Source organism: Schistocerca piceifrons, chromosome 6 (assembly GCF_021461385.2).
Source record: "Schistocerca piceifrons isolate TAMUIC-IGC-003096 chromosome 6, iqSchPice1.1, whole genome shotgun sequence".
Taxonomy (NCBI): domain Eukaryota; kingdom Metazoa; phylum Arthropoda; class Insecta; order Orthoptera; family Acrididae; genus Schistocerca; species Schistocerca piceifrons.
Window position 1 is genome coordinate 34,802,683 of NC_060143.1, and position 72,089 is coordinate 34,874,771.

Genomic DNA, 72,089 nt, shown 5'->3' on the forward strand with positions numbered 1-72,089 from the left:
TCCGTAATGACAGCGTAAGCTTTTATAAAAATATATCCATAAACGAAAATACTGAATATTCTCTCTCTCTTTTACAAAAACTTTCACGTGAGCCTTAGGTATAGTATTCAACTGTTTGTTGGCCCTGTGTTGCGCATGAGAAGAGAGTCGTGAAACAAAACTTTCAACTTAGTTATATGTTTAATCTGAAATAATGAAAACTAATCTAATTAAATTTCAAAAGTAAGTAATCGTGTAATCATTGAAAACTATTTAACTGTAATCATTGAAAACTATTTAACTGAGACTCAATAGTGAAGTCCATTACGGAAGTTGTGTGACATGAAGAGCAATTTCTGACTGGAAATGTCCAAATAAAATACTAATCTATTCAGAAGAAAAATAATTGTTTGAGATTACCTACACTGTTCACTGTAAATATGCTTGCTTAGCACTACACCTCGTAATTCTGACTATGAATCGCGTCCTCATAAGAATGCTAAGTGAGATCTGCCCTGAAATAAAAGTAACTTACCTCATACTCAACATGTTTCGTGGCTAGCATACCGAAGTTCATGAAAGCAAACAGAAATCAGTAGATGCAGTAGCTAAAGAAAAAATGAACTACAAACGTGTTTTTTTCTTGACAGAAACAACTTGTTGCTTCGTGTGGATTAAGGTGCAATGCACACATGACAAAATATTCAAAACTTTGCTATGAATGATGGAGGAGGACGTTACTTTAAACAATGTCAAAAAGATTGTACAACATAAGAGGACCCCTGACAATTACGGAATTCTCCCAGTACAAAAATTACGGACATAACCAACTGCGTTATTTGTGACACAATGAAAACGAAGAGATCAAATTAATACTAGTCATCAATGTTATTACACTGGTTACCTTGAAAAATTCGTCCAAAAAATCTTCTGCATTAGCAGAATCAATAAAATATGTTTGCAAATAATTTTTCATCTCCGTAATGAAGTATTACAGGTAATTTCTTTCAGATTCATAAATATCAAATCTCTGAAAATCTAACCCTCGCTACTACGCCTCAAATAGGAACGTCCCAGCGTTGCACAACTGACTGGCGACCAAGCGCACCACAGATTACATTCAACACAGAGTCAAGGATCTTATCCACTACTCGCGCAGCGTGCTAATGCTACTTTGTCCCAGTACAGTAACGGGGAAATACTTACAGTGACAGAAAAATATGAAAACCTTACAACGGTAATAATGAACCTCTTTATTGCTCACTATGTACTACGGAATTTTCTGTTGGACATAGCGGAAACGGTGATATTAAAGACCGGGAGAAAAGAGCTAATGCTATTAATGTTATTGATTCTCTAAACATAAGAGAACTTTTTAAATCCAAAAGTGGGAATAACAGTGATCTGGAGTGTACCGCCAGAGAGGCAAACTTTTAAGGTGGCAAAAGACTCATATTTAATGTTGTAATGTTTCTTTAAATGGTCAAGTTTGCAATGTCTTTGTCTGGGTCACCTGCACCGTTTGAGAGAGTTGTTTTCAGTTGTCGAGAACATTTGGTGTGCAGAAAGGGATTGACTGGCAGTATCTACTGTTAAACATGTACTAAATATCAAAATTAGTTCAGAGCCTTCTTGTTCTGGATTTTATGGTGTAATTAAAACAAACAAATCATTTCTGCAAAAAGTCATGTCTAGTGGTAAAATGTAACTGAATAAATAAAGTTTATACTGTTAAGTCTTTTAAGTAATTTCAAAAATATGTCCTGGGTTGGGCACGGAAACTTAGGTCGTACGTTCTGTGTTGGAGCCATCATATGGTAAGCCTCCTTGTGGTAGCACGCTATGCAAGAACCCCGGGTAACGTAAATCATTCACCTGCGGAGTTGACCCTTAACAAGTGGAAATCACTCTCTGCAGAGTATGCCAGCCTTGTTGCCTCTTCGCCTATCTTCACCCAAAATAAAAGAAAAGATGATGCAGGTTTCAATCAAGGATTGCCTTTACTGTGCGCAACATACCACTTAAAAGCACTACAGTACTTTGCTACATGCACCCGAATTCTAAATAAGAAATCATTATTGCGATTACTGTTCTGCTAACTTACATTCTTCACGAATGAGTAACATTTGTGCCTTCTGTTCGTCGGTATACACTGTTCTCACACGAACCTTCAACTGAGGTCGGTTGACTGAATGATCGATGTGTATTTTCCTTGTGTTTTTGCATCTTTCTCCTGTCAAGTCCACCAAGTGGACGAATTACGTTATCCCAGGATCTTGTGTTACGTTTTTAATAACGTTAAATTTATGTGAATGGCGCTCTGAGATATGTTTTTGAATAGGTTTTGAGGAGAGGAAGTGGATTAAGCAACGATAAAATATAAGGGTCTTATTTCAGAAAGCCGTTCTGCTGTTCATATCTTCAGAATGAGCGAAGTTGCAAGTAAGGCAGTCATGCTGGTTAATGTCCACCCGACATTTAAACAACACTTTGGTTATTCATATTTTATTTACCTTCTGGAGAAAGCTTTTGTTTTTGAGATGGTCAAGAGAACCGGGACACTCTATATAGGAACACTGCCACACCAAAGCTGGTATACCTAATTATTTGCGACTAGTTTCAGTCACATAAGACCGTATTGAGGCTCATACAGTTTGAAAAGTTCAGCATATGTGTTTACAACCATGTCATCCAACTCTGTACAAATATTTACATTTCAAACGACTAATATTGGAACAGTTCAAGTAGATTTGGGATTCCATACCTCAATCGACAAAAACGGAATCCTTATAGGATCACGTTATTGTCCGTATGTTACGATCTCTTTCTGTCGGGAACGGGCAGACGTATCAGACTGAAATTTATGTCAAATACCAAGGTCTACAGTCCCTTGGCGATGGAAAAAAATTTAGGCTTCCAAGTCAACGCAGTTAGAAGGTACGACCATTTATGTCACATATTTTGATACTCGCAAATTCAATCATCAAAATCTGTACTTTAACTATCGACATACTTAACTAAGTTTGCACAGAATCCTCGGAGGGCGATTGCTTTTCGCAGTTATCCGTTTATTTATGTATTTTTCAAATCTTATTAACGGTTTCAATTAACCGATCTTCAGACGTGAATATTCTTGTTTTACACAGATGATCTGCAGCGGATAGGCACTTGGTGCAGGGAGTGGCAACTGACCCTTAACATAGACAAATGTAATGTATTGCGAATACATAGAAAGAAGGATCCTTTATTGTATGATTATATGATAGCGGAACAAACACTGGTAGCAGTTACTTCTGTAAAATATCTGGGAGTATGCGTGCGGAACGATTTGAAGTGGAATGATCATATAAAATTAATTGTTGGTAAGGCGGTTACCAGGTTGAGATTCATTGGGAGAGTGCTTAGAAAATGTAGTCCATCGACAAAGGAGGTGGCTTACAAAACACTCGTTCGACCAATACTTGAGTATTGCTCATCAGTGTGGGATCCGTAACAGATCGGTCTGACGGAGGAGATAGAGAAGATCCAAAGAAGAGCGGCGCGTTTCGTCACAGGGTTATTTGGTAACCGTGATAGCGTTACGGAGATGTTTAATAAACTCAAGTGGCAGACTCTGCAAGAGAGGCGCTCTGCATCGCGGTGTAGCTTGCTCGCCAGGTTTCGAGAGGGTGCGTTTCTGGATGAGGTATCGAATATATTGCTTCCCCCTACTTATACCTCCCGAGGAGATCACGAATGTAAAATTAGAGAGATTAGAGCGCGCACGGAGGCTTTCAGACAGTCGTTCTTCCCGCGAACCATACGCGACTGGAACAGGAATGGGAGGTAATGACAGTGGCACGTAAAGTGCCCTCCGCCACACACCGTTGGGTGGCTTGCGGAGTATAAATGTAGAATGTAGATGTAGATGACTGGGGCTAATGCAAGGCATAGTGCCAACGCTACCATTGTATTACATTTTGGTCTGAAGATCGTTTAACCGAACCCTGCCACGAGGATTCAATAAAAAAGTGACTTGCACCGATACTAGATTACTTTTTCACGATCAATATTTAGTAAAATTTATGACTGGAATTATTTTATTAATATTTTCCAAATATAATTTAATCAACTTTGTGGTGAGGTGCGAATTTAGAGCTGTCAAATAGCTGTGAAACTTTGCTTGGGCCTGAACATGGTGTACCAATTTCAACTCGTAGCACTGAGCGTAAAAATAAGTAGCTGGTGGTCATCTACAATAAAGTTTCACAATAATGTAAGCAGCTGAGCAATAAACATCAGTGTATCAGATTTGACTGATCAAATGGCTTGTACTGGGTGGGGCAAATAAAAGTGGCCCGGACACTGTAGCACCATTAATGGAGGAGGAAACGACATACAGTTACTTCCAACAGAATGGAGCAACTGCCCATACAGCCGGCCGAATTTTGTAGCTCATTTAAACATTCTTCACGCCTGACAGAGGTGTTAGCAGAGGTCAGTCTTTTGGCGGCCCAGGCTGGTTCCCCAGGTCACCTGGTCCGTCAGTGTGCAGTTACTTTGTGTGTGGACGCACAAACAACACTCATAGTCTTCGAGAACAGCAACAGAATGTTTCGGTTGAGACCGCAGCAATTCCAGTAGCGCAGCTCCGATCCACCTTCAGCAACTTGCTGCCCAGGGCCCAAAAGTGCCAAGAGATAAATGGTGGTCACTTACAACGTCTGCTATAATTAGATTAGTACTGTATTTCCTACCTCTGCTGTGTTTCTCTCTACCCTGTAACACTGTTCACCGGGTCACTTTTATTTGCCCCACCCTGCATCAAATCAAAAATGGTTCAAATGGCTCTGAGCACTATGGGACTTATCTTCTGTGGTCATCGGTCCCCTATAACTTAGAACTACTTAAACCTAACTAACCTAAGGACATCACACACATCCATGCCCGAGGCAGGATTCGAACCTGCGACCGTAGCAGTCGCGCGGTTCCGGACTGAGCGCCTTAACCACGAGACCACCGCGGCCGGCCACCCTGCATCAAACGTGAATATTTAATTCGTTAGTTTCGATTTAGTTATGTTAATTGACGAGGTTACATTAGACCTGGATGAAATGGTTGTAATGTGCAAACGCTGGAATTGCTTACGTCTGATGGTGATGCTCAGAAATTTTACGAGCAGTTGATCAGAACATTTCTAGGTCCTTATAAAGATCGTATTTCAATACTTGACAGATGTAAACTATGTGATCAATAGTATCCGGACGCCTGCCTGAAAATGACTTACAAGTTCGTGGCGCTCTCCATCGGTAATGCTGGAATTCAATATGGTGTTGGCCCACTCTTAGCCTTGAGGGCAGCTTCCACTCTCGCAGGCATACGTTCAATAAGGTTCTGGGTGATTTCTTGGGGAATGGTAGCCCATTCTTCACGGAGTGCTGCTCTGAGTAGAGGTATCGATGTCGGTCAGTGAGGCCTGGCACGAAGTGGGCGTTCCAAAACATCCCAGAGGTGTTCTATAGGATTCAGGTCAGGACTCTGTGCAAGCCAGTCCATGACAGGGACGTGTAACCACTGCGGCACCGGCCCTGCATTATGAACAGGTGCTCGATCGTGTTGAAAGATGCAATCGCCCTCCCCGAATTCCTCTTCAACAATGGGAAGCAAGAAGGTGCTTAAAACATCAATGTAGGCCTGTGCTGTGGTAGTGCCACGCAAACAACATGGGGTGCAGGCCCTTCCTTGAAAAACACCACCACCTCCGAATTTTACTGTTGGCATTATACACTCTGGAAGACGACGATCACCAGGCATTCGCCATACCCACACCCTGCCATCGGATCGCCACATTGTGCATCGTGAATCGCCACTCCACACAACGTTTTTCCACTGTTCAATCGACCAATGTCTACTCTCTTTAATGCTAAGCGAGGCGTCGTTTGGCATTTACCGGCGTGATGTGTGGCTTATGAGCATGCGCTCGACCATGAAATACAAGTTTTCTCAACTCCCGCCTGACTGTCATAGTACTTGCAGTGGACCCTGATGCAGTTTGGAATTCCTGTGTGATGGTCTGGATAGATATATGCCTATTACACATTACGGCCCTCTTCAACTGTCAACTGCCGGCGGTCTCTGTCAGTCAACAGCCGAGATAAAAAAAAATGGCTCTGAGCACTATGGGACTTAACTTCTAAGGTCATCAGTCCCCCAGAACTTAGAACTACTTAAACCTAACTAACCTAAGGACATCACACACATCCATGCCCGAGGCAGGATTCGAACCTGCGACCGTAGCGGTCACGCGGTTCCAGACTGCAGCGCCTAGAACCGCACGGTCACCCCTGCCGGCAGCCGAGATCTACCTGTACGCTTTTGTGCAATAATTGTCGCTTCACGTTTCCACTTCACTATCACTTCGGAAACAGTGAACCTAGTGATGTTTAGGAGTGTGGAAATCTCGCGTACAGACTTATGACACAAGGGACACCCAGTCACCTGACCACTTTCAAAGTCCGTGAGTTCCGCGGAGCACTCCATTCTCCTCTCTCACTATGTCTAATGATTACTGAGGCCTCTGATACGGAGTACCTGGCAGCACCTAATATGAAAAACGTATTTTTTTTTGGGTGTCCGGATACTTTTGATGACATAGTGTATTTTCGACTTTCGTTAATTTCCTGATCTAACGGACTTGCAGCGACACGAAAATCGTTGCAGCACTCTCACGAAATTTACTGTGTGTACTAATGTCTGAAAATTTCAAAATCGCTTTCTCTGGAACTTTAACTTCACCGGGATAAAAAGAAAAAAAAAGAAATCTCTCGGCTGTTTTCTTTTTCCGTTTCTCAGCCATTAAATATGCTACGGACAAAGCTGACGACGATGACAGTGGAAGCCCGTGCTATTGACCGTAACCCAGTTTGCTTAGTTTCCAGTCCAGGGCATTACGCAAGCAGCTCGCCCGTTGTTAGGTGACTGGGAGGTCGGACGGAGAACACGTTCAACGCGAAAAGCTCGTTTAACAGGTCGAGAGGGGAAGGCAGCGGAACATGTCTGCTGAGCAGGTCCGGCGCACTGCCTTAGCGCCATGTCCGGAAGATGACTAACAGCGAATCGGAACTGCCACGCTGCGATGAATGCACTTCGTGTACGGTTGCAAGTCTGTCGCTTCCTACTTTCTGCGTCATTGTTCCTAAACTGGTGGCGTACCACTTCCATTTATTTTCACAGCGGGACTTTCTGAGCTCAAATATCCCTGATTTTGCTGTCATAGTTATTATTTAACATTTCTGTGAGGAGAAATGACAATATGCGTCTTGTAACGTACGCCCGTGAAATTTTAATAGTAAGCCTGTAAGGAGTGCCACCGCTTCTGCGTCTTCCACTCCATGTTGATCATCATTTCCGTCACAATCTAAGAAAAGGAAGGAAGATTAGGGTTTAACGTACCGTTCACGATCAGATCTTTGGAGACAGGACACAAGTTCGGAACTAGAAAGAATATCTGCCGTGTCCTTTACAAAGTAACCACGCCTCCATTTAGCTTAAGCGTATTAGGAAAACAATGGAAAACCTAAATGTGGATGAAATGATAATTAAATCGAAACCCTTAGCTGCCGACAGGTGTTGTTGATATACATCAATGGGGACAGCTGAAAATGTGGGCCCCGACCGGAACTCGAACCCGGAATCTCCTGCTTTGCCCGAAGTCATACGGGACTCGTCAGCTTAGTCTGGTGCGAGTAATGAGTGAATGGGCAAATATCTATTAGGAACACTGCGAATGTAGGTTGTGGACAACTGGGAATGTGGGTCTCACGGGGAGCGTGCCAGAGATAAGTCCCTGCAGTCGCACTATCCTCTGTGCCCTGGTGGCTCAGACGGATAGAGCGTCTGCCATATAAGCAGGAGATCCCGGGTTTGAGAACCGGTCGGGGCCCACATTTTCAGCTGTCCCCATTGATGTATATCAACAACACCTGTCGGCTGCTGAGAGTTTCGATTTAATTCTCAGTTCATCCTAGAATAGCTGCACGGTCTTCAATGGTATCTTTTCTTCCGGGAAATATAAATCTGGATGAGCGGACCGCCGATTACTCTGATTACGGGTCCAGTGTCATACCATCACGCTATTTCGCTCAGTGGCGATCCGAGAGTAACGTGACAAATCCACGGCGAATCTTGTAGCTCCTGTTATGGCAACTTCCAGCCACTTCGGTAATTTTATAATTTGTCTTATTAAGATCCCCACGATGATGAACAATGCTTAAAAATCAGTTGAGCGGCAGAGAAATGTAGCTGGGATCACAGAGTGCTTGTCGAGTAATAGAACAGGAAAAGTAACTGTAGAGACATAACGTTGTTATGAAGATTTACATTTATATGTGCATCTGTTGTGCAAACCACCTTATATTGTATGGCGGACCGTACTTTGTGTACCACGGTATAATCTCCACTTTTTTTGTTCTAGTCGCGAATTGTGCTCAGGAAGCAAGATTATAGATACAGGTGTGTGTGAGCTCGAATTTAATTTTACCTTCATGGTTTTATCGCGAGCTGCACGTTGGAAGAAGCAATATATTGGTTGATTCTTCTACGAAGATACACTGGAAATCATAAGTGCACCATGATGCGGACGCCTCGCTTGTTCCATCTGCCAGTGAAGCTGGTAGAAGATCTTCGTGAGGTTTTTACGCTTTCTAAATAAATCTGGAAAGACACGCGCTGCTCTTCGCTGGATCTTCTCCATCTTCTATAGGTTTTATCTGGTACGGATCCCAGGATGACGAGCAATATTCAAGTAATCGCCGAATGAGGGTTTTGTAAGCTATCTCCCTCGTGGGAAGGTTGCACTTCTTGAGGATTCTTCAATGAATTAATTTTATGTGGTGGTTACACTTTACATCGGTAGATACGCATACTACTGGATATTTAATGGATGTGGCTGCTGCCGGTAAATTCACTATTCTTGCCATTTTTAAAGCTGTGTATCGCATTGAGACTTGATTATGTTCATTTTATTAGTCCATAAATTCTTTTGGCCGTGCGTGATAGTATAACAAGAGGAGAAACATGTTTGCTAAAACACGATGTATACATTCTAACGTCGAATTGTTGATTTAGTTGTAAACTCTGTGGTTTTTGAGCGCTATGGCATGTGTCTTCGTGATTGCCTAACTTTGTCTCCGCAATGGAATTCCCACGCCTACAAATGACTAAACGACCCTGCCATTGACAACCTACACCCAAGGATTTGCATAATGGTTTTACTTAACTTCAGTCTAGAAATCAAACCCATTATTCCTCTTGGGTTGTTAATAGAAGGAATCTCATCTTGGCTATCGTAAATGATTTATTCTCAAAAAACATATAGAGTGCAAAAAACTGTATAAATATGAAGCAGACAACGTCAGATTCTACCTCCGAAGTTGGCAGAACGTATGTTTGACTTTCCGTAGACGTCGCCCCCCTATATTACACGCAGACAAAGTTGGCTGATCCTGATAAGCGATGAGAAACAAAAGAGCTATACTCCCACTGGCACTTTCACAAAGAGCTCAGTGGACAAGCAAATGGTACTCAACGTATTTACTGTGAGCGTTTCCCTATCCGTCAAAGTGCGCGTACTGAACTACGCCGCCTAATTGACGCTCAACACCTTCTTTCGGGCAATGATACCTTGCACAACGAGCTTTATCACAACGGAAGCAGTGTGTTTAACGTACTGCACGTCAGGGCACCAGTTGGTTCTTACTGGCTCCTGAGCAAATGCTCACGTTATCAAATAAGAGAAACTGATCCTTCTGTAATCCACTGAAGATGGAGATGACTAGGGGATCACCAGATATGTTAATAATGGATTTTGATGAGTCTGACGTATTGGTGGGAGGTACCTCTCATGAGTAACTGGCTGGCACATTTTCATGCGACATCACCTAATTTCCAAGGCAATCGACGTAGATTTCTATGCGTACCTCCAACACCTGTAACGTTAACCGTGTTCCGGCCAACCAAATGTTGGGCATTGAGTAAGGATCGGTGCTGCCACTCTGACGAAACGGGTTCCAATCTTGCTCGTGTACTTATAATTTTCTTGATTTTTCAATTTTATCGTCCAGAATATCATTAATTAATATATGTGACGCAAAATTATACAGAAATAGTCATTTTAGCCGCGGTAATTTCATTAATAAATCAAACTTTCTTCATGTATGTAGACCGTTTGTTGCAGAAAAGACTACTGAATCGTCTGATTCGCTATCGCTCACGTTACTTGCTGTGCTAGAGCGGAATTACGGATGTCGTTTGTTGGAGAAATAACCGAAACACAAATTCGTAGAGCGGCACGTACACTTAATGAAACCTACTGGCCTTCAGGCCCACGGATGTTTCAGAAACGATGCCAGGAAATAGCCGAAAATATTATCTTTCTTCGATCGACTTCGATACGAAACACGAAACTGGTCCAAATGGCGCTAAGCACCATGGGACTTAACATCTGAGGTCATCAGTCCCCTAGGCTTAGAACTACTGAAACCTAACTAACCTAAGGACATTACACACATCCATGCACGAGGCAGGATTCGAACCTGCGACCGTAGCAGCAGCGCGGTTCCGGACTGAAGCGCCTAGAACCGCTCGGCCACAGCGGCTGGCTACGAAACACGCTCTGAAAGCAGATGCACTAAAGTGATGCAGAATCAAAGACGGAATTATGTATGAAATGTTGCCTCGAAGCGATTTCCTTATTACTCAATAGCAAGTCTGGGACATTTACTACTTTTCTCCTGAAAAATTTGAGTTGCTTATGAAAATAAAAATTACTGAGATGGCTTAGTACATCTACATCTACATCCATACTCCGCAAGCCACCTGACGGTGTGTGGCGGAGGGTACCTTGAGTACCTCTATCGGTTCTCCCTTCTATTCCAGTCTTGTATTGTTCGTGGAAAGAAGGATTGTCGGTATGCCTCTGTGTGGGCTCTAATCTCTCTGATTTTATCCTCATGGTCTCTTCGCGAGACATACGTAGGAGGGAGCAATATACTGCTTGACTCTTCGGTGAAGGTATGTTCTCGAAACTTTGACAAAAGCCCGTACCGAGCTACTGAGCGTCTCTCCTGCAGAGTCTTCCACTGGAGTTTATCTATCATCTCCGTAACGCTTTCGCGATTACTAAATGATCCTGTAACGAAGCGCGCTGCTCTCCGTTGGATCTTCTCTATATCTTCTATCAACCCTATCTGGTACGGATCCCACACTGCTGAGCAGTATTCAAGCAGTGGGCGAACAAGCGTACTGTAACCTACTTCCTTTGTTTTCGGATTGCATTTTCTTAGGATTCTTCCAATGAATCTCAGTCTGGCATCTGCTTTACCGACGATCAACACTATATGATAATTCCATTTTAAATCACTCCTAATGCGTACTCCCAGATAATTTATGGTATTAACTGCTCCCAGTTGCTGACCTGCTATTTTGTAGCTAAATGATAAAGGATCTACCTTTCTGTGTATTCGCAGCACATTACACTTGTCTACATTGAGATTCAATTGCCATTCCCTGCACCATGCGTCAATTCGCTGCAGATCCTCCTGCATTTCAGTACAATTTTCCATTGTTACAACCTCTCGATATACCACAGCATCATCCGCAAAAGCCTCAGTGAACTTCCGATGTCATCCACACGGTCATTTATGTATATTGTGAATAGCAACGGTCCTATGACACTCCCCTGCGGTACAACTGAAATCACTCTTACTTCGGAAGACTTCTCTCCACTGAGAATGACATGCTGCGTCCTGTTATCAAGGAACTCCTCAATCCAATCACACAATTGGTCTGATAGTCCATATGCTCTTACTTTGTTCATTAAACGACTGTGGGGAACTGTATCGAACGCCTTGCGGAAGTCAAGAAACACGGCATCTACCTGTGAACCCGTGTCTATGGCCCTCTGAGTCTCGTGGACGAATAGCGCGAGCTGGGTTTCACATGACCGTCTTTTTCGAAACCCATGCTGATTCCTACAGAGTAGATTTCTTGTCTCCAGAAAAGTCATTATACTCGAACACAATACGTGTTCCAAAATTCTACAACTTATCGACGTTAGAGATATAGGTCTATAGTTCTGCACATCTGCTCGACGTCTCTTCTTGAAAACGGGGATGACCTGTGCCCTTTTCCAATCCTTTGGAACGCTACGCTCTTCTAGAGACCTACGGTACACCGCTGCAAGAAGGGGGGCAAGTTCCTTCGCGTACTCTGTGCAAAATTGAACTGGTATCCCATCAGGTCCAGAGGCCTTTCCTCTTTTGAGCGATTTTAATTGTTTCTCTATCCCTCTGTCGTCTATTTCGATATCTACCATTTTGTCATCTGTGCGACAATCTAGAGAAGGAACTACAGTGCAATCTTCCTCTGTGAAACAACTTTGGAAAAAGACATTTAGTATTTCGGCCTTTAGTCTGTCATCCTCTGTGTCAGTACCATTTTGGTCACAGAGTGTCTGGACATTTTGTTTTGACCCACCTACCGCTTTGACATAAGACCAAAATTTCTTAGGATTTTCTGCCAAGTCAGTACATAGAACTTTACATAGTAGATTACAATTGGTAGGAATAATTTTTACTGTTCAGGTGCATGCTTTTCTTTCATTTGGAATTCGATTGTAAAGCGTCTGATCAGTCTGCTCTCCCCACGAATGTAAAATTTAATGAAATTTGTATTGTTCCATGTACAGAACAGTGACAGATTTTTAAAAAATCTTCGTACATCACTATCGTGAACTTCCCTGATTTCATGCAGGTCACAAATACATTTTTTCAATTGAGTTGATTCCTCAGCTGTTTTTTGAGCAATCTGACAACATTTCCCGAATGAATCTTGAATACATAAAAAACGTAGGGGAATATCTTCCCTGACGCAGTTGTAGTATACTGTGCTGTGAAAGAATGACTAAACTTGTTGGAATCGTTTTTCTGCACTGAGACGGTTTCTCGCTCCTTGTGCCACGTACAATCAGCTGCACGCCTATTGGTACTGGTGATCGGTTAGATCGGTATTAATTAAATAACTGAGGTCAAAATTAGTGACGAGTACTTTAGTCTGTATGCGGAATCCTTCCGAAATGCGTATACAATTTAAAGATATCCTTTACCATGAAGTTACAATCAGTATTCAAAACTTTTTTAAAAAGAATATATATTCTTATTATTTATACCAAAATTGCAGTTCCAATGATACGAAAAAGTACTACTTCGTAATTTGTCAAAGTTGCAAAGTTGCAAATTGCTGCCATTTTTCTCTCAATATGATTTCGTTTGTGGATCACTTTGTATTATTCAGGATTTCATATTGTCCATATTTTCAGTTCCAGTTTCGGAGCCGCTTTCGTGCAGTTGCAAAAACAAAGAAAACAGCGATGACATGGCAGGCAGTAAACAATTTTCTTTCAGTTGTTTACATTTGATACAAAATGCATTGTGAACATCTAAAGGAAATTACATGAATTTCAACACAAAACACAGTAAGTGAAAGTGATACAGTTCAATTTTGAGGACATGGTGTGATTTGCTATTGCCTGCACAAAAAGGAATGAAGCTGTCTGATATGAATATAAACTATCATTTTCTTTTTCACATAATGTAAAAATGTAAAAACAAGACAACGAAATATAACAGTTAAAAAAAAAAGGGGGATGATGAGATATGATACAGTTTAACAATTTGCTTTGAAAAGCAGCACAGTACATAAACGAGGTTGGATTTCTTACGCAGTAGCGAGTATCTGCGTGAAATGAATTTGACACAGACAGTATAAATAACAAATAATAATAAGCAAAGTGAAAAGGGGGGAACCACAAAAATTTACACACTATTGGACTTGGTAAAACGTTGAGATATTGGACTTGATTGGTACACACTTGATTAAACGGCGGTATGCTTTACATAGTAACACTTTTACACTGATATGAAAAAGAACACTGGTGGATCACTTTTACAATGTACATACGAGTATTGTGTTATGAAGTAAGAGAGAGAGTGAACTTAACACTTTCACTGCACCTTTTTATCTTGTTTTTGTTGAGTGGATGAACTAGGGCAGGGCGTCGCTGGTGTTGATGGTCATCTGGCGCCGGAGAGGGCGTTGTTAATGTATGTCTCCAGGGATATCCGGAGAAAGTTCTGGAAGACTTCTTGATACCTCCTGTGCTGCTGGCGCCTCTTATTTTCTTCCCAGAGGTCCATCAGGAAGTCCAGGAGGTCCGTTTGTTTCTTGGCAATGATCCCGTGCCCGTCACTGCGAGGATCCATAAAGTTGCCATCTGTTTTGGTCGAGAAAATGGTTATGTGTTCGGAGATAAGACAGCTCTGTCGTTGTGACGCTCCTTGGTCCGTTCTGTATATGTATGCCACCACTATATTACATTTCTCTCATTATTTAGCGGCTGCTTTGGCTCATGAAGCATTTTCTAAGGTGTCCCCACTTTCGCAGGGTTCACATTTGTCTGTTGGTGTCACTTTTATTTGTGCCAGTGTTTGGTTTGTCGGGATTGTTCTATTTACTATGCCATGTCAGGTCTCTTTGTCGTGTTTTCGTATCACGCTTTCGGAGATGTTTTCCCATACGTGTGGCCAATTCTATCCACGAAACAAAGTTTCAGTTTTTTTCCCTCTTGGGCTTCCCACTCGGGGCTCAGTATATTTTCTTTGCTGTTCTGTGGCTGAGATTAGCTACGGTGGTAGCTGAGGCAGAGCTGTTTGACATGCTGCAATTTATACGGGATGTGGCTGGTGCCTACCGGCGCTTCCTCTGATGCAGGTCTGAATCTCACCAGCCACTATGCTGTGATGCTTCCTGGGTTTTTGTCCAGTACCGCGAGTGTCCGTTTCAATAGCAGCGCTGCACGTTTGGTTCTTGCTTACATCAGGACTCGTCGCTGTTCTTGTGCCGGCAGCTAGGACGTTGTCTGCTCCACTTCAAATACACTGAAGCGCCAAAGAAACTGGTATAGACATGCGTGTTCAAATACAGAGACACGTAGACAGGCAGAACACGGCGCTGCGGTCGGCAACGCCTATATCAGACAACAAGTGTCTGGCGCAGTTGTTAGATGGGTTACTGCTGCTACAATGGCAGGTTTTCAAGATTTAAGTGAGTTTGAAGTGGTGTTATAGTCGTCACACGAGCGATGGGTCACAGCATCTCCGAGGCAGCAATGAAGAGGGAATTTTCCCGTACGACCACGCCACGAGTGTACCGTAGATATAAGGAAACCGGTAAAACATCAAATCTCCGACATCGCTGCAGCCAGAAAAGATCCTGCAAGAACGGGAGCAACGACGACTAATGAAAATCGCTCAACGTGACAGAAGTGCAATCCTTCGACAATTGCTACAGATTTCAATGATGGGCCATTAACAGTGTCAGCGTGCGAAGCGTTCAACGAAACGTCATCGGTTTGGGCTTTCGGAGCCGAAGGCCCACTCCTGTATCCTTGATGACTGCGCGATACAAAGTGTACGCCTCGCCTGTGCCCGTGAACACCGACATTGGACTGTTGATGCCTGGAACCATGTTGCTTGGTCGGACGAGTCTCGTTTCAAATTGCATCGAGTGGATGGACGTGTACAGATATGGAGTCAACTTCATGAATCAATGGACCCTGCATGTCAGCAGGAGACTGTTGAAGCTGGTAGAGGCACTGTAATGTTGTGGGGCGTGTGCAGTTGGAGTGATACGGTACACCTGAACGTCAACATACGAGGTTCATTCAAGTTCTAAGGCCTCCGATTTTTTTTCTAATTAAGTACTCACCCGAGATCGATGAAACTGGCGTTACCTCTCGACGTAATCGCCCTGCAGACGTACACATTTTTCACAACGCTGACGCCATGATTCCATGGCAGCGGCGAAGGCTTCTTTAGGAGTCTGTTTTGACCACTGGAAAATCGCTGAGGCAATAGCAGCACAGCTGGTGAATGTGCGGCCACGGAGAGTGTCTTTCTTTGTTTCTGGATTGAAAAATGGCATCCACGTCTCATCCATTGTCACAACCGATGAAAAGAAAGTCCCATTCTTGCTGTCGTTGCGCGTCAACATTGCTTGGCAACATGCCACACGGGCAGCCATGTGGTCGTCCGTCAGCATTCGTGGCACCCACCTGGATGACACTTTTCGCATTTTCAGGTCGTCATGCAGGATTGTGAGCACAGAACCCACAGAAATGCCAACTCTGGAGGCGATCTGTTCAACAGTCATTCGGCGATCCCCCAAAACAATTCTCTCCACTTTCTCGATCATGTCGTCAGACCGGCTTGTGCGAGCCTGAGGTTGTTTCGGTTTGTTGTCACATGATGTTCTCCCTTCATTAAACTGTCACACCCACAAAAGCACTTTCGACACATCCATAACTCCATCACCACATGTCTCCTTCAACTGTTGATGAATTTCAATTGGTTTCACACCACACAAATTCAGAAAGCGAATGATTGCACGCTGTTCAAGTAAGGAAAACGTCGCCATTTTAAGTATTTAAAACAGTTCTCATTCTCGCCGCTGGCGGTAAAATTCCATCTGCCGTACGGTGCTGCCATCTCTGGGATATATTGACAATGAACGCGGCCTCATTTTATAACAATGCGCGTGTTTCTATCTCTTTCCAGTCCGGAGAAAAAAAATCGGATGTCTTAGAACTTGAATGCACCTCATAAGACTCTGACAGATGACACGTACGTAAACATCCTGTCTGATCACCTGCATCTATTTGTGTGCATTATGCATTCCGAAAGACTTGGATAATGCGACATCCCATACGTCCAGAATTACTATAGAGTAGCTCCAGCAACACTGAGTGTAAACACTTCCACTGGCCACCACACTCCCCAGACGTAAACATTTTTGAGCATATCTGGGATGCAAGAAATCATTTAAATGTGATTTCTGTATGACAAACCCGTGATGTGATGTTTCCTCGGAACCGCGAGACCGCTACGGTCTCAGGTTCGAATCCTGCCTCGGGCATGGATGTGTGTGTTGTCCTTAGGTTAGTTAGGTTTAAGTAGTTCTAAGTTGTAGGGGACTGATGACCCCAGAAGTTAAGTCCCATAGTGCTTAGAGCCACTTGAACCATTTTTTTATGTTTCCTCTCTATATACAATGCAAATGGCGTCACTCCACTTTTGTGCGGTTGCCATGAAATCCTAACCATTTTTTCCTTTTTTTTTTCATGCTACTGCACTTTCAGTGAACCAGTGGTGTACCAAATCTAGTAGCTGATTGAAGAAGTGTGTGAAAGGGCATTACCACAAAAAGTGTCAGGTTAGAGGGACCCATGCTAAGGCATCAACGGCTAATTACCTTGGTGCCGGAAAGAGCACTAGAGGGGAAATCTATTAGGAGCAGACAAAGACACTTTTCCCCGTTTCCCATCACCCCGCAATTCCGGTTAGCTGCTTGTCAGCAGTAATAATTTTTTATTATTCAGATGACTGGTTTTAAATATACACTTCCTGTCAAAAACAACTAAGCACCCAGAAGGGGAGGAGGAAATGAAAGGAAACTTTTCGGACTGGAAGACTGTGATGTTATTTCTGCTGTGCCATACGAAAATAAACTCGCCGGCACAGCGATGGGTTCTTTGGTTCGTTCCGGAAGGAGAGTCAGCGAAACTATAACATGTAAAATATCAGTTCGCTTTATTACTACAGAGATATTAAGATTTACTTAACTTTGTAGAATTCATTCCCGCAGAAATGTTCAGAGTATTTACAACTGTCTCTGAATGTTAAAGTATCACTTGATACAAACAATTTCACAAGACTCCACACATGAAGAACAAATGATATAATGTTCACATAAAGTTCTTCCTAGACGTTTAATACTCTGGTATGCTGGAAACTGGAGCTGGCATTGCTCTGCTCAGCCATCAGTAGACGAGCCGTTATTGTGGCGTGGCAATGCTGTAGGAGATATGGTTCAAAAAATGGCTCTGAGCGCTATGGGTCTTAATATCTCAGGTCATCAGTCCCCTAGAACTTAGAACTACTTAAACCTAACTAACCTAAGGACATCACACACATCCATGCTCGAGGAAGGATTCGAACCTGCGACCGTAGCGGTCGCGCGGTTCCAGACTGAAGCGCCTAGAACCGCTCGGCCACCAGCGGCCGGCTAGGAGGTATGGCACCGCCAGCGTTGTTCATTCATTGGTGCAGCATACAGTGATTATACTGTTCCGTGGTTTCGTTGCAAGGTGTCAGCCTTGCTTTGGAACCCACTCTTCAGAAGACACCATAATTTTAGTGATTACAAAGTCGAGTCAATTTTGTAAAGAACTTGGCGATGTGAGACCACTTATCAGTATGAGACTGCACCTGCTCTGACATGGATGTTGTGAGTGGTCCTCGGTGTCGTGGATACTGGCTCTGAGACACAGTTCACTTCCATGTTGCTCCCACATATGTACTATAGGAGACAGTGTGGTGTCACCGCCAGACACCACACTTGCTAGGTGGTAGTTTTAAATCGGCCGCGGTCCATTAGTACATATCGGACCCGCGTGTCGCCACTGTCAGTGATCGCAGACCGAGCGCCACCACACGGCAGGTCTCGAGAGACGGACTAGCACTCGCCCCAGTTGTACGGACGACGTAGCTAGCGATGCACACTGACGAAGCCTCGCTCATTTGCAGAGCAGATAGTTAGAATAGCCTTCAGCTAAGTCAATGGCTACGACCTAGCAAGGCGCCATTAGTAGTTTATTGCCTGAATCTACAGAGTCTCACTTGTATCGTCAATAGCGATGTACAACAAGGATGGATTAAAGTTAAGTATTCCAGCAGCTACGTACTTTTCTTTATAGCATTCATTACGTATCCTGTTTCAGACCTCACGCCATCCTTCGTGAGCTTATAGCGTGCATTGCGGTCCCCTCAAACCACACTGTGTCGGCACGTCTGTCGACAAATCAGATAGCGTCAAGAAAACGAGTGACATGACAAACAACCAAAGGAGAACAAGGATTATGGAACGTTATCGAATTGAACTACGCGACACTGAGCGGATTAGATTAGGAAATGGGACACTGAAAGCAGTAAATGAGTTTTTTTTTTTATTTAGGCACCAAAATTACGGAAGATGGACGAAGTAGAGAGGATATAAAAAGCAAGGTGCAATAGCAAGAAAAGCATTTCTGAAAACACCCAATTTAAACTGAAATGTCGTAAAGTCTTTTCGGAAGGTATTTGCATGGAATGTAACACGGGACAGAATTCAAATATGGACTCTAAACAGTTGAGAAAAGAGGAACATAGAAGCTACTGAAAAGTGGTGGTTCAGAAGAAAGCTGAATTACAAGGTATATCGAATAATGTGGAGGTCCGAATCTCTTTTGGCAAAAAAGAAATTTATTTTTCAACTTGACTAAAACGAGGTATAGTTTCACAGGACACTTCCTCAAGTATCAAGAAATCGTCGATTTGGTAATGAATTGAATGTGGTAAGCAGGTACAAATCGATGCAGGTTTAGGAAGTTATGTGGAGATAACGCACATATTGCATTACCTTGGAGATGTGCGAAAGGCGCGTGTCTGTGTTCGAATAAAATCTGGCCCAAGAGTTTTCATCGTGTGATTTCAAGTTGTAAAAATTGCATACGACACTGCATATGGAAAATAATTACGATATTTAACGTCATGTGCATTGTTAAGAATAATGATTGGTGCCTGTTTCGGGTCTCAGTCAGACAAAGAAATTTGCGTCATATCATTTCACGTTGAAACATGTCACTTCCAGTTACTGGCAAAAGAGAATTTGAAGGTCTACGTGGCTTCGTGTGTAGTCAGCAACGATGATTTGTGCAGGATTCGACTTCCAGTCAACGCAGAACTTTTCATCACGTTGTCTCCAGTTCAGACATGTGCTGGCTGCTACTGAAATAAACCGATATTTAGTCTTTATTTGTGATTGGAGAAGAATGACGGTAGCTGCTGGGTTCGAATCCTGATGTGCCAAACTTTTCGCCTTGTCATTTTATCTTCCATCGTCTTGCTGCTGGTGAAAAACGTTCGTCATGTATTTTCAAGTTGAAACTTGCTTTTTGAAGCGTTTCTTGTTATTGTAAATATGATTTTACACGCGTTAAAGGCTGTGTCATCTCTAATAAAGCGTTTCCTGATATTTGCCTTATCGTGGTATTAATTCGACTGATAGACAAACGGAGCAGTTTTCTCTGGTCGTCTCCTGTAATGACCATTTTGTATAGTCAAATGATTGTACCGAAAAGAGAACAAAGGAACCTCAAGACAGTTACGTTATGTGGAATGCAATACAAATCAGGTGGAACGCAATTCTGGTCGTACGGATTCTTTCGAGTATGACGTCACGTCAAGAAGTTTTATTCCTGCTTCTTTCACTGCACGAATTCGTTTTTTTTGTGTCAGTTTTATATTTACTGGGACTTTCGTAAAATTCCAGAAGTAGTCTAGTTAATGTAGTTGATTTCGAGCTTTTAATGTGGCCATACAATTGTAACTTGCGTTTTCCCATATCCGAGTAAAATATCGGTACTTTTATCAAAATCTTATTTGCCCACATTCAGTATGTCGCTCCTTCAATAAACTTTGAGCCTATACTTTTCCTAATTATTGTTCGTTCTCACTTTATGATTTCTGTTTAAAATTAGTGTTGCAGTTACATAAAAATTCTCTTATTTGAGTACTGTCATGTAGTGTCTCAGGTTTGTGTATTTTGATATGCATGTTTTTTACAGGTATCTTTTGTAAGTCTGTTGACTGGTTCGGTTTTGTGGCAAAGAATTTCGTAACCAATCTTCTCCTAATGAGTATCCCGAATGGTATTGCTTAAATATTTGAACGACGAAACTAAGGAAATTGTCCTGTATTCGGGTTTTTTAATTTTTGCGTCTCAGGTTGTTGCTGATGTATTTCTTTTTCTTTTTTTTTCAATGTATATTTGGAGACCTATTCTTTCTGCTGTTTCGTTAACACCTTTTGTTTGTTTTTGTGCTCTTGATCGTCCTGACATAGAATAGCCACGTCGTATGCAAAAACCAAGCATTCCATCCTAATATCTATTCTTCCTTTCTGGTTGATTCTTCAATTTTAAGAATCTATTTTAGTCTACCGTACTGTTGGATTACTTTTTGTAAGGCAAATGAAAATTTATCGAGGGAGTGGATCACCTTATTTCATTCTTGTTTTAAGTTAAAAATGTTCTGAAATTTCTCTCCTGAATTTTAGATACTGTGGTACTGCGGACTTCACTAACAACTGCAGTGGTTCTGAGGTCCAGATCTTGTTCTTTCAGAATTTGGAAATAAAAATTACATTGACGGGAAAGAATCTCAACTCCAAAAACTAATTAATGTGGAGTAGTGAAATATCGGTAATATGTTTGTGTGGGTTACGTATTAACACTGCAAGGTCACAAGTTAATGAAAGCGCGAGATAAGCCTTTACAAATGTGAGATGCTGGTACATTAATAAATGGTGCAACCTCGAGAATGTTGAATGCAAGCATACAAACGTCCACGCATTGTATCGTACAAGTGTCGCATGTCCGTTTGTCGGATGGAGTTCCATGCCTGTTGCACTTGGTCGTTCAATACAGAGACGGTTAATGCTGTTTGTGGTTGAGGCTGAAGTTGTCATCCTATGAAGTCAAATAAGTGCTCGATTGGAGACTAATCTGGTAATCGAGCAGTACAAGGTAACATGAGGACGCACTGCACAGTATGTTGTGTTACATCAGTGCTATGTGGACGAGCGTTATCCTGTTGGAAAACACGCTCTAGACTGCTGTTCATGAATGGCAGCACAACAGGTCGAATCACTAGACTGACGTACAAATTTGCAGTCTGGGAGCGTGGGACAGGCTCGAGAGTACTCCTGCTGAAATAAGAAATTGCACCACAGACTGTAGCTGCAGGTGTAGGTTCAGTGTGACTAACCCGTAGACAGTCTGGTTGCAGGACCTCAACCAGCCTCCTACTGACCAACACACGTCCATCACTTGCACATCGGTAGATCCAAATTTCATCAGGAAACACAAGAGAGCTCCACTCTGCCCTCCAGTGAGTTCTCTCTTGACATCACTGAAGTCGCAAATGGAGGTGGTTTCGGGCCAGCGGAATGCACGCTACAGAGTGTCTGGCTCGGAGCTGTCCTTGAAGTAACCGATTTGTAATAGTTCGTTGTTTCACTGTAGTGCCAACTGCTGGTCGATTTGCTACTGCAGATCCAGTACGATGTGCCACAGCCATACGTTAAAGACGACGGTCTTCTCTCTCGGCAGTGACATGTGGCCGGCCGGGGACCGCTCTTATTGCTGTCGTACATTCTCGTGTCCACCCTACCAGCAATCAAGCACAGTGGCTACATTCCTGCCAAGCCGTTCTGCAGTATCGCAGAAGGAACATACAGTTCCTAGTAGCCCCATTCCACGACCTCGTCCAAACTCAGAGAGGTGTTGTTGAAGGGCGTCTTTGTCGCGTTAAAGGCATTCTTCACTGACATGAACTCACCACGTCCAATCTCAAAGGTAACTAATACTCACGACCGTTACAGAGTGTATTTAAAGCAAACCTAATTTCCATCCTCCTAGTGGTACCAATAGCGCCAATCTTATGCGACTGACGCCAAATTTGAATAGACATCATCTTTCAGATGTAGGAACACGCCTATCAAAGTTCGTCTATGTCGCACAATTCCTTCTTGATGTTCTGACTTTTTTTCCGTCAGAATGTTTATATATTTAAATATATTCTATTTAAATGTGAATTCCGTAGAATGCAAAGGAGAGTTTCCAGCGGTATATTTCGTTATTTGTGTTTCATTAATAGTGTGTGTAAAAACATTAAGTGTGAAAAATTACCTTTCTGCTTTGTTTTTAAATTTAAAGAAAGTAATTGTTAGAAAACAGGATAAAAATAGACTAGGAAGGGGGAAGATCTGTCGATAAATAGTTCTACATTTACTAAAATTTGGAGGACTTGAACTGGAAAAGCAAAATTGGGGGATGGGACATTATAAACTACTGGCCATTAAAATTGCTACACCAAGAAGAAATGAAGATGATAAACGAGTATTCATTGGACAAATATATTATACTAGAACTGACATGTGATTAAATTTTCACGCAATTTGGGTGCATAGATCCCGAGAAATCAGTACCCATAACGACCACCGTAATAACGGTCTTGATACGCTTGGGCATTGAGTCAAACAGAGCTTGGATGGCGTGTACACGTACAGCTGCCCATCCAGCTTCAACACGATACCACAGTTCATCGAGAGTAGTGACTGGCGTATTGTGACGAGCCAGTTGCTCGGCCACCATTGGCCAGACGTTTTCAATTGGTGACAGATCTGGAGAATGTGCTGGCCAGGGCAGCAGTCGAACATTTTCTGTATCCAGTAAGGCCCGTACAGGACCTGCAACAAGCGGTCGTGCATTATCCTGCTGAAATTTAGGGTTTCGTCGGGATCGAATGAAGGGTGGAGCCCCGGGTTGTAACACATCTGAAATGTAACGTCCACTGTTCAAAGTGCCGTGAATGCGAACAAGAGGTGACCGAGACGAGTAACCAATGGAACACCATACCATCACGCCGGGTGATACGACAGTATGGCGATGACGAATACACGCTTCCAATGTGCGTTCATCGCGATGTCACCAAACACGGATGAGATCATCAGGATGCTCTGAACAGAACCTGGATTCATCAGAAAACATGACGTTTTGCCATTCGTGCACCCAGGTTCGTCGTTGAGTACACCATCGCAGGCGCTCCTGTCTGTGATGCAGCGTCAAGGGTAACTGCAGCCATGGTCTCCGAGGTGACAGTCCATGCTGCTGCAAACGTCGTCGAACTGTTCGTGCAGATGGTTGTTGTCAGTTCCAACGTCCCCATCTGTTGACTCAGGGATCGAGACGTGGCTGCACGATCCGTTACAGCCATGCGGATAAGATGCGTGTCATCTCGACTGCTAGTGATACGAGGCCGTTGGGATCCAGCACGGCCTTCCCTATTACCCTCCTGAACCCATCGATTCCATATTCTGCTAACAGTCATCGGATCTCGACCAACGCGAGCAGCAATGTCACGATACGATAAACCGCAATCGCGATAGGCTACAATCCGACGTTTATCAAAGTCGGAAACGTGATGGTACGCATTTCTCCTCCTTACACGAGCCACCACAACAACATTTCACCAGGCAACGCCGGTCAACTGCTATTTGTGTATGAGAAATCGTTTCGAAATTTTCCTCATGTGAGCACGTTGTAGGTGTCACCACCGGCGCCAACCTTGTGTGAATACTCTGAAAAGCTAATCATTTACACATCACAGCATCTTCTTCCTGTCGGTTAAATTTCGCGTCTGTAGCACGTCATCTTTGTGGTGTATCAATGTTAATGGCCAGTAGTGTAAGTTCTTTGGTGTCAAAGAGTGTGAGTGTAAAGGGAGTGTGCCCAAGGGGTGTAGGAGCAGGGGAGCGAGGGTGTGGTAGGACTCAAGAATGGGATAGACCTTAATGGGCAGAAGTGCATACCGGGCAAAATATAGAGAGAAAAGGACATAAAAAAAAGAAAGTTTCTTTATGAGAGGCTGTGGAGTGTGTGTACACTTTGATTAATATAACTTTGTGATATTTCAGCAAGTAAAGTGGTAGGGGCGAGGCGTGAGCCTACAGCAAATGCCTCATTGTTTTGTACGTGCGTGCCGAGGTAGTTAGCAAGGGGGTGATTTATGTCGATCGCGCGAGAGAGTGCCATGTTGGGTGCTAGGCGGCAGCCGTCCCCCCCCCCCCCCCCCCTCCCCCCCACCCCCGCCCCCCTTCTGATTTCTATCAGTCTCAAAGTTATTTTATTTCAGCTGTAGTATTGGTGAGATGTGTCGGTATAAACGCGGCACATTACCGACGTTGGAAATCAGAGGGGAAAGAACAGGCCGAATTTGCGGATGGTGTAAGATATACGCACGTGTTTAATATGTCCGGGAAGGAATAAAATTAGACAAAACCTATCAGGAAGGGTGTTGTACGTAGTAGTTCCGTAGAGATTATAGATCACTAGAAGATAAGAAAATAGGAGTGACGGCATCAAACAATTTGGAAGACTGAACTTCTCGCAGTATAGTGAAAATATGAGGGCCCGATAGCTAATTTCTCTGAACTTGCTGTTGAGCACATGAAATCAAATGAGCTCTTTCCGAAAAATGCATACTCAAATCTAGTCAAGCAGCAAAGCAACTTTAGCACATTGCTTTCTTCTCGTTCTGAAGAGCAGCATCAAGTCAAAGTGGACTAATCTTAAACACACACAGCATTAAAACTACCTTTCGGCGACCTTAGAAAATAAGTGATGTTGCACCCTTATGAAGGGTAGTCATGTCCTAAAGGGAGCCAGGTCTTCGCACTACTCGACGTGAACGCGGCAATGGATGCGTGAGACAGTGCATTCGAGCCATTTCCTAGCGCTGGACCCAACATCAGCGGCACGTCGAGTAGTGCAGAAATCTAGCTAAATCTACTCTTTCCAAACACAACTTTACAAATAAACACAAAATCTTTCTTGGCCGTCATGTGTTCTAGCTAGAGTTGCACTCTACTATATGTACGGTTCGCTAGTTTTGGTACAGTACATAAATCATGTAGTAAACCGTAGGATTACTGGTAGTTTTGGTAGCACTGGTAGGGAAAGAAATATAAAAGAATGTTTGAGATAAGCTGGGAGCCGCCACCTTCCCCTTGTTTTTTGTTAGTTTTGCACATAATTAGAACCGCACATCGTTCAATGTTAGTCCACTGTGTATTTTATATTCTTACAATACATGAACTGCGTTTTCAAATTAATAAAAATTAGTTGTTCGCGTGACTTCTGCGCATTTATGTAACCAAAGCTATTATTTTTTACGCAAGTGTAGTTTACATGTACAAACGTGAAAAGCTATATAATTATTGTTGTACTTTTGTATTCAGTAGAACGTTCTTCATCATGATCCAAAGCAAGAACTTCCTGTTTCTAGTAAACAAATGCTAAAGTTGTTTATCAACACCAGAAACACTTTTTATGTAAGCTCGAAGCAATGTATGACATGTTTTTGTTTTTCCTTTTTTCAACTTACCTTTTTTTAGGAAAATTATGTTTTCTAGCGCTGTACGATAAATCTGAAATTTTTCATTTTTGCTACAACGTTCCTCTGTTTCGCGTTACAAAGCAACAATTTTCGAATAAAATCTGAGTTGACCATTGACAATTTCAATTTTGCTACAAATACTGTTTATTTTTAAGTAGCAGACAGGAAGATTACTAAGTAGAACAAAAATGTCCCATAGATTATGCGGCCCTTTATACATTCTCACTCAGTTTCTAGACGGTTCACAGCTTCCAGTTTCCAGGGGAATCTTGTAAGACACTGATCGCATACGCAAACAAAATGGTCGAAATGAAGTAACTTTGATAGGTATGCACACACCTAACGTACAGAAAAAGCGTTTAAGATCTCTTCTGACCGAAACTACTAGACAAACTCCCGCAGTCTATGCTTACTTACGGTAGTCTACAATAGCCTGCAGTAGTTTTACAATTCTCGTTCTAGCCCTCTCTTCAAAATAATGGGACACAATCGCAACAAAAGTGTGAAGATAACTAGAATGTGTGTCAAAAACTTCAAAAGAGTTACGGGAATCACATTCATTTCTCCAAGGAGTTCAGCGCGCTGTTTGAACCCAGTCTCAGATCTTTCAGTCTCAGATCTTTTCAACTGAACACTGTGCGAAATTGTGTAGGCTATATATAGGGAGTCGCATTGGGATTATTTGGGAGCGGATTTCCAGTTCCAGCGTTTCAGGGAAACTTCCCGAAAGACTTGGTCAGAATCCAGGAATGGGAACAATTATTAACACAATTCAGGAAACTATGACCCAGACAAAAATGTGAAGCAGAATGTTTGTGAACGTGTATTTGTTCAAGTGTATGCTGAGTGAAGTCGATGACTTGCTCGCCATGTAAAGTGTATCTAACGTGGTCACTTATTACCTTCGTCCTGTACTATATATCGTGGTAGAAAGAAAGACACTACGACTGACTGTACGCTATTGTTGTTTTTTGGCGTTGGCGATAAAGCTGCTTCACTTATATTCTGTACAGCGTATTATAGTCACGATGAAGTACAGAAAATACAACTTGGAGTAGGAAAGGAAGAATTTAGATCCCTCAGTTTGCACATAAATGTGTGAAACACGTCTGTCTACACTACAGCTGACTCGTTTCATCTAGGTGAATTTCGGCCATCATTAAATATTTATGCCACCAATAAATCGATGTAAGAGCAAGAATATTCAGTTATAGCATAAATAATTGGGATCTAACAAGTACATAGCATCTTCATCCCGCCCTTCTCTGTACTCTTTGATATACCTTTTAATATGGCACAGTGGGAACAATATTGATTTCAGTAATATAATAAAAGTTACGCCATGCAGCGTGACGATAGGATGTGCGGATCACTTCTCTGTCAGTCACTTTTGAAGTCTTCTGGAGTGTGGGAACCCAGGATTGCTGCCTTTGGTCCATGCCGAGGGGAGGCGGCGGCGGCGGCGCGTCGTCCCTCTTTGGCCGACTACGCGTGAAAATTTGTTGACAGATACCACTTCGATAAAGAAATGTCTCTTCCCCCGTATTTAGGGGCGAATGTACAACGTCTTACGTTGGCATTACGTGTTTGAGGTCACTTCCACGCACCGACAACTTGCCGCCATACATATCCATTGCATATTTCAAACGGATAAAGATCGCTCTTTTGTGTTTTCGTTAGCCTGGTTGGGTAGTCCTAATATTCACTAGAGAGAGGGAGTCCGAAAGTCCGCACTTGTCGCTCGCGTTAATTGGTCGATGGTAGTTTTGGGGTGCTGTTTTCTCTGGCGCGGAGGAAAAGAGCCGGTGTTCTAAATGACAATTTTCTCTCGTTCGACAGGATTAAAACCAGCTCCGGCTTTCCAGCCATGTGTTTTGGGTGGCCGATAGTAGGTTTGGCGCACTCCCTGGTTCCACGAGAATCCAGGAATCGAAAGAAAGACTTTTTCTACTCTCCTTTGTGAGCTATTAAGGGAGCAACTCTCAACTATTGCCGTTTTCAGGAAGTTAAGTATGCTATGTTTTTCAACGTTGACAGTTGCTATTCTGCTCTTCGGGGAGACAGTAGTTCTGAACGAAATCCGTCAATTTGTCGTGGGTCGTTATAATGAAAGTACACATACTCACAGAGGTTCAGTGTGGACGGTAATTATAATAAGACAGCAAAAATTGAAAGATGCGCTAATGCGTTAATTGCAACAACCGATTTACGCTGGAAAACAATTAGTTCCAGTTTTGGCCACGATGTACACAGCTTGTATGACGATACGACAGCCATGGCGTCATTTGTCAAGCTGTAATGTGAGTGAACAGTTATGGCTATCGAGAAGAGAGAGGAGAGGAGGGCCCGAGGTCATTAAGTGACTCAAAGAAGTTGAAACGAAAGTCTAGAACCTGGGTGAGCCTTGTGTGAGTCCTGGAAAAGGAAGGCTTCCTATACCGATGCGTTGCTGTGACTGGCCACGCAGCACATGCCCTGAGCGGCGCTAGCGCTCGTGCAGTGTCACGAGAGTTGTGCATTCCATTCCATTGTACTTGCCACAGTTGTTGTTGTGATCTTCAGTCCTGGGACTGGTTTGATGCAGCTCTCCATGCTACTCTATCCTGTGCAAGCCTCTTCATCTCCCAGTACCTACTGCAACCTACATCCTTCTGAATCTGCTTAGTGTTCTCATCTCTTGGTCTCCGTCTACGATTTTTACCCTCCACGCTGCCCTCCAGTACTAAATTGGTGATCCCTTGATGCCTCAGAACATGTCCTACCAACCGATCCCTTCTTCTGGTCAAGTTGTGCCACAAACTCCTCTTCTCCCCAATTCTATTCAATGCCTCCTCATTAGTTATGTGATCTACCCATCTAATCTTCAGCATTCTTCTGTAGCACCACATTTCAAAAGCTTATATTCTCTTCTTGTCCAAACTATTTATCGTCCATGTTTCACTTCCATACATTGCTACACTCCATACAAATACTTTCAGAAACGACTTCCTGACGTTTAAATCTATACTTGATGTTAACAAATTTTTCTTCTTCAGAAACGCTTTCCTTGCCATTGCCAGTCTACATTTTATATCCTCTCTACTTCGACCATCATCAGTTATTTTGCTCCCCAAATAGCAAAACTTCTTTACTACTTTAAGCGTCTCATTTCCTAATCTAATTCCCTCAGCATCACTCGACTTCGTTCGACTACATTCCATTATCCTAGTTTTGCTTTTGTTGATGTTCACCTTATGGCCTCCTTTCAAAACACTGTCCATTCTGTTCAACTGTTCTTCCAACTCCTTTGCTCTCTCTTACAGAATTACAATGTCATCGGCTAACCTCAAAGTTTTTATTTCTTCTCCATGGATTTTAATGCCTGCTCCGAACTTTTCTTTTGTTTCCTTCACTGCTTGCTCAATATACAGATTGAATAACATCGGGGAGAGGCTACAACTCTGTCTCACTCCCTTCCCAACCACTCCTTCCCTTTCATACCTCTCGACTCTTATAACTGCCATTTGCATTCTGTACAAATTGTAAATAGCCTTTCGCTCCCTGTATTTTACCCCTGCCACCTTCAGAATTTGAAAGAGAGTATTCCAGTCAACATTGTCAAAAGCTTTCTCTAAATCTACAAATGCTAGAAACGTAGGTTTGCTTTTCCTTAATCTAGCTTCTAAGATAAGTCGTAGTGTCAGTATTGCCTCACGTGTTCCAACATTTCTACGGAATCCAAACTGATCTTCCCCGAGGTCGGCTTCTACCAGTTTTTCCATTCGTCTGTAAAGAATTCGCGTTAGTATTTTGCAGCTGTGACTTATTAAACTGATAGTTCGGTAATTTTCACATCTGTCAACACCTGCTTTCTCTGGGGTTGGGATTGTTATATTCTTCTTGAAGTCTGTGGGTATTTCGCCTGTCTCATACATCTTGCTCACCAGATGGTAGAGTTTTGTCAGGACTGGCTCTCCCAAGGCTGTCAGTAGTTCTAATGGAATGTTGTCTACTCCCGGAGCCTTGATTCGACTCAGGTCTTTCAGTGCTCTGTCAAACTCTTCACGCAGTATCATATCTCCCATTTCATCTTCATCTACATCCTCTTCCATTTCCATAATATTGTCCTCAAGTACATCGCCCCTGTATAGACCCTGTATATACTCCTTCCACCTTTCTGATTTCCCTTCTTTGCTTAGAACTGGGTTTCCATCTGAGCTCTTGATATGCCACAGTACGGAAAGTTTATCGGACTATTTTACACTGGTACCCGTGCAAGATCCAGACTGTGCAGCAACTGAAACCCTACGATCCGCAGCAATGTTATGAATTTCTTTTCGGTTCTGTCTGGGATCGAAGTTGATGACATGTAGCCTGACACTGTTCTATGGGGTGATGAAGCAGGGTGCAGTGAATACACAGCAGTGACGAATTCGGGGTACTGTTAAACCGCGTCTTACGCACGAACAGCCATTGCACTCACTGTATGTGACTGTGTGATGCGGATTCACAACCACGTGCATTCTCGGTCCGCTCTTCTTTGAAGAGAATACACGCAGACGGCCTGTCAGGTGTACCCTGACGTATGCACGCTATTGAGACATTCTTGCACAACATGTTGTTCCTGCTTTGGAGGAGTGCAAGTGTGTGGGAACCACTGTTTTCGTGGAAGAAGGGGCAACTCCTCATGTCGCCAAGTAAAAGGTCTGCTTAATGCAAAGTTTCACGAAAATGAGTGGCCTGCAAGATCACCTGATCCGAATCAAGGTGAGTTTTGACTCTGGGGAAAGGTAAAAGAACGCGTTTACCAGGGACACTTTCGGTCTCTACCTGATCTCAAAGCCAGTAGGCGGGAAGACGCTGCTTAAATTCCACCGGAACTGCTCCGAGCAAATGTTGATCACGTCGTTTTACGGATTCAGCATTTCTTCAATGTCTTCGGTAGTTATGTTGAACAAATTGTGTAAGCGGCAGTTAATAATAAAATCAACTTACGCCTTTCTCACCTGTTTGACCTCTCCTGCCCACGTCCCGTTCCTGAACCATTAGATTTAGAATCATTTCTATACGTCTTTTCTTGCATTCACAGCGGCAGATTTGATACTATTTTCAAAACTGGAACTATTTCTTTTGAGCGTTAGATGGTTCCGCATTAACGCATTGGAATACCTGCCACGTTTCGCTCCCATACGATAATTTCAGACGTCACTGGACGTCTTTGAGTATCTGCACTTAAATTATAACCGGCCAGTACATTTTGTTTTCGTCCTTTTGATAACACTTATTACTACCAAGGACTTGCGCTTCTCTTCTACACCAGTCATACCGATTCCACCTATCTCGCAAAATAAAGTTGAAGTCTTGAAATGGCCACGAAAATATTTCCTCGGAACACGACGTATCCTAGATCTGACGTGATGCTTACTATTGTTGATGGAAGTGGCAGTATGAATGCCATATAGAAAACTTTGGAGAAGATGAAGCAGTCTATCAAAATGGTTCAAAAGGCTCTGAGCACTATGGGACTTAACTCCTGAGGTCATCAGTCCCCTAGAACCTAGAACTACTTAAACCTAACTGTTCTAAGGACATCACACACATCCATGCCTACGGCAGGATTCGAACCTGCGACCGTAGCGGTCGCGCGGTTCCAGACTGTAGCGCCTAGAACCGCTCGGTCACTCCGGCCGGCGCAGTCTATCAGTTTCGCCTTTTCGTACATGTTTAGAAAACGTATTGAGCGCGCTTGGACGCTGGCTCTAACTTTGTGTACCACTGAACGCGAGTTGCATGCCGCCACCTGTAGTGGAAATTATACAAGGTCTGTCCCTCGACTTTGGTTCATCTACGTTCCAGGGATCCATTGTTGTTCGTCTAACTGTAGTTATTAGAGATTTCTTACAGTCAATAATGGCTCCAGTAGCTCCACAAAGGCTGTCAACAATTCTTCCGGCGGATGCTCTCTTATCTTGTGCCGAAACAAATACGCTCAGGTCGCACTGCTCATTTTTTCTCAACAAAGGCTCCACCGTGATTGTGTAAAGAGCCATCGATACTGGGCAATCCTGTTGCACTGATCGCGTAATGTCAACGACTCTTGTTATTTGCCCTTTGACCGTTACTATATTCAACAAGAGTTTGATGAACTGTCTGAATTTATTACCGAGCCCAAAAATCTCTATTGTTTTCAGTCGTGAACCATGAGAGACCTTGTCAAACGCTTTAGAAAACTGAATATAAATTACGGAAGTTTTTAACTTGCAGTTGTCTGTTATTGCAACTACGTTATGGAAATCGCTTAGTTTATCAATGATACTACGTGGGTGTACTGAACACTCTTGCTGTTTTCTTACCAAGTTTTTCATTATTTGCTTTAGTTTGGAGATAATAGTTCAGGCCAGAATTTTGTCTAAGTCACTGGCCTCAAAGATTCATTGTCTTTTTGGCGGATAGTTATTTGGCACCAGAACTATTAGCCTACCCCGGAAACTTGCATGGAATTTTCGTATGTCCATCCTTTTGACTGGAGGTCTTTTGGACCATGGCTATTCTCTTTTGTAAGAAAATGAAACGCGTACAGCCGTCCTTAAGATTCATTTATTTTGTAGATACCAGTTTCGGCGCTTCAATGCACCATCTTCAACTAAGACCTGAAGATAGCGCACTGAAGCGCCGAAACTGGTAGCTACACAATAAATAACATCTTAAGGACGGCTGTAGCTGTCGGAAGTTCCAAGCGTCGTAAAAACCGTTAATGTGTTCGCCTTTTACGATGCCTCAGTAAAAAAGATACAATGGCGCTGTTAATCCATATAAACCTAGCGGTTTTCTTCTCGACCTTCTTGACAGCGCATCAAATACTTCCCCTTCTGTGAATGCGTCACTGAAAGTACTGTTTCCAGCTTAACTTACGGCAACATTGATGTCTTGCAGGAACAAAGATTCGTAACTCAAGCCTACTTCCGCTTCAGCATATAATTTACGGAAATGTTACGTAATTCCGTATTTTATTAGATCCTGTTGGGCTATTTCTCAATTATTTTGTATTGTACTAGCTTTGTTGTTCGGTCTAGGTGGTAAAGAGAGGTACTTCCCCGTTGTATGATGCTCCCGTATCTCACTTCCTTCGCTGCAATAATGTTTTATTCGCAAACTATTATTTGTTGTTTCTTCTGTGTTTTTGTAGAGTTCTCGAAGGAATTCTTCGGTGCACTTCTCTCATTCACGCTAGTTCTAACCGCACTGTCCGAGCAGCGTCTTCAATTTCAGATTCGTATGCCCCACCCACCATTGCTGTTTTTTGGGGTATTTTCCAATATTTCAAATGGAAGCTTTCTATGTTCCTAACACCAGCTCAGTTAATTCTATGTCGCTAAGTTGGTATTTAGTTTCCAATCGCCCCGACACCCCAACAAATCTGATTTTTTGCCAGATAAATTCTGGTGCTATAGGCTCAGGTATCGGCCATATTCCAGCAGATTTGACATAAACAGCTGTATCTCTTGAGACATAAATCCTATCAGTTCTACGTGCTGCGATGGTATTTACGTGACAGTAGGCTACTGTGTCATAACTGGCAAACCTTCCAGGTGTCCCGCATATTTAACCTTTTCGATCATCTGTTCCAGCTCTGGACACCCAATCATAACATTATTCTACGTCATCGGCACAACAGGAATTATTTCGTGTTTAAATAACTTTTCCCATACGGTTTTATAGTGCTTCTAGACGTGGCATATACATTTATGAGATGTGTACTTGCAACAGAAACTGCTATCACCCTTCCCTTTAATAACTTTCCCTTTCTACAGCTGGTGTACTATCTTTCATTAATATAGCTTTGCGAGTATTTTTTTCTTCTATTGTTGTTGTGGTCTTCCGTCCAAATACTGGTTTGATATAGCTCTCCACACTACTCTACCTTCTGGGAGCCTCTTCATCTGCGACTAATTACTGGAACTCACATCCTTTCGAACTTGCTTACTGGACTTGCACTTGGCCCACTGCAGTCCCCCCCCCCCCCCTCCGCCCCCCCTCGCCACCCACTCACACATACACACATTATTCCCTCCAGTACTAAACGACCATTCTTAGATGTCATGACTCAGAATGTGACCTATGAACTGATCCCTCTTTTAGTCAAGTTATGCCACAAATTTCTTCTCCCTCACCTTAGTTACTCGATCTACACAAGCTACTCCTCAGCATTCTTCAGTAGCACCACAGTTCAAAATCTATTCCCTTCGCGTCTCAACTGCTTACCGACCACGTTTCATTCCTGTACAATGCCTTCTGAAAAACTTCCTAATACTTGCATTTATAATGGATGTTAACAAATTTCTGTTCTTCAGTAACGTTTCTCTTGCCATTGCCTTTCTACATTTTATATCCCCTCTACTTCGTCATAAAATATTTTACTGATCAAGTAGCAAAAACTCATCTACTGCTTTTACTGTCTCATGTCCTAATCTAATTCCCTTTGCATCGCCTGATTTAATTCGACATCATTCCATTAAGCTTGTTCTACCTTTATTAATGTTCATCTTATATCCTGTAAGGTGTCAGGCAAATCCAACACCTTCCATGAAAACCGTGACATGATAAGCAAATCCAGCAGTATGTCACATAGCTCCGAATAAATCGTGACATTAAATTAACCAAAGTAATACGATCAACGAGTGAACAAATGGAATACCACAGACTAACACAAGAACGCCTAAATGCATGTCATACCTTCCCACCGTGAAACAGACGCAGTTCCGAGGGGAGAAACGAGAACAGAAGCCGAGAGCAGAACCGTGTTAAGCTAGAAGGCCCTACGATAAGGGACGGACACCCACATCGCCTGCCGACCACTAGGACCACCCCCCAGCCCGTGTTAAAAGATAGAGCCCTCCAGAAGAACAGTATAGATCTTACAATAAGACTAAAAGGGCCACTCCAGCTGCAAGTTTTAGCGTGAGACTTTTTCGCGTCTCAGTTACGTTGCAAACGTTAAAAACATTGCCCCACCACGACAAGTACAACGTTTCTCATTGGATAGACAGAATTTTGTAGGCGGAGCTTAAGGTTAACATTGAGACCCTGATTGGTCAGTTGAAAACACAGCCAGAAAGCTTTTTTTAAACCAAATTCGGTAAATTGCAGTAAGGAGAAGTTAGGAGACAGTTGCTTCCGAGACAGCGAGGTGAGCGGAGCTGTGCTGCCCGCTGCCCCCTGACGCTGCCTAACCAAAGACAAGGTAATGAACGCACGCGATGCCGCATAACAGCACATAAATCTTCACTCAGAACTGCAGAAGTCTCATCTGTTACACCCCCTTTTTGCGTAATACTAGTGTCGATCGTCAATTAAAGCTCATGGTATTAATATTTGCTATGTAAGTTAAAATCTGAAACGCGATGATTTCTCTGTTATGTAATTATTGAGAAGCCACTTCAGCCACTGTAATTTACGACAGGCTAGACAAGTAATTAAAGATAATTGAAGGTTGATACTTTTCTCTTTTGTGAAACTTAATTTAATCCTAGATTATAGATGTAATGTGGCATAGTTCATCCTTCGATCCATTGTAGAACTTTGAAACCCATTCAGGGAATATTCGTTCACATTTTTGTCGAACACAGTTGGTTTTTATCATGCTGTATTAAAATATTTCCTTTTATCAATAGTGCAATTTATAAACAATGTTTTGTGAGTAGAATAAAATTTCCAATGGTAAACTTAACTGCTTTTTCGGCGTTATTTTACCAGCTTACTAAAAATAGGAAAGCCTTGAACCCCTTCCACTAAATTTAGTTAGTATTAAGATTCTTTTACAGGGAGTGCAGTGGAGCTGACGCTGAAAGCATTTGGTTATATCATCGCTAGTCTCACTGAACTCTTCTGAACTCTACATGTCATGTGTGGTCTGGCGTCTCCTTACCAGCAACAGGTTCCAGGTTCAAACTAGTCAATTCCCTAAAAAAACACTCTCAGAGCGTCGTTGTGCGAAAGTGGTAGGGAGACACGACTTAGAACAAACAGACACCACGCAGAATGTTAGAATCCTCCTTCAAAGAGACATTGCATTCCGCTCAACAGCACTTCCAAGTTCTTTGCTGTCTCTGGCAAAATCTCAGGGTTGTCATCGGCAAACTTCAAAGTTTTTAATTCGTCTCCTACGGTCGCAGGTTCGAATCCTGCCACGGGCATGGATGTGTGTGATGTCCTTAGGTTAGTTAGGTTTAAGTAGTTCTAAGTCCAGGGGCCTGATGACCTCGGAGGTTAAGTCCCATAGTGCTTAGAGCCAGTTGGACCAATTCGTCTCCCTGAACATTAATTCAATTTCCTTCATTTCCTTCAGAGATTGTTCACAGTACAGATTGAATAACATTAGGGACAGGTTACAGATCTGTCCCATTCCCTTCTCAACCACTGATTCCCATTCATGCCCATCGACGCTTATATGTGCCATATGGTCTCTGTACAAGTTGAATATAACTTTCACTCTTTGTATTTCACCCCTGCTAGCTTCAGAAATTTAAAAAAGTGTATTCCGGTCAACAATGCCAAAAGTTTTCTCCAAATCTACACATTCTACAAACGGAGGTTTGCCTTCCTTTAACGTATGCTCTAACATAGGTCGTTGGGTCAGTTTTGCCTCGTGCGTACTAACATTTCTCCAAAAGCCGAAGTAATCTTCTACGAGGTTGGCTTTTAGCAGTTTATTCATTCTTCTGTAAATAATACGTTGGCTTACTAAATTGATAGATCGGTAATGTTCACATCTGTCAGCAATCGTTTTCTTTGAAACTGGTATTACAGTATTACATTCTTTTTGAAGGCAGAGGGTATTTCGTTTGTCTTACACATCTTACATGGAAAGTGGACTAGTTTCGTCGTGGGTGGCTCTCCCGAGGACACCGGCGTTTATGAGGGAATCCTTGACTACTCCAGGGGCCTTATTTCTGCCTAGGTTTTCTGTACTCTGTCAAATTCTCCTCGCAGTATCAAATTTCCCATCTTCACCTACTTCTTCTCTTCGCGTTTTTGATATTGATATAAGTTCATTACCCTTGTGTAGGCTGTCTGTACATTCCGCCCAACTTGCAGCTTTCCCTTCTTTGTTTACTACTGACTTTCCATATGAGTTCTTGATTTAAATTCAGCTGCTTCTCTTTTCTCCAAAGGCCTCTTAAGTTTTACTTTTAGGTGGTATCAGTGTACTCTAAAATTCCCCTTACAAACTTCTAGGACTTATACCCGTTTCCGTGCTGCAACCATTTGAAAACATGCTGATAACGCGACCACTTTTACAGGAGTAATTTATTAGACCCGAACCAATACATCACTTGTTTTACAATTCCACTCGTTAATAACCAAAGAAACGAAATGTAGACTTAATCAGTTTTCACAAACACTGTTTTATTTCCTGTTAAACTTGAACCGTTTATATTCTTGCAAAGGATGGTTAGCATTCTGATCTGTTGCAAGGTTCGATGTGGCGAGGACCCAGTTCGGTGCACACATTCAGCTTACGAATGATGTTGTGGTACATACGTTATATCACACCTGCTGTCTCTTCAGTCTATCCTGATGCGAACACAAGTAGTGCCACCAGATTTTCTTCTGACTTTACGGGAGTCTCATCAACCAAACTCTTCATAGACCCCAGAAGAAAAGTCCAGTGCAGTCAAATCCGGTGATGTGGAGACCATGCGATTAGACTACACCGGCCGCTCCATCTGAGTACGAATCCTTGGTCCACATGTTCCCGAATATGACGCGAAAAGTGAGAGGATGCGCCGTCATGCTGAAACCATTTGTCTTGACGGACGTTCAGTGGCACACCGTACAAGAACACGCCCAATACTTGTTGTAGAAAGGTCAAGTACACGGGACCTGTGAGCTTGTGTGGAAGCATGTACAGACCAGCCGCATGACCAGAATACCTGCCCGCACATTGATAATAAACTTGAGTTGGAATCTCAGGACACATATGACATGTGAGTTTTCGTCTGCCAATTGAGAACTGAGAACACAGTCCCTAGCAAGGCGACATTCATCTGTGAAGAGAATGCGCCATGGAAATATTAGGGGCTCGCTGATATAGCGGCCCAGAAACTGCTTAAAGAACTCAAAGCGTTGTGCCAAATCGGCTGGCATTAGTGACTTTATTCTTTGAAGGTGGTATGGATGTAGCTGCTGGTCATGCAGGACTACCAAACGGTACTGGGAGTAACATCCATCGCAAACGCAACTGCTCGTGTGTTCACTGACAGGTTCTCTCCAACGTGATGCAGTACATCCTCTTCCAATTCGGGTGTGTGGCGCCTCCTTGGAGCACTCGAAGCCGATGCGTAATTGTGGCGAAAACGGTATGCGATGAAGTCGGCGGACATTGTGGATAACGATCTTGATCAAAGTGACGAGCAGCTTTTCCATTACCGTGAGCTTCGCCATAAAGAAGGATCATGTCTTCTGCAAACGTGTACTCAACGATGTTGCTGTAACACTCACAGACACGTGAATGAGGCTCGAACCAGACCACCATGACTACCCTGTTACATAGGTACCTTGCAAACATATTTTCAAAGGGCTTTAGCACGGAAACGGCACGTTCCCGGACATGGGTTCCATTCAGAATACTGTCTACGCAGTCCGCTCTACAAGTCCCAGAAGTTGTTAAGGGGAATTTTTATAGCACATTTTATATCCATCTATGGACTCAACATTTGTCCTCTATCCACACATGCTTAGCCATCTCGTATTTCCTGTCAAACTCATTTTTTACACCTTTTATTTCTATTTCCCTGCTTCATTTCCTACATTTTTATGTCCCCAGAGGTAGCCAAGCGTTTCTACTACTATTTTTACCTGTTTGATCCTCTGCTGCCTTCACTATTTCATTCTCATAGCTACCTATTCGTCTTCTATTGTACTCCATTCCCCTGTTTCAGCCAATCGTTGCCTAAATCTCCGTTTGAAACTCTGAACGACCTCTGGCTCTTTCGACTTATCCAGGTCCACTATCCTTAATGTCCTACCTTCTTGCACTTCTTCAGTTTTCGTTTACAGTTCATAGCCAATTAATTATGATCAGAGTCCACATATGCCCCATTTATCTGTTCCTTTCAATCAGTCTGAGGCCTTCCACCGTCTCCAGGTCTCTTCCACGTATGGATCCTACTGTCATGATTCATTAACCAAGTATTAACGATCTATAAATCATGCTTTGCGCAGAATTCTACAAGTCAGCTTCCTCTTTAATTCATTTTCCTCAGTCCATATTCATCTACTATTTTTCCTTCTCTTCCTCTTCCTACTACCAAATACCAGCCACTTAACACAATTACTCTTTCCCCTCCCTTAACTATCGGAACGATTTCTTTTATCTCATCATAAATCTCTTCAATCTCTTAATCATCAGCGGAACTGGTTGGCATTCGAACCCACAATTCTATGGTAGGTGTTGGCTTAGTGTCTGTCTCGGCTCTTATAACGCGTTCACTAGGCTGCTCATACCAGCTGCATTCTTATTTTCTTATTCGTTATTAGAGCTACACTACTGGCCATTAAAATTGCTACACCAAGAAGAAATGCAGATGATAAACGGGTATTCATTGGACAAATATATTATACTAGAACTGACATGTGATTACATTTTCACCCAAATTGGGTGCATACATCCTGAGAAATCAGTACCCAGAACAACCACCTCTGGGCGTAAAAACGGCCGTGATACGCCTGGGCGTTGAGTCAAACAGAGCTTGGATGGCGTGTACAGGTACAGCTGCCCATGCAGCTTCAACACGATACCACAGTTCATCAAGAGTAGTGACTGGCGTACTGCGACGAGCCAGTTGCTCGGCCACCATTGACCAGACGTTTTCAATTGATGACAGATCTGGAGAATGTGCTGGCCAGGGCAGCAGTCGAACATTTTCTGCATCCAGAAAGGCCCGTACAGGACCTGCAACTAGCGGTCGTGCATTATCCTGCTGAAATGTAGGGTTTCGCAGGGATCGGATGAAGGGTAGAGCCACGGGTCGTAACACATCTGAAATGTAGCGTCCACTGTTCAAAGTGCCGTCAATGCGAACAAGAGGTGACCGAGACGTGGAAACAATAGCACCCCATAGCATCACGCTGGGTGATACACCAGTATGGCGATGACGAATACACGATTCCAATGTGCGTTCACCGCGATGTCGCCAAACACGGATGCAACCATCATGATGCTGTAAACAGAACCTGGATTCATCCGAAAAAATGACGTTTTGCCATTCGTGCACCCAGGTTCGTCTTTGAGTACACCATCGCGGGCGCTCCTGTCTGTGATGCAGCGTCAAGAGTAACCGCAGCCATGGTCTACGAGCTGATAGTCCATGCTGCTGGAAACGTCTTCGAACTGTTCGCGCAGATGGTTGTTGTCTTGCAAAAGTCCCCATCTGTTGACTCAAGGATCGAGACGTGGTTGCACGATCCGTTACAGCCATGCGGATAAGATGCCTGTCATCTCGATTGCTAGTGATACGAGGCCATTGGGATCCAGCACGGCTTTCCGTATTACCCTCCTGAACCCACCGATTCCATATTCTGCTAACAGTCATTGGATCTCGACCAACGCGAGCAGCAATGTCGCGATACGATAAACCGCAATCGCGATAGGCTACAATCCGACCTTTATCAAAGTCGAAAACGTGATGGTACGCATTTCTCCTCCTTACACGAGGCATCACAACAACATTTCACCAGGCAACACCGGTCAACTGCAGTTTGTGTATGAGAAATCGTTTGGAAACTTTCCTCATGTCAGCACGTTGCAGGTGCCGCCACCGGCGCCAACCTTGTGTGAATGCTCTGAAAAGCTAATCATTTGCATATCACAGCATCTTCTTCCTGTCGGTTAAATTTCGCGTCTGTAGCATTTCATCTTTGTGGTGTAGCAATTTCAATGGCCAGTAATGTACTTCTGCAGTACCTCTGATCTACATTTAGTTGTATTTATAACCCTGTACACATCTGAAGACAATCGTGGATACTGTCTGAAGCTCAGAGTTTCATCGAGATAGTTGAACGCACCAGATCCGTAGCCAAAGACTTTGCGGTTATTCACACAAGAGTAATGAGCACAAGATGTCTGTTGTGCGAACGACTGCTCGCGATGAGCGTCGGGAGTCTCCACCGAGACACGACGCGGCGCCGTGTTCGCGCCCGGCAGCTGGGACGCCGCCGGCGAACGGTTGCGCCACGCGGGTGAAAGGCAAGGACGCCGCGAGACACGGCCGCTGCCTGCTGCGGCGAGTTTTCTGTGCTGTGGTGGCGCGGCAACAGCCAGTGCGACATGCAGCGGCACGCGCCCCCCTTCCGACAGGTCACGTAGCACTCTAGTGGACGCGGAGAGGGACGCGGCGCAGATCGATGCGAGCAGCAGCCGCCGCTCCCCGCACGCGCAGCGTCTCAGATTAGATGCCACCAGCGGCTTAGCCGCAGCCGGCCGCTCCATCTCAAAACTCCGGATACCTCTCTGTAATGCGCAACTGACGAGGGAACCTCCCCATCGCACCCCCCTCAGATGTAGTTATAAGTTGGCACAGTGGATAGTCCTTGAAAAACTGAACACAGACCAATCGAGAAAACAGGAAGAAGTTGTGTGGAACTATGAAAAAAAAATAAGCAAAATATGCAAACTGAGTAGTCCGTGTGTGGGGTAACATCAAGGATACGACGAGCTTAGGAACGCCGTGGTCCCGTGGTTAGCGTGAGGAGCTGCGGAACGAGAGGTCCTTGGTTCAAGTTTTCCCTCGAGTGAGACGTGTAATTTTTTTTTTCAGACAATTATCAAAGTTCAGGCATTCACACATAATCAACTTCGCTCTCCAAAATTCCAGGACATGTTCAGATTTGCTTGGACATATGCAGGAAAACGTTAAAAACATATGTTTTGACAGAGCACAGGGAAAACTGTGCGACTGTGAAATTGTTGCATTCATTTGTTGCAGTGTATGTCACAAACTCTTATGTTTTCATCACTTTTTTCGGAGTGATTATCACATCCATAAGAAAACCTAAATCGGCAAGGTAGAAGAATCTTTTCACCCATTCGCCAAGTACACAAGATAGGTGGGTCGACAATATATTCCTATCATGTGACGCGCATGCCGTCACCAGTGTCGTATAGAATACATCAGACGTGGTTTCCTGTGTTGGAATCGGTTGACCTATGACCTTGCGATCAAATGTTTTCGGTTCCCATTGGAGAGGCACATCCTTTCGTCTACTAATCGCACGGTTTTGCGGTGCGGTCACAAAACACAGACACTAAACTTATTACAGTGAACAGAGACGTCAATGAAAGAAAGGATAGATCATAATTTTGGGAAAATAAAAGAAAGTAAACTTTTTACTTGAGGGAAGACTTGAGCCAAGGACCTTTCGTTCCGCAATTGCTCACGCTAACCACAAGACCACAGCGCTCCTAAGCTGATGCTGTGCTTGATGTTGCCTATCTTGCGCATGGACTACTCAGTTTGCATATTTTGATTATTTTTTTCACAGTTCCACACAACTTCTTCCTGTTTTCTCGATTGATCCGTGATCAATTTTTCAAGGCCTATCCACTGTTCCAACTTATAACTAAATCTGAGAGGGGTCCGATGGCGAGGTTCCCTTGTGAGTACTAGATGCCGCGAGAGGAGCGGCAGCCAATATGAAAGGAGATGGGGAGCATTGTGTCAGTAGAGCAGCACTAATAACAGAATTGTTATATCAGGAGAGTTCAGCACCCAAACCTCCTCGTTTCAGACCCTCGGATCGGTACCAAACGTTGTATGTCGACAGAGCACCTACCAAAGCTCCGATTTAGTTAGTACTGTGTGCCGCCGTCCGGCAGGTGGGTGTAAACGTTAATTAAAAGCAACACCATAACTACGGAGCACAGGAAAAGCATAATACTAACTAACAAGCATGGCTTCTGTGGGGAAGTGGATAGAGCGTTAGGTCGTCCTACCAAGGCTCCTGGGTTCAAATCCCAGCGATGACATTCTTCCTGTACTCGAAAGTGTTGTTGTTGTTGTTGTGGTCTTCAGTCCTGAGACTGGTTTGATGCAGCTCTCCATGCTACTCTATCCTGCGCAAGCTTCTTCATCTCCCAGTGTGTTGAAAGTGTTACACGCGTTTATTAATGCAGCGGATCGCCACATTGTGTACCCTGATTCGTCACTCCACAGAACGTTTTTCCACTGTTCAGTCGTCCAATGTTTAGCCGCGCGGGATTAGCCGAGCGGTCAAAGGCGCTGCAGTCATGGACCATGCGGCTGGTCCCTGCGGAGGTTCGAGTCCTCCCTCGGGCATGGGTGTGTGGGTTTGCCCTTAGGATAATTTAGGTTAAGTAGTGTGTAAGTTTACGGACTCATGACCTTAGCAGTTGAGTCCCATAAGATTTACACACATTTGAACATTTCGTCCAATGTTTACGCTCCTTACACCAAGAGAGGCGTCGTTTGGCGTTACCACGTGTAATGCAGTTGTTTCTTTAGTCTACTGTTCAGATTGTATATGTTTATTCTGTGAAATTACATACGCAACTGCTGCTTCATCACGAGTGGGGTCTGTTCTGTCGCGCATCTCCGACAGAACATCACACCTACACTATGTGATCAAAAGTATCCGGACACCTGGCTGGAAATGACTTACAAGTTCGTGGCGCCCTCCATCGGTAGTTCTGGAATTCAGTATGGTGTTGGCCCGCCCTTAGCCTTGATGACAGCTTCCACTCTCGCAGCCATACTTTCAATCGGGTGCTGGAAGGTTTCTTGGGGAATGGCAGCCCATTCTTCACGGATTGCTGCTGAGACCTGGCACGAAGTCGGCGTTCCAAAACATCCCAGAGGTGTTCTGTAGCATTCAGGTCAGGACTCTGTGCAGGCCAGTCCATTACAGAGATGTTATTGTCGTGTTATCACTCCGCCACAAGCCATGCATTATGAACAGGTGCTCGATCGTGTTGAAAGATGCAATCGCCATCCCCGAATTGCTCTTCAACAGTGGGAAGCAAAAAGGTGCTTAATACGTCAATGTAGGCCTGTGCTGTGATAGTGCCACGCAAAAGAACAAGGGTTGCAACGCCCCTCCATGAAAAACACCACCGCCTCCGAATTTTACTGTAGGCACTACACACGCCGGAAGATGACATTCACCGGGCATTCGCTATACCCACGTCCTGCCATCGGAACGACACATTGTGTACCGCGATTCTTCACTCCACGCAACGTTTTTCCATTGTTCAATCGTCCCACGTATACGCACCTTACACCAAGCGAGGCGTCGTTTGGCATTTACCGGCGTGATGTGTGGTTTATGAGTAGCCGCTCGACCACGAAATCCAGGTTTTCTCTCCCACCGCCTAACTGTCATAGTACTTGCAGTGGATCCTGATGCTGTTTGGAATTTCTGTGTGATGGTCTGGATAGATGTCTGCACATGACACATTACGACCCTCTTCAACTGTCGGCTGTCTCTGTCAGTCAACAGACGAGGTCGGCGTGTACGCTTTTGTGCTGTACGTGGCCCTTCACGTTTCCACTTCATTATCACATCGGAAACAGTGGACCTAGGGATGTTTAGTAGTGTGGAAATTTTGCGTACAGACGTTACGGCACAAGTGACACCCAATCACCTGACCATGTTCGAAGTCCGTGAGTTCTGCGGAGTACCCCATTCTGCTCTCTTGCGATGTCTAATGACCACTGAGGCCGCTGGTATGGAATACCTGGCAGTAGGTGGCAGCACAATGCACCTAATATGAAAAAGTGTGTTTTGGGGGGTGTCCGGTCACTTTTGATCACATAGTGTATCTATACAAATGTACTCTACAGGTTTGCTGCTTTTAACTAACGAAGCGAAAGCAGACTGCCAAAAGAACATTAGCAGAAACTCCGAAAAGTGCTTTTACATGTCAGAAACATGTTCTCCCACATGACAGAATCACACGTAGAAAAACAGAAAAAAAAATATTGTCATTGGTGGGTTTGAATGCAGGACCTTTGGTACAACGACCTCATGCATTACCAACTCATCCACGCGAGATCTTCAAGAAGAGCATTCACAGATACGCATTTCCTGTGTCCGTAGTTTGGTGTTACTTTTAATTGCCTTTTAGGCATGTTCTACTGAACGAGAGCACACAGCACGAACTAAATCAATATTTTGGTTGATACTCTATCGACATACAAGATTTGGTGTTGATCAGAGTGTCTGACATCCGGAGATTTGGGTATCAGCAGCTTAGAATGTGGACTAGATATTGTATGTCACCTGAGTAATAAATACATTGAAACTTCCTGGCAGATTAAAACTGTGTGCCGGACCGAGACTCGAACTCGGGGCCTCTTCCTTTCGTGGGGGAAATGCTCTGCCGACTGAGCTGCCTAAGCATGCCTGAGGACCCCTCCTTGCAGCTTCACTTCCGCCAGTACCTCGTCTCCTACTTTCCAAACTTAACGGAAGGTCTATTGATTCAAATGGCTCTGAGCACTATGGGACTTAACATCTGAGGTCATCAGTCCCCTAGAATTTAGAACTACTTAAACCTAACTAACCTAAGGACATCACACACATCCATGCCCGAGGCAGGATTCGAAACTGCGACCATAGCGGTCGCGCGGTTCCAGACTGAAGCGCCTAGAACCGCTCCGCCATTCCGGCCGGCGAAGAAAGGATATTTCGGAGACATAGCACTCATGGAAAAAAGGATACTGCAGAGGCATGGGTTTGGTACAGCCTGGGGGATGTTCCAGAATGAAATTTTCACTCTGCTGTGGAGTGTGGGCTGATATGAAACTTCATGGCAGATTGAAACTGTGTGCCGGACCGAGACTGTGAAGTTTGGAAGGTAGGAGACGAGGTACTGGTGGAAGTCAAGCTGTTAGGAGGGATCGTGAGTCGTGCTTGGGTAGCTCAGTCGGTAGATCACTTGCCCGCGGAAGGCAAAGGTCCCGAGATGATGTCTCGGTCCGGCACATAGTATTAATCTCCTAGGAAGTTTCATATCAGCACACACTCCACTGCAGAGTGAAAGTTTCATTCTGGAAACAACATTCACTGACTGGGGACAATTCAATGATTCTAAGGCCGCCCTGGTCGACTGTTGTGATTGTGAAGTGGATATGTGAAGGAACAAGCACAGCTAAAGCAAGACTGGTAGACCTCGTATACTGACAGACAGGCATGCTGAAGCACTGCGGAGGGTGTTTGCAAAAAATTGCGTGAGATCAACGGAATGAAGCACTCGTGACTTCCAGAGTGCTACCAACGGTCCAGCTAGAACAATGACGGTTCGTAGCGAATTAAAAAAAGATGGGGTACAATAGTCGAGCAGCTTCTCATAAGCCAGACATTTTTGTAGTCAGTGCTAAGTGACGCTTGAGATGCTGTAAAACGCAAATGTCCAGTGGGACATTGGATGATTGGAGATGAGCGATTTAGAGTGATGGACCATGCAATATGTTTTGGAAATCCGATGTAAAGGTTTGGGTGCCAAAAGTGGGACAACAGGTGTGTTCTCCTTGCTGCGCTTCAAGAAACCCTTAAATGTGGAAGGGAGTGAATGCATTTTACAACAGTGTGTACTGCATACAGCAGAGGAGCAGTTCGAAGAACATAACTATATCAGTGTGACACTGGAACCTGTCACAAAGAAGCACCTGTGAGGAAGTAGTTGATGGGCAGTAACATTCCTGAGGGATGATGGTTTCCTCCCTTTATAATTATTTGTCGTCCAACTTTATGTGTTTTTAATTGCCTTACCACCGTACTGTGAAAGTTGGCATTTAGTATGCGTGTGTGTGTGTGTGTGTGTGTGTGTGGTCCAATATCACTAGCGTCTCTGATTTCCGCTCTTGAGGCAGAACATGATGCCCTTCCTCCAGAGACATTCAGACACCTCATTGAAAGTCTCACTAACAGAGTTCTAGCCGTCATAAAGGCGAAGAGTGGACACACCCCATACTAACGCCCACTGATAGATGTCCGGATACTTTTGATCGGATGGTGTATAAAAACACTGTGAAGTGCATGGCAGAGTGTACTTCTGGGGCTTCTTCCCTTTCCATTTCCATATGGAGTGCGGGATGATCGATTGCTTAAATGTTTCTGTGGGTGCTGAAATTATTATAACTTGCTCTTCGCAATCTATAAGGGTGTGTTATGCAAAGGCTCGTTAAATATCCCGAGATTATTCACTTAAAAATCGTTCTTGAACGTTTGTAAGTAGACTCCTGCAGAACAGATGGGGCCCGTCTTGAGTCGTCTGCCTTTCTGGTTTTTCCGAATCTCCGTGACGCTCTTCAAGCTGTGACCATTCGTACCGCCCTTATTCCTATACGTTCAACATCCTCTGTCAGTCCTATTTGGAATGGGTCTCCCATCCTTGAGTAATATTCTAGGATGCGTCACAGGAGAGTTTTGTGAGCAATCTCTTTTGTAGAATGGTTGCATTTTCCCAGTATCCTACTAAAAACCGAAGCATCCTACGGAGTGCGCGTATGTAATTATTCTATTTCATGTCCCTACAATCTGCTCCATGTATGAATTTACTGATTACAAATGGTGACTCATTTTCGTTACAGAATACTATGTTTGATCGTTTTATATTTTGAATATTTAAAGGAAGTTACGAATAGTCGCACCATTTTCAAATCTATTCAATATCTGACCAAATATTTGTACTGTTTCTTTCAGACAGCATCATCTGTGAGAAATCTGTGGTTGCTGTAAACATTGTCTGCAACTACACTAACAGAGCGCACATACTTCACTGGTGCACACCTAAAGGTACTCCTATACCTTTCGATGACTCTATCCTTGAGAACATGCTACGTTCACCCTACCAAGACATGTTCAATACAGTCACAAAAAAATGGTTCAAATGGCTCTGAGCACTATGGGACTCAACTGCTGAGGTCATTAGTCCCCTAGAACTTAGAACTAGTTAAACCTAACTAACCTAAGGACATCACAAACATCCATGCCCGAGGCAGGATTCGAACCTGCGACCGTAGCGGTCTTGCGGTTCCAGACTGCAGCGCCTTTAACCGCACGGCCACTTCGGCCGGCAATACAGTCACAAATTTGGATTAACATCTTGTATATGATCTCACTTTTATTATTAAGCATTACTTTGACACTTAGTCAAACACTCCTCGGAAGCCAAGAAATACTGCGTCAGCATTGATCTATGGCTTTGTACGACGCCATACGAGAAACGCACTAGTTGCGTTCTGCTTGACTGATGTTTTCGAACTCCATGCTGGGTGCCACGGAGGGGGTCATTCTGTTCGAGATACATTATATTTGAGCTCATACTTAGTTCTAAGATTCTGAACTAGACAGATGTCTTAGGTATTGGAGGCCAGTTTAGTGGATTACATTTGCTATCCATCTTGTAACGGTGGTAACCTATGCTTTCTTTCAACTTATCGACCACGTTTTTCGTAGCAGGGATCTACAGAATATTATGGTTAACTTAGCTGAAAATTCTGTACAGAATCTGGGATTCATGTTAACTGATTATTCTGTCTGTTTTCGCAGACCAGCATAATAAAAATGAAAAGCGCAATATTCTACAGGATTAATTTATTTAGTTAACTTGTTTTCGACTTACAATGCCATCAACAGAAGTTAACTGATTATTGTTGTCAAATAAGTTACAATATTTGTAAACAACATTGTAAAAGATGCCTCTCGTCTAGGCTAACACACACACACGCACACACACACACACACACACACACACACACACACACACACACACACATACTAAATGCCATCTTTCACAGTACGGTGGTAAGGCAATTAAAAAGACAAAAAGTTGGACAACAAATAATTAGAAAGGGAGGAAACCAGGAGAAACATTAACACTTAAGTCGAAAGACAGCGCTATTTAACAAAAAAAAAAAATGGTTCAAATGGCTCTGAGCACTATGGGACTTAACATCTGTGGTCATCAGTCCCCTAGAACTTAGAACTACTTAAACCTCACTAACCTAAGGACATCACACACATCCATGCCCGAGGCAGGATTCGAACCTGCGACCGTAGCAGTCGCGCGGTTCTGGACTGAGCGCCTAGAACCGCTAGACCACCGCGGCCGGCCTATTTAACAACTTACATTAAATTAACGATCCCAGTAAAATAAACTAATACTTGGCAAGACTGCTAAAGAACAGCTAAAAGAGGTATTACACACGGAAAATAATACAGAAACGGAGTAAAGAAAGAATTGACAACTGTAACAGCAGAATATGTGCAGTGCATTGGCAATAACAACATATAAATAAGTAAATAAATACAAGAAAATTTAGGGACACTCAGAGTGGGAAGTAATAGAAAACTTAGAGAAATAAGTGAATTTAGCTCTGTTCGGTAATTTAACACTAATTCAGCGTTAAGGGCCAGATACTTGTTGATTTCATGGACTTTCAAGAGGATCTGTTATTTCCCTTTGTTTGCTAAGTGAAGGACAGTGGCTGGTAGTTGTGGTCCTCACTTAATGCGTGCTCAGCAAATGAGGACATGTTTCTGCGACCTGCAGCTGCGTTAATACTCATCCAGCACAGTTGTTACGTCTCTGCCTGAATGACCAGTATAAAACTGATCACAATCGGCACAAGTAATTTTCTACACCTCTGTGTTGGCTAGTAATTGGTTGTTACGTTTGCAGTTCAAAGTACACTGGGATTCCATCGGGTCCTCGAGCTTTGTTAAGGTTTAGCGATTTCAGCTGTTTCTCTGCTTCACCGACTCTAATATCTATATCACTCGGCTTTAGAGTGGTACGATCTATCCACAACGGTGATCTAGAAAGCCTGGTGAATTACATAAAATGAAGGAAACGAGGTAAAATATCGTATCTTGTGTGATGCAAGTGACTGTGCATTAACGGGCAGTGGCGTAACTCCGGTATGGCAGTCAGAACACTTGTCTTACAAGGGGAGGCAGCCAATTATGAAATTCAGATTCGATTCATACTGCGCATAATAAAAGCTCATGGACAGAGGTGTAATGTGGCAAAGCACCAAGATGCACTTTTCAGCCGTTGTCGAGAAAATCGACAGTTAAGAGAAACCGTTGCCGTGAAATACTCTCTACGATTAAAAATTTTCCACAGCGTCGTGGCGCAGCGGTACGCGCTGGGGTGCGTAATCCAAAGGTCGCCGGATCGAATCTCGCGCCATGCAACATTTCTTTACTATTAGTTTATTGTAATTCAAATATAACATGCATAAGCAATTCTTTAATAGTTTTTATATATATATATATATATATATATATATATATATATATATATATATATGCTTATGCATGTTGGTGAAGGCGGATCGCTCACCAATTGTACTGCCTCCATTTTTCCGTTTGTTTAACAGGGTGTACCAAAGCTCTCACGTCCGCACTGATTTTCGACGATGTTATAAGTTGCGCTAGGGATCCCATCTACCTTCTTTCGAAGTTAGCAGGCAACTACACTGTTATGCGGCGGCTCGTTTCGGCCCATTCAACATCTGTCCTTCAAGTGTAACGAGCGAGTAACGGAGTTTATATTTCATACCTGCCACAGCAAATTTGTGTTCGTGGGGTTTCTATTCTAATTCGAACGTTTGACTTACGCTATACGTATTCGTTTCGGAATATCGTTTCTACGTCTTCCGTTAACTATACGTGGTTAACATTATGAAGACAATTAACAACATTTGTGAAATACAACTTTGTTTGGGGAAAACATAATGATGTTCGAAGTCGCCAGTTTTTCCACGGCAAACGACTTTCAACAAATTATTATATGCATAATTTTTGCAACTGATTGCCGGGAATTATATATATATATATATATATATATATATATATATATATATATATATATGTGTGTGTGTGTGTGTGTGTGTGTGTGTGCATATATATATACACATTTGAATTACAAAAAAGAAATACTAAAAAAATAAAAATAAAAAAAAGGTTGCATGGCGCGAGATTCGATCCGGCGACCTTCGGATTACGAGCCCGAGCGCTTATCGCTGCTCCACGACGCTGTAGGAAAGTATTAGTTGTAGAAAGTATTTCACAGCAACGGTTTATTTTAACCGTCGATTTGCTCGACAACGGCTGAGAAGTGCATCTCCTTGCTTTGCCACATTACACCTCTGGCCATGAGCTTTTATTATGCGCGGTATGAATTGAATCTGAATTTCACAGCTGGCGGCCTCCCCTTGTTAGATACAATTTCCGCTGGGCACATTTTGGTGACGGTTGAAAACAGTGAAGAAGAGTACAAGAAAAGACGAAGAGGGACTGTGAAGGAGGATAAGGAAGAAGGAGAAGAAATAATGTTCGGATTCCTTCTCGATAGAAGAGGACTATACTGTGACGCTGAAAAGAAAGACCTGGAGACCCAAGGCGAAACTTTTGGTACAGTATGCAGATGCTTTGGACAAAGGAACTTACCTGTCATCCCTATCTTCGTGAAAAATTTTAAACAGAAAGGAATTATATTAAAATTTAAATAATTGAAAATATTTCCGTACCTAAGGAATAACAGGATGTGTTTTCTCTCTCTCTCTCTCTCTCTCTCTCTCTCTCTCTCTGACCGAGCGAGGTGGCACAGTGGTTAGACACTGGACTCGCATTCGGGAGGACGACAGTTCAATCCCGCGTCCGGCCATCCTGATTTAGGTTTTCCGTGATTTCCCTAAATCGCTCCAGGCAGATGCCGGGATGGTTCCTTTCAAAGGGCACGGTCGACTTCCTTCCCCATCCTTCCCTAATCCGATGAGACCGATGACCCCGCTGTCTGGTCTCCTTCCCCAAAACAATCCAAATCTCTCTCTCTGTCTGTCTCCCTTTCATGAGCTCGCAAGCTCATATAAATTCGTTATGGACTTTTATCATTTATAAATTACTAACTCCTTCTCAAAACAAGGTTATTATTACATTCCCATTTAACAAAATTCCCTTGGATTTTGGCCGTAAACTTATATTAATTTCTGCACCCCTTTGGGTGTCAAAGTGCTGCACTCACCCAGACGGGTGTGTAAAACCAAGAACCATGCTCACTTCTACTTCTCATGTGAATGCATCCTTATCCTCTGTAATTCATCGCTGACTTTCAAACTAAATATCATTTAATATTTCTCATGTATGTTTTAAGGAAAGAAACTCTTAGAGTAGCGTGATGTGAAGTTACTTACTTTGTTCTGCGTTCTGTGACTGAATGAGTAAATGACGGTTTCTTGTCCAGTTGTCATGGAAATCTACATACGATTTCTACTCCTCTCAAACTATGTAACGCAATTAATTGTAAATTTTTCGTGTCACCATCCATACAAAAAATATCCTTTCCATTACGCTTCATTGCATGAGGTTGGAAATGAAACTCAAACTTTCAAGGGAAACTCTCACCGCCGGCCTGTGTGGCCAAGCGGTTCTAGGCGCTTCAGTCCGGAACCGCGCTGCTGCTACGGTCGCAGGTTCGAATCCTGCCTCGGGCATGGATGTGTGTGATGTTCTTAGGTTAGTTAGGTTTACGTAGTTCTAAGTCTAGGGGACTGATGACCTCAGATGTTAAGTCCCATAGTGCTCAGAGCCATTTGAAACTCTCACCATCTGCCCCACTAAAAAGCATTAAGTCTTCGAGGGAATGAATTTTAACATCGGCTTGATACATTTGCGACATCTATAATTTTTATACGTGGACACCACCACAAAGGACTTAATGATTGTATCACATTGTTGTTACTTGGAGTTCTCATCGCTGCATTTCAACGTTTCCCAAGCCCACCGGCTCTGGTGTCAGTTTTTGGTGTAACATCGGTTTCTTCGCTATCATATCTTGTTCACAACTAAAATTTCTTCCTACTAGGTATGAGCGTTGAAGTGTAGAAAACCTGAGAAAATGTACGAAGTAAAACGCAGAGAACCATGGACACATTTTCAGAGAGTCCTCAATTATGTACCAAATTGCGATATTGTAGCTGTCTGAACTACACACCTCCTTTCTCTAAGATCGTGACTGTGTGACTGTATTCTTCATTGGCTGTATTCTTCGTGATGTATGAAACAACTCATTGGTCATACTAACTGTTGATCTATCTCAGTGTATCAATAATGTGTACTGGACAGGGATTCGAACCTGGGACCTCAGGCTTTAGCGGAAAGTGCTCTTGTGACTGCGCTACCCTAGCACGAATACGACCTACCCCTCACAACTTTGCTTCCACCAGAACCTCTCTACTACATCCCAAGTTTCACATAAATTCTCCTCCATACCTTAGTGAGACTAGAAAATCAATAATCACTTTGATGCAGAGTGAAAATTCATTCAGGAAACAATCCCCTAGGATGTGAATAGCGCCGATGTTGTGGGTCGCTTGAGGATGGCTCAGTAGGTAGAGCACTTGACCGCGAGAAACTGAATTCTCAATTTCCATTCCCGGTCCGGGACACAATTTTGATCTCTTAGGAAGTCCCGAATCAACACATATACCGCAGCAGTCTAAAATGTTCATTCTGGAAATATTGATTGTTTTTACAACAAACAGACGTTCAGTTACTATCGTCCCCCGATGTAGTTGCAGCGGTACCGGTCGTGTGTATCGTGCGCCAAAGCGTAGACATTATTGCTCCAGCCCTGCCGTAAATTGTAATATGTATAAAATTCCGAATTTACAAACTATTAAATATTTGTCACATTACAGCTATCGAACACAGCCGAACCTCAAATTGCTTCAGATTTCTGCTATGAAGTGCTGGTACTGTTTCGAGAGTGAGGTAGTAATTAATAAATGATAAGTTTTTTCTATGTTTTACCGTGAGAAGAAAGAGCACGTGCACACAAGAGAGGGACACATGCAGAAGAAGAGAGACAGACAGACAGACAGAAATTAAAGCCTACTATTCCTTAGGTACGGAAGCATACTTGAATTATTTTAATTTTAATGTACTTCCTTCCTATTTATAGTTTTACAACAAAGTTAGGTTGACAAGTAAGTACCTTTGTCCAAAATATCGACATACTATTGCATCACTGCTGCAAACTGGGCCGAAACTTTCACCTTGGGACTCCAGGTGCTCTGTGCCATAGCTCTCCTGTATCGAGAAGAAATCCGAACAGCATTTGCTCTTCTTCCTACTCCCCCTTCTCCTTCACAGTCTCTTCTCATCTTTTCTTTCGCCTTTTCATTGTTTACAGGTGTGACCAAAGTGTGCGCCGACGGAAACGGTATCCAAGGCAAGTATCGTGGCTGCCATGCCGGAGTTACGCCACTGGCAGTCAGTGTACATGCACTTGTATCACATAAAGATATGATGCTATTGGGGTCTTCAGTGGCCAAATATGATAAGGTATGACTACTGTTGTTGTTGTTGTGGTCTTCAGTCCTGAGACTGGTTTGATGCAGCTCTCCATGCTACTCTATCCTGTGCAAGCTTTTTCATCTCCCAGTACCTATTGCAACCTACATCCTTCTGAATCTGCTTAGTGTATTCATCTCTTGGTCTCCCTCTACGATTTTTACCCTCCACGCTGCCCTCCAATACTAAATTGGTGATCCCTTGATGCCTCAGAATATGCCCTACCAACCGATCCCTTCTTCTAGTCAAGTTGTGCCACAAACTGCTCTTCTCTCCAATTCTATTCAATACCTCCTCAGTAGTTATGTGATCTACCCATCTAATCTTCAGCATTCTTCTGTAGCACCACATTTCGAAAGCTTCTATTCTCTTCTTGCCCAAACTATTTATCATCCATGTTTCACTTCCATACATAGCTACACTCCATACGAATACTTTCAGAAATGACTTCCTGACACTTAAATCAATACTGGATGTTAACAAATTTCACTTCTTCACAAACGCTTTCCTTGCCATTGCCAGCCTACATTTTGTATCCTCTCTACTTCGACCATCATCAGTTATTTCGCTCCCCAAATAGCAAAACTCCTTTACTACTTTAAGTGCCTCATTTCCTAATCTAATTCCCTCAGCATCACCCGACTTAATTAGACTACATTCCATTACCCTTGTTTTGCTTTTGTTGATGTTCATCTTATATCCTCCTTTCAAGACACTGTCCATTCCATTCAACTGCTCTTCCAAGTCCTTTGCTGTCTCTGACAGAATTACAATGTCATCGGCGAACCTCAAAGTTTTTATTTCTTCTCCATGAATTTTAATACCTACTCCGAATTTTTCTTTTGTTTCCTTTACTGCTTGCTCAATATACAGATTGAACAACATCGGGGAGAGGCTACAACCCTGTCTCACTCCCTTCCCAACCACTGCTTCCCTTTCATGTCCCTCGACTCTTATAACTGCCATCTGGTTTCTGTACAAATTGTAAATAGCCTTTCGCTCCCTGTATTTTACCCCTGCCACCTTTAGAATTTGAAAGAGAGTATTCCAGTCAACATTGTCAAAAGATTTCTCTAAGTCTACAAATGCTAGAAACGTAGGTTTGCCTTTCAATAATCTTTCTTCTAAGATAAGTCGTAAGGTCAGTATTGCCTCACGTGTTCCAGTGTTTCTACGGAATCCAAACTGATCTTCCCCGAGGTTGGCTTCTACTAGTTTTTCCATTCGTCTGTAAAGAATTCGTGTTAGTATTTTGCAGCTGTGACTTATTAAACTGATAGTTCGGTAATTTTCACATCTGTCAACACCTGCTTTCTTTGGGATTGGAATTATAATATTCTTCTTGAAGTCTGAGGGTATTTCGCCTGTCTCATACATCTTGCTCACCAGATGGCAGAGTTTTGTCAGGACTGGCTCTCCCAAGGCCGTCAGTAGTTCCAATGGAATGTTGTCTACTCCGGGGGCCTTGTTTCGACTCACATCTTTCAGTGCTCTGTCAAACTCTTCACGCAGTATCATATCTCCCATTTCATCTTCATCTACATCCACTTCCATTTCCATAATATTGTCCTCAAGTACATTGCCCTTGTATAGACCTTCTATATACTCCTTCCACCTTTCTGCTTTCCCTTCTTTGCTTAGAGCTGGGTTTCCATCTGAGCTCTTGATATTCATACAAGTCGTTCTCTTATCTCCAAAGGTTTCTTTAATTTTCCTGTGGGCAGTATCTATCTTATCCCTAGTGAGATAGGCCTCTACATCCTTACATTTGTCCTCTAGCCATCCCTGCTTAGCCATTTTGCACTTCCTGTCGATCTCATTTTTGAGACGTTTGTATTCCTTTTTGCCTGCTTCATTTACTGCATTTTTATATTTTCTCCTTTCATCAATTAAAATCAATATTTCTTCTGTTACCCAAGGACTTCTACTAGCCCTCGTCTTTTAACCTACTTGATCCTCTGCTGCCTTCGCCACTTCATCCCTCAAAGCTACCCATTCTTCTTCTACTGTATTTCTTTCCCCCATTCCTGTCAATTGTTCCCTTATTCTCTCCCTGAAACTCTGTACAACCTCTGGTTCTTTCAGTTTATCCAGGTCCCATCTCCTTAAATTCCCACCTTTTTGCAGTTTCTTCAGTTTTAATCAACAGGTCATAACCAATAGATTGTGGTCAGAGTCCACATCTGCCCCTGGAAATGTCTTACAATTTAAAACCTGGTTCCTAAATCTCTGTCTTACCATTATATAATCTATCTGATACCTTTTAGTATCTCCAGGGTTCTTCCATGTATACAACCTTCTTTCATGATTCTTAAACCAAGTGTTAGCTATGATTATGTTGTGCTCTGTAAAAAATTCTAGCAGGTGGCTTCCTCTTTCATTTCTTAGCCCCAATCCATATTCACCTACTATGTTTCCTTCTCTCCCTTTTCCTACACTCGAATTCCAGTAACCCATGACTATTAAATTTTCGTCTCCCTTCACAATCTGAATAATTTCTTTTATTTCATCATACATTTCTTCAATTTCTTCGTCATCTGCAGAGCCAGTTGGCATATAAACTTGTACTACTGTAGTAGGTGTGGGCTTCGTATCTATCTTGGCCACAATAATGCGTTCACTATGCTGTTTGTAGTAGCTTACCCGCATTCCTATTTTCCTATTCATGACTACTATGTTGAATAAATGGTTTAAATGGCTCTGAGCACTATGGGACTTAACTTCTAAGGTCATCAGTCCCCTAGAACTTAGAACTACTTAAACCTAACTAACCTGAGGACATGACACACATCCATGCCCGAGGCAGGATTCGAACCTGCGACGGTAGCGGTCGCGCAGTTCCAGACTGTAGCGCCTATAACCACTCGGCCACCATGGCCGGCTATGTTGAATACTCAATTCTCCCTATGAGTGGAAAACTAATGGTCGTACTGAAACTAAATCTAGCATTCATAAGAGTTCCATTCGTCATCTTATACAGCTGCATATGACATCTTTCATTCTATTTTACTAATATATTTATCATGTTCTGGTACTTTATTTTCTAGTAACTATGAATCCTACGAGAATCAACTGCTGTTTGTCATTGAGTAAGTTTCATTTCTTCAAAGTGAACCCATTAATAATTTGAGTGGAATGCGTAAACTGAAACTTTCAGTTGGGCTTGTCGACCCACTTTGTTATTTCGCCAGGAAATAACCCGAATTTTTCAACAAATCCAGCTCCTAAACTGAATGAGAGACAGAAGATTTTGAAATTTATTCGATGAGTGCGAAACTCTTGACGTCAGATCTACTACCCAACAGTGTCATGTGACAATTCGTGCTGGATCGGGACTCGAACCCAGATTTCCTGCCATTCACGAGCGGGCACTTTAACCACTTAGGCTATTCATGCATGCTCCCTGGACCGCCCCTAACCTCCATAGGTCAACTGTCTACAGCCTTATATCGTAATTCACTAAACGCGTGTGGATAAACGCAGTACTGAAGTAGATAGACGGGAATTAAGAATTTGCACTCCGTAAATAAAATTCGAAGTATTTCGCACAGCTATGTATGGCCAACAACTCTATAAGATGTGAAGCTAAAACCACATATATGTTTTGACGTTTTAGAGGCAGTCAAGTGCAATCCTTTCAATGGCAATCGGTTCACACCGTATTTCTTGAAACAGGAATGCAACAACATTACACAGTGTGAAACGGCCCCTTTGGAAAATTATTAATGACTGTGCTGATAAAACCTCTTACGTTACTTGATTTTCAAACAGCTGAGCAAAACTGAACATACTCAGACATTTCTCTCTTTACTTATTGTGATTAACACTAAACTGACACACAATATTTTTAGGGCAACGCAATCTGACTTCCAATAATCCCAACAAAAGAAGGGCCCTGACTAACAATAATCTATACCTTTCATGAATCACTTACCTCACAAAAATCTTTGTTACTCGGATTACTGCAATACAGCGAGCGCCAATACTGCCAGCTAGATAAAAGATTCTAACTACTGAAGGCAATAACTTCTGATAGGCACAGTTACCAAATGAAAGATTTTGGTAGAGAACAAACAATGTATTTACCTTAATACTGTTCAAAAGTCATAATATATATATATATATCATTTCATGACATCCAGTCTTACAAATTTCCTTTTTCTGACGGACACACGTCCAGATCGTCCACTCTCAAAATTCTGCCATCTCTCTCCCCACATCCACCACTGCTGGCGGCTCACCTGCAACTGCGCAATGCTACGCGCTATCACATGCAACTGCCCAACACTACAATAGCGAATATTCCAATAATGCAAATCAGCCACAGACTGCACACAGCACAGTCAGTGATTTTCATATTGAACGCTACTTGGCGTTTCTAACATAAAAACCTAAACAGCCTACTTACAAATGCTCTGGAAACGGCTTTAGGGATCTCATCAGATATTTGCGTGGGATTGTTATGTAATCTTCATGCTGTATCGGAAGGTTTATTTCATTATTGTTATGAAACTTCATTGAAATTAATGTGTTACGAGGAAAGTATTTTCTTCGTATGCCATTCGATACGGGTAGTGTTATACTTTCTTATAACAACTTCATCCCTGTTAAATCGTTAGGGAGTTTGTGTTGGTCCAGAAATCTGACTACTATCTTTTCTAATGTCTGAAGTCTTTCCTCAAGACAATGTAAAATTAGAGAGATTCGAGCGCGCACGGAGGCTCTCTGCCAGGCGTTCTTCCCGCGAACCATACGCGACTGGAACAGGAAAGGGAGGTAATGACAGTGGCACGTAAAGTGCCCTCCGCTACACACCGTTGGGTGGCTTGCGGAGTATAAATGTTGATGTAGATGTAGAAGAGCCGAGTGATTTTATCAACAGCTGTGCTGCTTTTAAGGCTGTCATTTGTGGTTGTTACGTTTGCAAAGCTGCTGTAATTTTAGATGCAAATACGTAGAGTCAGCCAGCGTCCCTGCCATACATAGTTAGGGAGAAAACGTGAATGTATTATCACTCAAAGAGCATCCCATTATTCTCAGCACGGAATGACAGAGTTTGTTAAGATGTCTCAAAAACTTCGCTCGTTCCGCTGTGAAGCATCGTAGCCATTTGTAAACTGGAATCGTCTGGCCAGCACCATTACTGTGCAGAGACCTGCTGGCGTGCGGACCAGCTGGCCGTGCGTGATGCAGGCAGGCATCTAACACTGTCAGGAGAAACAAACCACTACCGAGAGCCGCACGCATGGATTGATACATAGGAAAACGCCTTCCTTTTTTATACCTCTGATGATTACGCCAACTGCGAGTGCCGGCAAAGCAGCTACACAAAATTAGTTGGAGCTATCAGACCACTAAATTGGCCACAATAACGAACTGTATCTCTACGTTCCTTAATATAAACTACCCAATATATCCTCGATCTTCTTGTAGTCGTTAGTGGTCTGCTAGGGACGATGGAATGATAATTAATCAAACAGACGAATTCTCCGTTCCCTGCAAGTGGTGAGCTCTGTCATGCCACTACATGTCAGCTGCTGTCCCGTCCGTGTTCGCACTCTTCTTCTCGTCTAGCAGGGTTTCACTTAATGGTTTATTGAAGTAATGTACCGGACAAAAGGGGAAGCTACAGACAAGAGAAAATGCTTCTGTTCTGGTAAAATGATAGTACATTGTACTTCCAGTAGCACACAACAGGAATGTGAGATAGCCTGATTTACAAGTATGATATATATATATATATATATATATATATATATATATATATATATATATATATATATATATATAGGGCTATTGCGAATGATTGAAGCGATTTCATAAATTCACTGTAGCTCCATTCATTGACATACGGTCACGACACACTACATATACGTAGAAAAACTCATAAAGTTTTGTTCGGCTGAAGCCGCACTTCAGGTTTCTGCCGCCAGAGCGCTCGAGAGCGCAGTGAGACAAAATGGCGACAGGAGCCGAGAAAGCGTATGTCGGGCTTGAAATGCAATCACATCAGTCAGTCATAACAGTGCAACGACACTTCAGGACGAAGTTCAACAAAGATCCACCAACTGCTAACTCCATTCGGCGATGGTATGCGCAGTTTAAAGCTTCTGGATGCCTCTGTAAGGGGAAATCAACGGGTCGGCCTGCATTGAGCGAAGAAACGGTTGAACGCGTGCGGGCAAGTTTAACGCGTAGCCGGCGGAAGTCGGCGAATAAAGCAAGCAGGGATCTAAACGTACCACAGCCGACGGTTTGGAAAATCTTACGGAAAAGGCTAAAGCAGAAGCCTTACCGCTTACAATTGCTACAAGCCCTGACACCCGATGACAAAGTCAAACGCTTTGAATTTTCGGCGCGGTTGCAACAGCTCATGGAAGAGGATGCGTTCAGTGCGAAACTTGTTTTCAGTGATGAAGCAACATTTTTTCTTAATGGTGAAGTTAACAGACACAATGTGCGAATCTGGGCGGTAGAGAATCCTCATGCATTCGTGCAGCAAATTCGCAATTCACCAAAAGTTAACGTGGTTTGTGCAATCTCACGGTTTAAAGTTTACGGCCCCTTTTTCTTCTGCTGGAAAATTGGCTCATGCCACAACTGGAGACCGACAGCGCCGACTTCATCTTTCAATAGGATGGTGCTCCACCGCACTTCCATCATGATGTTTGGCATTTCTTAAACAGGAGATTGGAAAACCGATGGATCAGTCGTGGTGGAGATCATGATCAGCAATTCATGTCATGGCCTCCACGCTCTCCCGACTTAACCCCATGCGATTTCTTTCTGTGGGTTATGTGAAAGATTCAGTGTTTAAGCCTCATCTACCAAGAAACGTGCCAGAACTGCGAGCTCACATCAACGATGCTTTCGAACTCATTGATGGGGACATGCTGCGCCGAGCGTGGGAGGAACTTGATTATCGGCTTGATGTCTGCCGAATCACTAAAGGGGGACATATCGAACATTTGTGAATGCGTAAAAAAACTTTTTGAGTTTTTGTATGTGTGTGCAAAGCATTGTGAAAATATCTCAAATAATAAAGTTATTGTAGAGCTGTGAAATCGCTTCAATCATTTGTAATAACCCTTTATATATATATATATATATATATATATATATATATATATATATATATATATATATATATATATAAAACAATTCCTGTCTCTTCTTGCTGCAGGTCAAGAATATTAAACAGAAAACATTCAATCGATATTAAAACCTTGAATCTGCTTGGTCCACCTCCTGAACTATGCGAGAGTTCTACGATAGAAACCACAGATAAAGTTAATTATCAGCAAGAAAGGTAACGGAAGCCCGGGCAGGGCACTTCATACAATTATTCAGTAGACATCTTAAATAGCACGCCGTCTATGGCGTGCCGGTCGAAGTACAGCCGCGAACGCGTGAATGTTGGTACTGATAGAACTTACTATCATCTCGCGAGCGGAACGACCACGCCGGAAAATAGTGTACTAAACTTGACAACCGATGGCAACATGGCGGTTGGCTCCGAAGAAACGATCATCGATCTCCTCTGCCGACCAACCAATGTCCTCAATTATTTTCTGCATGTATTCCATATCTGTCTTCTTCTACAGTTTTTACCCTCTACAGCTCCCTCTAGTACCTTGGAAGTTATTTCCTGATATAACAGATGACTTATCATCCTGTCCCTTCTTCTTCTTGTCGTTGCTTTCCATGCATTCCCCTCCTCTCCGTTTCTGTGCAAAACCTCCTCATTCCTTACCTTGTTAGCCCACTAGTAACAGCTGCCTCTTCCAGCTGTCTCTCGTCACTTTTGTGCGCTGAGGAACCCGCAGCGCAGTACACTTCCGCCGGCGAAAAGGACATGTAGCCAACCGGTTGTTACCGTTGGCACCCCTGCGTAGTTGTCAGAGCCCCCGGCTCAAAGGTTGGTGCACCTACTGTGGCGAGAATTCCGCGGAAACGGTGGTCCCTAAGTGTCCTTCAGCGGTGTGGTCTTAATTTGAAGCTAGCAGCTTGCTAGCCTCTTCCGATATTCACCATCGAGTAGATTTGTAGAATTAATTAAATCTGGATGCTGAAAAGTCGCCCAGCCCCACGAGCTCCAAGTGGTCTCAAATCGTCGGGGGGAAATTAATTTGAGCTCGTATAATTACAGATCAATTATAACGATTTTTGAGATAATTATTGTATCAGTTCGAGCGATATATCGAATGAAAGGTAATTTAACGAAAAACCAGACTCTAAAGTCAAAATTATTGAATTAATTTAATCTGTGCACGTCCCTTTGTCACTGACCTGGACCATGCGGCGTTATAGGCTGTTGACAGGCCTTGTGGCTAATCCACGAAAAGTCTGCGATCTACACTCTTGAAGCATCTACACTAACGATTCCTTTCTCTACATCTCTCCACGCAGAGCAAGAGATGGGTCTCTCATGAATACATCACATATTTCATTATATCAGTGTTGCTCAGAGTTGTTGTTATTGTCTTCAGTCCAAATATTGGTTTGATGCAGCTCTCCACGCTACTCTATGCTCTGCAAGGCTCTTCATCTCCGAGTAACTACTGCAACCTACATCATTCTGAATCTGCTTACTGTATTCAACTCTTGGTCTCCCTCTACGATTTTTATCCTCCACGCTTCCCTCCAGTTCTAAATCGGTAATTCCTTCATGACTCAGAATGTGTCCTGCCAACTGATTCCTTTTTCTAGTCAAGTTGTACCACAAATTTTTTCTTCTCCCCAGTTTTCTTCAGTCCTTCCTATTGGTTACGTGATCTACCCACCTAATCTCCAGTATTATTCTGTAGCACCACATTTCAAAAGCTTCTATTTTCCTCTTGTCTAAACTGTTTATGGTCCATGTTTCACTTCCATATATGGCTACATTCCATACAAATACCTTCACAAAGGACTTCCTGACACCTAAATCTATACTCGATGTTAACAAATTCTTCTTCAGAAACGATTTTCTTGCCATTGCCAGTCCACATTTTATATCCTCTCTACTTCGACCATCATCAGTTATTTTGCTCCACAAATAGCAAAACGCGTCTACTACTTTAAGTTTTCCATTTCCCAATTTAATTCCCTCAGCATCCCTTGATTTAGTTTGACTGCATTCCATTATCCTCGCCTTGCTTTTTTGTTGATGTTCATCTTATATCCTCTTTTCAAGACTCTGTCCATTCTGTTCAGCTGCTCTTCCAAGTCCTTTGCTGTCTCTGACAGAATCACAGTGTCATCGGCAAACCTCAGACTTTTATTTCTTCTTCCTGGACTTTAATTCCTACTTCAATTTTTTTCTTTTGTTTCCTTTACTGCTTGCTCAGTATACCGTTTGAGTAACAATGGTGTAGGATACAACCCTGTCTCAGTCCCTTCTCGACCACTGCTTCCCTTTTGTGCCCCCGACGCTTATAACTGCCATCTGGTTTCTGTGTAAATTGTAAATAGCTTTTCGCTCCCTGTATTTAACCCCTGACACCTTCAGAATTTGAAAGAGGGTATTCCAGTGAACATTGTCAAAAGTTTTTTGTAAGTCTACAAATGCTATAAACGTAGGTTTGCCTTTCCTTAACCTATCTTCTACGAGAAGTCGTAGGCTCAGAGTTATGTAGACATATTTTTCTCAATTCCTTCATTGCCGACGACCCAATCTGCACTGGTATGGCTACATAACTGCAACTTTCAAGAAGCTGTTGAGGTGTTCGTCTATGTCGAATGCATTTGCAGTAACCCTGTGCCATTGAAGGGTTTTCACTATTCCTACAGCGCTAGTTGTGGGTGTTAGAGCTGTACCTTTTTTAGATTGAAGTCAGCTGATAGGTATTCCTGCTTAAGGGAAGTCTCTCTAACAAAGAAACCACTTTCTACAAAGCTTGGGTATCCGATTAATGAGGGAATTAGTATATTTCATCAAAATATACAAGGTATTCGAGATAAAGTTAGTGAACTGCTTATAGATGTTGACTCTGAAATTATTGGTATATCTGAACACTTCTTAAATAAGGAGATAATTCAGAGGCTTCCTTTACCAGGATACAGGTTGGCTGGCAGCTTTTCTAGGAGCTCTTTGCGGTGTGGGGGAGTAGCCATGTATGTGAAAAACGGTATCCCATTTGAGTCAATTGATGTTTCAAAGTACTGCACTGAAAAGGTGTTTGAATGTTGTGCAGGTGTGGTTAAATTTAGTGGAGCTAAACTTCTTACTGTTGTTATTTATAGATCCCCAGACTCCGATTTCACAACATTTTTGCTAAAGCTAGAGGAGGTTCTTGGTTCACTTTATAGGAAATACAAAAAGTTAGTTATATGTGGTGACTTCAATATTAATTGTATAAGTGATTGTGCAAGGAAAAGGATGCTGGTAGACCTCCTTAATTCATATAATCTTATGCAAACCGTATTCTTTCCAACGAGAGTGCAAGGGAACAGTAGAACAACCATAGACAATATTTTTGTTCATTCGTCATTATTAGAAGAGCATTCTGTTAGCAAAAAAGTGAATGGCCTTTCAGATCATGATGCACAAATTTTAAGTCTAAAAGATTTTTGTGCTTCAACACATGTTAAATATAGTTACCAACTTTTTAGGAAAGCTGATCCAGTTGCTGTACAGACTTTTGTAAACCTTATCAAGGAACAAGATTGGCAAGATGTTTATAGTGCTGATACAGTAGACGATAAATATAATGCTTTCCTCAAGACTTTTCTCGTGCTCTTTGAAAGTTGCTTTCCGTTAGAACGTTTAAAACAGGGTACTAGCACAAACAGGCAGCCTGGGTGGCTGACTAAAGGGATAAGAATATCTTGTAGAACAAAGTGGCAATTATATCAAAACGTTAGAAACAGTCAAAATCTAAATGCAGCAGCCCATTACAAACAGTATTGTAAGGTGCTTAAAAAAGTTATTAGGAAGGCAAAAAGTATGTGGTATGCAGATAGAATAGCTAAGTCTCAGGATAAAATTAAAACAATATGGTCAGTCGTAAAGGAAGTGGCTGGTCTGCAGAGACAGGTCGAGGATATAGAATCAGTGCGTAGTGGGGATGTCCGTGTTGCTGATAAGTCGCATATATGTACAGTACTTAATAATCATTTTCTGAATATAGCAGGTGAACTAAATAGAAACCTAGTCCCAACAGGGAATCATACGGCGCTCTTAGAAAAAAGTGTTCCGAGACTGTTACCTGAAATGCTCCTCCATGATACTGACAAGAGGGAGATTGAGTTAATAATTAAATCACTAAAGACCAAGAACTCTAATGGATATGACGGGGTATCTAGCAGAATACTGAAGTATTGTTCCACGTATATTAGCTCAGTACTTAGCCATATCTGTAACTTTTCCTTTAGCAGTGGTCGGTTTCCTGACCGATTAAAGTACTCGGTAGTGAAGCCACTTTATAAAAAGGGAGACAGGGATAATGTTGACAATTATAGACCTATTTCTATGCCATCGGTGTTTGCTAAAGTTATCGAGAGGCTTGTATATACAAGGTTACTGCAGCATTTAAATTCACATAATTTGCTGTCAAATGTACAGTTTGGTTTTAGAAATGGCTTAACAACTGAAAATGCTATATTCTCTTTTCTCTGTGAGGTTTTGGACGGATTAAATGAAAGGTTGAGAACGTTAGGTGTTTTCTTTGATTTAACGAAGGCTTTTGACTGTGTTGACCACAAAATATTACTGCAGAAGTTGGAACATTATGGAGTAAGGGGAGTAGCTTACAATTGGTTCGCCTCCTACTTTAAGAACAGAAAGCAGAAGGTAATCCTCCGCAATATTGAGAGTGGTAATGATGTTCAGTCCCAATGGGGCACTGTTAAATGGGGCGTTCCCCAAGGGTCGGTGCTGGGGCCACTGCTGTTCCTTATTTATGTAAATGTTATGCCTTCTAGTATTACAGGTGATTCAAAAATATTTCTGTTTGCTGATGACACCACCTTGGTAGTGAAGGATCTTGTGTGTAATATTGAAACATTATAAAATAATGTAGTTCATGAAGTAAGTTCGTGGCTTGTGGAAAATAATTTGATGCTAAATCACAGTAAGACTCAGTTTTTACAGTTTCTAACCCACAATTCAACAAGAACTGACATTTTAATCAGACAGAATGGGCATGTTATAAGCGAGACGGAACAGTTCAAGTTCCTAGGCGTACGGATAGATAGTAAGCTGTTGTGGAAAGCCCATGTTCAGGATCTTGTTCAGAAACTAAATGCCGCTTTATTTACCATTAGAACAGTATCTGAAATAAGTGACATTTCAACACGAAAAGTAGTATACTTCGCATATTTTCATACGCTTATGTCATATGGTATTATTTTTTGGGGTAATTCTTCTGATTCAAAAAGGGTATTTTTGGCTCAAAAACGGGCTGTTCGAGCTATGTATGGTGTAAGTTCGAAAACCTCTTGTCGACCCCTATTCAATAGTCTGGGAATTTTGACATTGCCCTCACAGTATGTATTTTCTTTAATGTCGTTTGTTGTTAGCAATATTAGCTTATTCCCAAGAGTTAGCAGCTTTCACTCAGTTAATACTAGGCAGAAATCAAATCTGCATGTGGAATGCACTTCCTTGACTCTTGTGCAGAAAGGAGTGCAGTATTCTGCTGCATCCATTTTCAATAAGCTACCACAAGAACTCAAAAATCTTAGCAGTAGCCCAAACACTTTTAAGTCTAAACTGAAGAGTTTCCTCATGGCTCACTCCTTCTATTCTGTCGAGGAGCTCCTGGAAGAGATAAAAAATTAAGCAAATTCCAGTGTTACATTCTTGATTTTCTTTATTTAAACTAATGACTTGTTTCATTTTATCTGTTTCTACAATCGTGTTATAATTTCATGTATTGACTCGTTCCATGACCATGGAGACTTCTCCTAAATGTGGTCCCACGGAAAAATAAATAAATAAATAAATAAATAAAAAACCATAGAGTCCTCACTACTCTTACCGTAGAAATCAGGAGCAAGATTTTCACACCTGTGTTAGCTGTAGTAAGGGATTATTCAGTGGCTCACATCTGTGAAATCTAATTACGCTATAGCCCAGGAAGTGGGAAGTGTGTGTTAACAAACCTCAGATATATTTGTTAGTCATAAAGCTCAACAAGTCAGTCTCATGAACAACTCAAACACAAGTATTCGCTTAACTTTTATGAATGTTTGCTGTCTGTGTGGACATGTACCAGGCTAAGTGAATAAAGCTTTGGTTTGCCCTATTTACAAGAAAGGTTATAAATCACAGTGCACAAATTACCGAGGAATAAGTTTACTAAATTCCTGCTGTAAAACGTAGCAACACTCGGCGGTTCAGAGTGTCTTCCAAAACTCCCGTCAATGCTTGTGCCTGCATTACCATTAATCAACGTTAAAGAAACCCTTTGGATTCAACCCGTAGCAACCCATCCATAGCGGCTTGTGAAGGAGTATTTGCACAGTTTACATATCCCTTACACACATGCAAAATAATGCGAATGTATCAAGGTAGCTTGCCCCGTCACTGCATTTCAAAATCTGACAAAAAATTAACGTAGCTATCCTAGTCAGGAGATTTAGAAAGTATGGCTCAGTAACTCCTTACCTCTTAGGACCATAATGTGTTAACACCACACCATGGTAGCCCTAAAAACACTCAGCGTCACCTTGTCAACAGTGGTGATCAATTCACATGTTTCCACTGCTGTTTTAGTCTCGGTGTCGCACTCACCACACTCATTCGTAGTGGTTTTTTTTTCTGTGCCAACCTCTTCATCTCAGAGTAGCACTTGCAACCTTGCAACATACGCTTTCAATTACCATGGAAGTTATTCCCTGACTTCGTAAAAGATTGTCGGTTCTTCTTGTCAGTGTTTTCCACATATTCCTTTTGTCTCAGATTCTGCACAGAATCTCTTCATTTCTTACCTTATGAGTCCACATTTATCCATAGTACCATATCTGAAATGCTTCGATTCTCTTCTTTTCCGGTTTTCCTACAGTTCATGGTTCACTACCTTCAAATGTACATTCTCAGAAATTTCTTCATCAAATTAAGGCCTACGTTTGACACTAGTACACCTTTTGCCAGTGTCTGCTTTTGATGTTCTCCAGACTCCGTCTTTGGTTATTTTGCTGTGGAGGTAGAAGAAATCCCTAGCTTCGTCTACTTCGTGAGCATCAACCCCAATGTTATGTTTCTCTTTGTTTTCATTTCTTCTACTTCTCATTACTTTCGTCTTTCTTCGATTTACTCTCAATCCATATACTGTACTCATTAGACAGTTCATTTCAATCAGATCATGTAATTCTTTTTCACTTTCGTAGATGATAGCACTGTCATCAGCGAATCTTATCTCCGTCATCCTTTCACATTGAATTTTAACTCAACTCTTCAACCTTTCTTTTATTTCCATCACTGCTTCTTCGATGCGTAGTTTGAACAGTAAGGGCGAAAGGCTACATCACTGTCGTGCATCCTTTTTAATACGAGCACTTCGCTCTTAGTCTTCCACTCTTATTATTCCCTCTTGGCTCTTGAAACTTATAATATATTACCCGTCTCTCTCTTTGGCTTACCGCTATTTTCCTCAGAATTTCGAACATATTGCACCATTTGACATTATCGAACGCTTTTTCTAGGTCAATAAATCCTATGAACATGCTTTTCTTTAGTCTTGTATGCATTATTAATCGCAACGTCAGAATTGCCTCTCTGGTGCCTTCACCCTTCCTACAGCCATACTGATCGCTGTGATTAGGCGAGCCGGCCGGGGGGATGGGAGGGGGGGCCGAGCGGTTTTAGGCGCTACAGTCTGGAACCACGCGACCACTACGCTCTCAGGTTCGAATCCTGCCTCGGGCATGGGTGCGTGTGGTGTCCTTAGGTTAGTTAGGTTTACGTAATTCTAAGTTCTAGGGAACTGATGACCTCAGAAGTTAAGTCCCATAACGCTCAGAGCCATTTGAACCATTTTTTGACTAGGTGAATAAATAAGTCATCTGGATTGGCCTGGTGCAGTTGCCTTACTTCCACTGCTGCCTAAGTCCGATGAGCTTTTCGAATGGGTGTTAGCAGTTGTGGAACACAGCAGGTTTGTCATGTTCAAAACGTGTAAGATGCTGAATACTGATCCATAACACATTTTGACTTTTTCATTAGCTTCAAGTGTGATAAGCTGGGTCTTCGACACTTTGTTGTTTGTCATTCAGGTGTGTTTGACAACAGTGGAAGCTCATGGGCCACATAATCACTGTGTCGTATGATAGTGCCTTGTCATTGTACAATTCCGCCATATCATCATGGAACGCTGCACAGTGTCGTCCCCCTAAAGAATGCCACACCCTCCCCCGTCGTCGCTCTTTCTTTCTTTTTTTGCATGGGAATTTCAATATGTACCAGGACTGGAGACATGCACTTGCAAACAATTACCTAACTCTTATTTTTTCGAGACTACGAGTAAAATTTTGGCCCCATTTTTTTGTGTTTAATTTTGTTATTTGGAACTTTTTATGTTGTAAAGCAGGTATGAAACGACTAAATGCCATTAAATGCCTCCAAGCTGCCAATCGTATCACAATGCACCAAGTCCCTCGGTACATTAACACTGCAGGCACATCACAGCCACTGACTACAAAGGCGATCCTGATGTGCTTATACAGGGCTATTACAACTGATTGAAGCGATTTCATAAATTCACTGTAGCTCCATTCATTGACATATGGTCATGACACACTACATATACGTAGAAAAACTCATAAAGTTTTGTCCGGCTGAAGCCGCACTTCAGGTTTCTGCCGCCAGAGCACAGTGAGACAAAATGGCGACAGGAGCCGAGAAAGCGTATGTCGTGCTTGAAATGCACTCACATCAGTCAGTCATAACAGTGCAACGACACTTCAGGACGAAGTTCACCAAAGATCCACCAACTGCTAACTCCATTCAGCGATGGTATGCGCAGTTTAAAGCTTCTGGATGCCTCTGTAAGAGGAAATCAACGGGTCGGCCTGCAGTGAGCGAAGAAACGGTTGAACGCGTGCGGGCAAGTTTCACGCGCAGCCCGCGGAAGTCGACGAATAAAGCAAGCAGGGAGCTAAACGTACCACAGGATGGTGCTCCACCGCACTTGCATCATGATGTTCGGCATTTCTTAAACAGGAGATTGGAAAACCGATGGATCGGTCGTGGTGGAGATCATGATCAGCAATTCATGTCATGGCCTCCACGCTCTCCCGACTTGACCCCATGCCATTTCTTTCTGTGGGGGTTGTGTGAAAGATTCAGTGTTTAAACGTCCTCTACCAAGAAACGTGCCAGAATTGCGAGCTCGCATCAACGATGCTTTCGAACTCATTGATGGGAACATGCTGCGCCGAGGGTGGGAGGAACTTGATTATCGGCTTGATGTCTGCCGAATCACTAAAGGGGCACATATCGAACATTTGTGAATGCCTAAAAAAACTTTTTGAGTTTTTGTATGTGTGTGCAAAGCGTTATGAAAATATCTCAAATAATAAAGTTATTGTAGAGCTGTGAAATCGCTTCAATCATTTGTAAAGACCCTGTATATGTGTCTTTCTACTCAACAATACAATAGTTGAGCTGATTTATGCTACGTGTGCAGGGACAGTGCTATTCAGGTCAAAGATTACTTATTATAGGTTCGTTGAAGTATCCCCTAAAGGATAGTTTCCGGCTCCGAAAGAACTGCAGTTCCCTCTCACTTAGAACATGGGTTAGACAGGGACCGCACTTTCAAAATGGTTCAGAAGGCTCTAAGCACTATGGGACTTGACATCCGAGTTCATTAGTCCCCTAGACTTAGAACTAATTAAATCTAACTAACCTATTGACATCACACACGTCCATGCCCGAGGCAGGATTCGAGCCTGCGACCGTAGCAGCAGCGCGGTTCCGGACTGAAGCGCCTAGAACCGCTCGGTCACAGCGGCCGGCTACCGCGCTTTCACATTGTCAGGTTCTGCAGGGGCTATCCGTGACTGCGGCAGCGAGGAAGCCAACCCAGGCGACTGCGCCCAGTGCTGCGCAGTAGGGAGGTTGCGGCTGCGACGTGACCAAGGGAGCCGACAACTGGCTGCTCTGTAGCGTCCACACGTCAAGGACGCAGAGGACTGCGCGCACACTGCGCAGTATCTCAAGGAGCTTCGCGCCCGGGCGTGACCACCCCACCCCAAAACAGTCCACTGGCGATAGCACAGTACTGTTATTGACAAAAGTGGAAAGTACTTAGGGCACAGTGTTTAATATTTATTTATTCATTACGCGTTTGTCTTCTCCTGGCGAAGTCCTTCAGGCCCTGTCTTACACGTACTAGGCATCGTTTTAACTGACGAACTGAGCCAGTTATAGAAGGTACTGGAAATATGTTCGTAATTCCGAATATAAACCACCATCGGCTGTATATTGGAATACCGACAATGAAATTCTTTGGAGGACCGGGACTCGAACCCGCATTCTCCGCTATACGCGAGCGGTCGCCTTAACTGCTTCAGCTATCGCGAATTCCGGTAACACTCAAACTTCCATATGTCGTCGTCCATGTGTCACAACCTGCACTCGTACGTTACGTATATTCCCGTTCAGGAAGGACATCTT